The following is a 70,555-nucleotide window of genomic DNA, read 5'->3' as shown; positions in this document are numbered from 1 at the left end:
AAAATAGCTAGCTCTTTAGTCACTGGAAACAAAACACTTTTAGCATTTAACTTTAGAATACTTGAAATCCTACCTTGAAAGCATTCATACTCATTAAAAGCTCAACACATGATCCATGTTTACATAAGGATTTGGGTGTTACTCAAAATGGTCATGTAATGAGCTGCTTCTCTGCAAATTAATATTCACTCCCTTCCCCCATCCTTAATGTGGGATCTTTGAAGGAAAAGGAAGTGACCAAACTAAAGACATAGGGAAATGCAAAATCAAGGTGAAAAGTTAACCAGAGGGTTGTTTTAATTTTGGCCATCAAACCCCTAGTGAATAATGGTAACAGTATTGTTTTGACCCCCTTTTTGTGGCATTTACCTATTGTTAAACTAAATTGACTAGATGTAAATATATTTTCATCTTCAAATGTTTAGAATTTTTATCCTTCCCCATTGTTTCTGGATTTTGATACTAATCTTTTTTCTTTGCGTATTGTGTATATTTACTCAAAAACTAATCTAATTTCAGATTTTTAGCTTATCCACATTTCATTTTTGTTTGTTTCATTGGTATTTCATCAATACAATGACTCTACCCTCCAAGGAAAAAAAAATCAGCCTGTCACACAAAAATGCATATATTCAAGAAAGATAAATTACATTGTGATGATTCTAATCATAGTAAGTATTCACCACTGAATTTCTTTAAGCATAACTACTGTGTTCAAAATAATTTTTGTACTAATATTTCATTTGAGATATTTTATTTCTGTGGAATAAAAAGATTTATCATAGTAACATCAAGCTTGTATCTTGGACAAACAGCTCCAAATATAATAATACCAGCTCTACTTCTTCATGCATTCAACATAAATTTAGAAACCTGGCTGGGCACAGTGGCTCACACCTGTAATCCCAGCACTTTGGGAGGCCGAGGTGGGCAGATCACTTGAGGTCAGGAGTTTGAGACCCGCCTGGCCAACAGGGTGAAACCCTGTCTCTACTAAAAATACAAAAATTAGCTGGGCATGGTAGCAGGCACAGGTACTTGGGGGACTGAGGCACGAAAATCACTTGAACCTGGGAGTCAGAGATTGCAGTGAGCCGAGATCACACCACTGCACTCCAGCCTGGGTGACAGAACAAGACTCCATAAGAAACCTACTATGTTGGCCTCTTTGCTGGACTTGGGAAAATAGTTGTGAACCAGACATGAAAAGCAAAGTCCTTGTTCAAATAGGTCTTATATTTTAGTGGGGGAAACAACCACCAAAGAAATAAGCAAAAAAATATAATTTCAAATATTCGTAAGTGTTAAGAACAAAATGAAACAACAATGCAAGGTGAGAAGAGAGACAGTGTACCTTACTCAGGTTACCTGCAGGTAGGCCTGAGGAAGTGTTCTTTGAGCTAAGGACAAGCTCATCAGGGGAGCATTTTAGGAAGGGAGACAGATGAGGACAATGCCTTTGTGCTGGAAACCAGTATGTGGTTGGAAGGGAGTAGGGGGCATCTGAGTAGTAGGCAAGGGCCAGATCATATGGACATTGTTGGCCAAGTGGAGGAACAGATATTTTATTTTAAATGCAATGAGAAGCCACAGGCAGATTATAAGCAGAGGATTAACATGATCTGATTTACACTTACAAGGAAACCTTTTTAAAAAATCTTCTTAACCTCTAATAGTTTATAATATATTGTGTATTATGTTTAGAGAGATTTAAAAATAACTTATATGGTCAAAGGTAAGTTTCTTTTTGTAGGACTATACTATTTGTGTAATACCAAAATGGAAGAAATATTCAACAATCTATATGGCATTTCTTATAGAGATTTAATAACTTTGTTGCAAAATGACTAAGTTTTTGTAAGAGAGAAATCGTTTTCTCAATGAAACCTTAACTTTAATTTAAAGACAGTGATTTCGATATTTAAGAGAAGCTTGAAATGCCCCACTTGAAAAAAAAAACAACTCTGGACAACAGGGAAAAAGAAGTCATTTTGTTTAAATGTAATTATTAGATAAGTGTGACAAAAATAGAGCTAATTTTAGGGATGCTCAGGGCTGAGACTCCTTTTTTTCAGTGGATAAAAATATCCATAGGCAAATCTAGGGACACTTTAAAGAGTTCAAGTAGTCATAAAAGGGCCTCAGAGCGGGGGCCTCTTCTGAAAGAGGTCGGTGGAAAGGCCATGCGTTTTGATACTGGTGGGTTGCTTTTCTTGTAGAAACTACTTTCTTTTCCTTGTCCAATACAATTGAACAGTAGATGATTATTACTCTGTTTCATGGGCTATTTCTTTATTAGCAAGGTTACACTCTCAAGCACCTGTGGGGACAACTGGCCTGGGCACTTTCTTCATATCTCCCTTTATCTTCTCTCAACTCAGGCCTATATATACAAAGGTTAAATTTGTTCCTACTCAGCTAAAATCTAAAGCAAGGCCACCATAGGCCATTATTACTTTCTCTAGAGCACACAAAGGTAATCTGTTTTCCTAGTTGAACATGAGAGAAGAAATAGCTAGATGTTTTATACCATAGGCTCCAATGTAAATGTGAATAGGTGATATAAATTTCAAGCAAAAAGAAGAAAGTTTGCTTATCTTATCCAATGCTTTTGAAATATGTTACTATTTGATGGCATTTGGTGTTTTATAAGATATGATAAAACCTTAAGACTAAAAAAGGAAGGCCAGATGCGGTGGCTTATGCCTGCAATACCAGCACTTTGGGAGGCTGAGGTGCACGGATCACCTGAGGTCAGGAGTTCGAGACCAGCCTGGCCAACATGGTGAAACCCCATCTCTACTAAAAATACCAAAAATTAGCCGGGCATGGTGGCAGGCACCCGTAATCCCAGCTACATGGGAGGCTGAGGCAGGAGAATCGCTTGAACCTGGGAGGCAGAGGTTGCAGTGAGCCAAGATTATGCCATTGCACTCCAGCCTGGGCAACAAGAGAGAAACCCTGTCTCAATAAAAAAAAGGATAGCATGCCAAAGTTATTGTGTAAATTCCTTAAAAAGGGTACACATGCTCGTGTTGCATTTTTGTTAAATATCATCCTAAAACTTAGATTATTTTACAACTTAATTATAAAGCTTACAAATCCTGATCATATTGCTTTAAAATAGCACCTTGTTATGGGTAGAAAAATATTACTCAAACTTTATAGCCCACCTTATTAATGAACTTTGCTTCTAGGTGACTTTTTTGTGTGTGTGTGTGACAGAGTTTCACTCTGTCTCCCAGGTTGGAGTACAGTGGTGCAATCTCAGCCCACTGCAACCTCTGCCTCCTGGGTTCAAGGGATTCTCCTGCCTCAGCCTCCCGAGTATCCGGGATTACAGGCGCCCACCACCATACCTGACTAATTTTTTGTATTTTTAGTAGAGATGGAGTTTCACCATTTTGGCTAGTCTAGTCTCAAACTCCTGACCTTCTAGTTGACTTCTGTTTTCAAAAGTCAAAATCATTTTGAAGATGAACATTTGTCATTTGTTGAAAATTTTTAAAAATGTTAAGTATGTTAGAATACCAAGTAAAAAAATTTAAAATTATATCATGCCTTTTAAAAATTACATGTATGCATAGGGAAAGAGTTTGGGAGAAATACATCAGAACTTTAATAATGGCTATATCTAAAGGATGAGATAATAGGCTTTTTTTTTTTTTTTTGCTTTATATATTTTTTTCAAAATTTCTGCAATGATCACATATCATTTTTATTTAAATATATTACTTTCATATATTTTAAAATGTACCTACAGACTCCAGGCTAAGCCAAAAATAATTTTGTAAGGGTGTATTAACAACAGCCAAGATTATAGTTTTAGCTGTTGTGATCGACGATAGTTCATAAATGCTATCCAAAGATAAATTGTCCCTTGGGAATAGTATATATTTGAATGCCCTCAAAGATAATATTAGAAATAATTGGTGCCTTTTCAGTTGAATCAAACTAATGCAGAGAAACTTATAAGAGTTAATTTATGAAATACAAAAGGATTTTAGAATGGAATTACAAGGACAGACAGGACAGAAAAATAATTAAAATATTATAAGCAAAGTTGAAAGAGACGGACGTCAGGAAACCTTTGTTCTGTTACAGTCTCTGCAGCATTGTGTCTAGTTGTGTGTCCCTGAACAAGTCATAGTCTTGATGGGCCTCAGTTTCTTTAACTGTAAAATTACAGAGTTGGCTGAACAAATGACTATTTTCGGTGCCAATACTTCATGAATCTAAATTCCCCAAACAAATTTGGATTCTTGTTTTTACGTGCAGCAATAAATATATAAATGGGTCCAGAAGATGTCTTTGCTTCAGCATTGGTAACACTCAAGTGTGCTGGTTATTGCCTGATTCCACTTCTCTATCATTTCCCTGCTTTTCTGTGCACTCTTGCATTCCAGGAATGGGGTGCTCTGGCCCTCATCACCAGGGATCCCTTGTCTTCCCTGGGTTTGGCCAATGAGAACTGCAGGCAGGAGGTCAGAGGGTAGTAGAAAAAAGAACTTGGGGTATTTCTTTCCCCCTCCCTTTGAGCTAGGCTGAGATTCTGGTAGTGATGCCATCCCTCTACAACTGCATCCGGTATCAGATCCCCGCCCATGGCTCTAACTCTTATTGGGCTGCTTCAGATCCAGGTGTGGTGATAGAACCCCAGTGTACTAGCCCCGGAATGCCTCAGCATTCCTTGTTTGGACTCTTAACTGCCCACATTTCTGTAATTGTTCTTTACATTAGTTTGTACTCAAAATCCCCTTGGAACTGTGCCTTCAGTTTCTTGCTAGAACTAGGTGAATACATCCAAGTCATTTCTATTTTTCTGATTTGTACAACTTTGCTCAAATTCATTGTTTCCTGTCATACTCAGAATGAGTCAAGTCTTAACAATAACCTGTATGATTTGTTCTGTGCTCACCCTACTCCAGCCACAGTGATCTCCTTGCTATTCTTGTAGCCTACCAATGTACCCTCCTGCTTCAGGACCTTTGTACGTACTATACTTTCTCCTTATTCCCTAAGCTGTTTGCATGACTAATTCCCTCATCTTCAGATCTTGGCCCAAATGTCACCTTTTCACTTCCCTGACTACACTATTTAAAACCACAAGCCTCTCCACCTCCCATCCCTCTTTTCAGCTTGATTTTTCTCTAGCACACTTATAACCTTCTAATATACTATATTATTTACTTATTTTGTTTGTTGTCTCTCTTCCTATACAGAAATGGATTATTCCAAGAGGAAGAGGGTTTTAATCTGTCTTGTTCATTCTTATATTCTCAGAGTGAATAATATAACCTGGACATACTGGATTCTAAGTAAATGTTACATAAATAAATGAATGTTCCATTTTTACAACATGCTTCAACAATTTTATTCAATATTTATGAAAGTAAATAAACATGCTGAAAAGCGTGGAACATTGGTAAAGTGGGAAATTCCCTGCAATGACAGATACTTTTGAAACATGTCTTTTTTTTTTTTTTTTTTTTTTTGAGATGAAGTTTCACTCTTGTTGCCCAGGCTGGAGTGCAATGGCATGATCTTGGCTCACTGCAACCTCCGCCTCCCGGGTTTAAGCAATTCTCTTGCCTCAGCCTCCCGAGTAGCTGGGATTACAGGCATGTGCCACCATGCCTGGCTAATTTTTGTACTTTTAGTAGAGACGGGGTTTCTCCATGTTGGTCAGGCTGGTCTCGAACTCCCGACTTCAGGTGATCCTCCCGCCTCCGCCTCCCAAAGTGCTGGGATTACAGGTGTGAATCACCATGCCTGGCCGAAACATGTCTTTTTTAAAGGGAAAAAAAGAAAGATACTATTTTAATTACAAGATAAAGGTTTCTTTACCTTTTTATTGATGCATTTCATTTGTTGCAAAATTTTCAGAAAATATGCAAGGTATGTATTGGATCATATGTTGAAGTCCTTGAGAAAATAGCTTATTTAGTTTTTAGAAAGTATAAGATTAAAATCTTGATCAAGAATACACGTTACTTTGACACTAGCCATTCTTAATCATATTTAATTCAAGACACATTGAAATATTTTAAATATTTGGTATAATGGCTAAAATAACCTTTGCATAGAAAAATCTAAAAAATATAGACACTCTAAGGGTACAAACTCCTTAGTTTTTTAAATGTAGGTCTATAGATATGTCACGGTAGTAACGAAGTATTAGGAAAAGCTCTATTTTGAATTCGTAGAGTCTAAATGCTATTGATTAATAATGAATACTTAGATTTAAAAAAAATGTCTTTTATAGACTCCTTGGGCTTTGTCTTCTTCATCTGTTTGGTTTGGCTGCTCTCATTTACATACTTGCTCTCATTAGGGTTTGAATTTCAGAGCTGGCCTCACTCTGCAATGAGAACAAATGTCTTGCCATGTGATACTAACTTTCCATTACATGCTGAAGCATTTGCAGTCCCAGAGGCAAAGAATTTATGGTTGGTACATGAGAGATAGAACCATCACATAAAAGAAGCCAAATTTGCAAACATATTTTTCTTTAGTGCTAATATAGTTTCAGGATAATGAGAACTCAGAATAATCAGCTAATGACCAGAAATGAATCATTATTAAAACACTGGGGTTTTTTTTTTTTTGGCATAAAATAGCTAATGTTTCTAGTTGGTTGATAATTTTCATAGCAACCATGGTATTTGGCACGTCCTAAACCACTTTTCACTAGAAGCCTTCAGACCCCTCTGAAGCAGTTCATTATACTCTGAAATAGTTCTGAGAATCAGGGAGAATAATATACAAGTTTTGCTGATATTCTGTAACTGTATAGCCAGCATTGTGTAGCAAGTACTTAAAATATCCTACAAGATTTCTCAGTAATTTTCTAGCCAAGTAGGAAATTAAGTAGATGCAGCAGAAGAGATTCAAAAGTATTGGAAGTCAATCCCCAAGTTAGAGTTAGATCAGAATTTCAAGCTTGTTTTATTGTTTCTTAAAAAGTAAATAAACAAGTTGTTTTATACTTTAATAATAGGGTCACCAGTAATATTCATGACATTTACGTGGCATCATATTTCCAAGGGATTCTGTATATGTCCCAACTTCTTGTTATTACTCATTATGCTCTGTGAGATTTTTTGGTGGCATATATTATTTTGGTTTTGGCCAGAAAGTCAAAGGAAAAGAGTATTGAGAATAGCAGCCAATAACTATGAAAACTCATCACAGTTCTGTTCATATATCTGGTCATACCCTGCACACATATAGCACTCTATGGTTGTCAAAATCTTGTCATGCATGATACCATTAGATCTTTATAACCCTATATCTGTGTGACCTTGAGCAAATCACTCAGCCCATGGCTGTGACTCATGTTTGGAAGCTGGGTTTAATAGATACCCTCTACTAAGTCTATAGGAATGCTTCAGAATTAATAATAGAGTAGTTCAATGCATTGTGAATTCTGTAAAAGAAAGGTATTATTATAAATGCAAAATTATTTTATTCACCTAGCTTGGGACCCTAAAATTTAGGGAGACTAAGTGAGTCGGCTGCAAGTGTTTAAACACATTGATCCCAGGAAACACACAGAACCATGGATTAAAAGGTTGATGTTTTCTGGTTTAGATAAGGAGCATGAGATTTTATCATAAAGGGCAAAATACTACCTCATAAGTAGAGAATATTGCTTTCTAAAGAATATAACCACATATTCATTCTGAACCATGAACTCACTACTTTTATTTAAATGTGTCAAACAGTATGATTTTATTAGTTATTGATCAATATTCAGGCTACATGTAACAGTGGATGGCAACCAGTTTTCTTGAAAAGATATCCAATTTGGAGGCAATTAATCCCAGAATTATTATGAATTACATAAACTGAGAAGATAAATTGATAATATTTCTGATCAAAATAATATTTTCCAAATACATATATTTTCTGAATAATATTGTATAAACAATAAAGTGGTCAGCCTTGTCACTAATGTTTGACGTAGCTCATGTATTAGTATAAAACCTGCTGAAGAACATCAGATATTTGATAAGATATGTCAATTTCAGTTAAGCTAGGTTTTGCACCAACCTAATAAATAAAGGACAATAATTCAGAAGCTAGGAAATATAATTTCATTGAAAGATGGAAAGGAATGAGTATCTAGCATGAGCCAGGCAGTGTGGTAAATACATTTTAAATGTGTCTTTATTTAATCTTTATAACAGCTCTGTAGGATAAGCATTATTATCTCTAATTTAGAGATAAAGAAATTGAACCTTCAAGAGATTGAGGGCTTCTTCAAGAGTTTATAATCAGAGCCACATTTGAGCTGGATCTGAGTGATACCCAGGTGTAGTTCTCTCCATTACTCCATTTTATAATTTAGGAACCACCAGATCAGATGTTTCCGAATTTGTGAAGAGGAACTACATTCTGGTTTTTTGTTTTGTTTTGAAACTTCATATTGGTGGAGGGAGGGGTCAGGAGAAAGAGGTTGAACCTGATGTGGATAAATGTGAGGATAAGAGCCCCTGATAGTGAGGGGCTACAGGCACGCACCACCAGGCCTGGCTAATTATTTTTTTTAAAGCTTTTGTAGAGATGCAGTCCCTTGCTCTGTTGCCCAGGCTGGTCTCAAACTCCTGGGTTCAAGCAATCCTCCTGCCTTGGCCACCCAAAATGCTGGAATTACAGGTGTGAGGTTCTTCACAGGGGGATGAAGTGAGCAGAAAGTAGCTGCTTGACAAGTGAAAGAAGCAATGGACCAGTGTAGGCTTTAAGGTGCACCTGTTAGGCTGGTGTGTTGGGAACTGCCGATGTGGTTGGATGATGCTCTCTGATGGTCTTTCTGTTATATTAAGGAGTAGAGATTTTAAAATATTAGATAATTTTATGTTTCTATTCCTAAAATGGGGTGTGTGTGTGTGGGGGGGTGTTGGTCTGTCATTTTATTTCACTTCAAATGAAGATGCATTTTTATCTGGAATGTATGTGGAACTGTCTTGGAATTTGGCTCTCCAGGGTCAGACTATGTCCACACAGCATACAAGCAAATTCCCAGGATACCAGGCTGCTGTTTGAGGTAGGCTGCTGCTACTTCCTCTCCTAGAGAAGAAGACACTCTAGTTCTAGCCCCAGCTCTGCAACTGGCAGATCACCTCACCTCTCTGAGCCTCTGTTCTTCCTTCTCTGAAAAATAAGGAGGCTGAACCAGACAATTCCTAGGCCTCACTTCCAGTCCTTCTGTTCTGCAGTTCCACGAGAAACAGAAAGCATAGCTTATCCTCTAAGCCCTCTAAAAGGAAAAAAACCTAAAACAATTACCTTCCATGGTAAAACTGTCTGCTATATACATTTTAATGTTCCAAAGGATTAAAGTCCATCAATCTTGTAGACTCGTGGGGAAACAAGTCAGTTGGCATTTTCACACACTTTTTATTTCACTGTGTTTTAGCATTGTTAGAACATTTTTCTGTAGGGGAAAATTTTGCTAGAAGTTAATTCGAGTTTTTTATATCTCATTTTGAAATTTAAAGTAAATCACTTGTTTTGAGTACCTTATATAGGTGCTTTTTAAGCCACAAATAATTTTGTCAAACTTTGCAAAATTACGCTCTGCCCTCAGAAGTTATTTTAGGTACAAATTACTTGTTATATTAAATTGAATCGATGAAAATTTAAATGCTGTAATATTTAACTTATTCCAACATATACACTTTGATGATGAATACATGCTAACTGGAAACAGTTTACTGTAGTTTTACTTTATGCTTTTCTACTAGTGATGTTCATAAATTCATGAATGGGTGGATAATCTTGGTAAGAAAATGAAAAGACTTTTAATTGTGTAAAAGTATGGATTTGTCTTCTTTTGGAGTTGTTGCTTACTCAGCAGACACGTGTTGAGTCCTGCTAACTTGACAAGCACTGCACTACTTGCTGAGATTACAAAGATAAGTAAGATATGCTCTGTGGCTCTGGAAAATCAAAAGCTAGTAGAAGATGCCTGTAGTTCATCTGGAAAAAGAGAGCTTATAAAGTTTTTTCTACAATATGACCTCATTTGAACATATGGGGTACTGTTATTATTTTCCTTATTTTACACAGGAAACTGAGTCTCATGGAGGTTAAGTTATAATGCTCAACTTGTTATTACTTGCCCAGTATCTGTTATCTCTTAAACAAGGACTGGGACCATGTCTCTCTTTTTCACTCTGTAGTTCCAGTGCCTAGCACAGTACCTGGCACATAATAGATGCTCCATTTGAGCACCTATTTGATGGATTAATAAATCCACCAAACATATTGATGGATAGTAGCTCCAACAAATACTGGATCATAGGAAAACATTACTAGCATTAGTCTTCTTACTCTTGAAGTAAGTACTTTTTCACCATGCCTTGCTGCCTCTGTAATTATAAACCTGTTTAGTATTAACAGGATGAATGCTTGAGGTATGGAAAACGAGCTATATGTACTGCCTAATTTTTTACATAAGGAAAGAGATTGCCTTTGAAAGGTAGAAGCTGAACACCCGTGGAAAAACAATAGGATAAATTCCCCAGAACTCAGACATCTTGGTACTCAACCACAAAAGCATTCTTTTTTTTATAAAGAAATAATTTGGTCATATGTGTCAAGCTTTCTCATTATTTAGTGGTTTGGAATAATTTTAAATTGGCCATTAGAAGTAATGGCAGCAGGTTTGAGGGCCTAGAAGTATTATATATTGTGTACTTTATCAGTAATTTTTATGATATTTATGAAGCTCAGTATGGCTGATGTTAAGAGACAGGGTTATTAGCACTTCAGAACATAAGAATGGAATTCAGAATGACCTTGGAAAAACTGAGAGGTGTTGATCCTAAATAGGAACACATGTGGGGAGAAAAGACAAATGCACTATAACTGCAGTATGCAACTGTGGCAGGGAGGAATTTAGAAGACCAAATTCAGAATAACAAAGTATTAATCATTCCTATATTACATTCTTCAGACTATTACTGGAATACTATGGTCAGTCTCAGTCCTACCAGTTTAAAAGATTTGTAACAAATTGCATGAGATTTAGAAGATATGGAAAATAATTGAAGGTTAGAAATTTAGGAATGTGAAAACAGAAAATAAGTTGAATTTTAGTCATGTAAGGTCTCAAAATATTTTATCTCTCATATTTTCATTCTCAGAAGCTACTCAAGGATGTGCTCCACCAAAATGAAGATATGAAGACAATGAATACAAGAGACAGGCAAAGGGAGTTCCCAGGACATAAGCAAGGGACATCCCAGGTAGCAAGAGTGCACCTGATGTCCAGGGCCATCTGTCCAGGTAATGCATGTTATAAGGTGTAAGGGGAGATATTTTTCAGGAAGGTGAAAATAAAAGAATTCCTGATGCATTTGAATATTTTAAGAAAAAGGGCATGGTAACACATGCCTGTAATCCCAGTTAATTGAGAGGCTGAGGCAGGAAGGTGGCTTGAGTCCAGAAGTACTAGGCTGCAGTACGCTATGATCATGCTTGTGAATAGCCACTGCACTCTAGCCTGGGCATCATAGCAAGACCCCCATTTTAAAAGAAAGAAGGAGAGAAAGAAAAAAAAAGAAAAATGGAAAGAAAAAGAAGGAAGGAGAGAGGAAGAAAGAAAGAAAAGAAAGAAACAATGTTAAGCATTTGATGGAAAGTTTGGGGTTAAATTAGTGATATACACAGAGAATGTTTGCTAAAACCAACAAAAACCAACTCCAGGGAAGCAAAAGTTTTAGCCAAAATGAAAAGAAGAATTATATATACTACAGAGCTTCACTATAACTAACATAAATACTAAGTATTAATCTAATCAAAATTTTGATATAAAGATAGTAAGTAGATGAAAAGATGGGAAGGGTGGATGTGTGGGATGGGGCGGGAGAGGGTGGTGAAAGAAAGCTGTGCCCTTGTATTCCACAGTGAGAAGTCATGGAAAATGCCTACACTTGAATAATCAAATTAATAACATAAGCAAATATAGCGTTAAAAAGTTGTGGAAGTAAACATCAAAACCACCAACCAACAAATTAATCAAATGAGCAAAACAAAATTTCTGAAAACATTGAATGTGGCCGCCTTTGGAGTGGAGAGAAATATACTGAGGGGAGGAACAAGGGACCATTATTTTTCACGTCAAACCTTATTTAAAGCTTATTTAAACCATGACCTTGTATAACTTTGGTTAAGGCAAACAAAAATTAAATTATTTAACTACATAAAATATATTTAAGGACCTAATAATCACCAAAAGTAAGGAAATTTGTTTTTTCTCAGGGTGATGACAACTGCTTGTTGTATTTACAAAGTCAAGATTTTGGTTTAGTGGTAAGTTCTGATAAGGACTGTTGTATGGGAGTTTCTAAACAGATGAGGCATTCCCTTTCCTGGAGCTATGGGGGACCAGCAATCAACACTCAATAGCCTGGCATGGTTTAGGTGCAGTAATAGAGTAAGGCTGTGTGCATTTCCCTGTCTCATTTAGGTTCCTTATAATTCTGTGGGCCTCCAGCGGTGGTGTGGTGTGAAGACAAAGCACTGGATTTGTAGACACACAGACCCCAAGTCAAATGCCAGCTCAATCATATACTATTTATGTGACCTCAGAAGTGACCCAACCCCTCTGAACCTTAATTTCCTCATCCGTAAAATGGGGCCATGTGATATCCGCCTCATGTGCTAAGCCATTAAATGAGCTTATGTTTGTAAAGTATCTGGCAGATGCTCAAAAAATATCAGTTCCTTCCTCTCTGAAGTAGTGAATCTCCTCACAGATTCAGAGCAGTAATCATTTGAATCATATGATGATAATGTATATTCATCTCTAATGCAATCAGGTAGGGAATTAAAATACATATTTAAATATCTTCTTGTTTTAACTTTTACATGATACAAAACAACCAGTTTTCCTATCCTAGAAAGATATGCTTTAAATATAATTTATTTAGTCCAATTAGATAACTATTTTGATGTCCCGTAGACACAACTTGAGTGCTTATGTCTCACATATGGCCTAGTACTGTGAGAAGACTTCAGAAATGCTCAAGGCCTGTAGGTGATGGAATAGTCAAAATATGCCCCATCCAGCCAGTCTCCCAAATTGCTACATAACCCCTTGAGACCCTGTGAATCATAGTTTATAAGCAACTATTCATAAATATAGGCATTTTCCCCAGGGTGTTTTTTATATGAGGTTGCTAAAGATCAACTTAAATATGTGTATATATTTTCTTTGCTAAGTATTAACTCTAACACCTGACTCACAAAGGTGGAGGGAGGGGGGAAGGAAAAATCCGCTAAGTTACAGAGGCCAGAGAGACCCCTTGCAGAGAGAGGATGGCAAAGAAAGTCAACCTTTAAGAAAGGCCTCCCTAAGGAACAAGGACCGTGTGGTCCTGTGATCCTCTGTAATCTAAGTGCCAAGACTTAGTGCCAAGAATAAATGATCCTGGTTGATGAAGAGCAATCTGCCACTTCTAAGCTTTGATCAAAGATCAGAAAACCATCTCGGTGTTGCTGCGTCTGACATCTGCTCACATTTTCACAGTTTAGTGCCTATAACAGGAAGTGCCTATTTTCACCTTGAAATTCTTTCATTCAGTAGAAATGTTTTTTGTTTTAAATAATTTAAAAATATAACCAGTGAGCATCTTAAATTTCCATAATTGGCTCACAGTAAAATAGATTTCTCACCTCTGATTTAGGTGAAATAACTTTGTTTCTGCTTTATATTATTCTACTTTCTCTACCTCAAACAGGAACAAAAATTCTTTTAATAATCAATTGAGCTCCTCAGTTTCTTTAATTGAACACTTGCCAGATTCTGGGGATACTAAGATGACTGTGAAAGAGTATCTTCCCTGGAGGAACTCAGTTTCTATTCGGGAGTGATAGTGGGGAGAGGGGAACCCAGATTTGGAAAGAGACAAAGGTGATAAGAATGACAATAAAAGTATGTACAAAGGTTAAGATAACACAAAAGATAGAAAGGCCAACCCCGGAGCTTTCCAAAAAGGCTTACACAGAAGAGATAAAGTTGTGGTTTGATTTCCCAGGCCTTGTGAGAGCTTGCCAGTCAGGCAGAGACACTGAAGATACTCATGAAGGACAGTGAAGAAACAGAGCTTAGAACCAAACAGTATGTTTGCAGAGTGGCACAAAGCTCCATGTGGTTGTGTTAAGCAGTGAATGTGGGAAGGTAGTAGGAGGTGAGAACCAAGAAACAAGAGATAGAACATTCCATAGATAAATAACAGGAGTGACAGGCTCCCAGATGCATTGTCAAGAGAACATATGATGGCAAGGATGGGCTGGAGTGAGATGAGAGCCTATTTAGAAGTAGTCCAGGTGGGAGGCTGAGGCAGGCGGATCACGAGGTCAGGAGATCGAGACCATCCTGGCTAACATGGTGAAACCCCATCTCTACTAAAAAACATACAAAACATTAGCCGGGCATGGTGGCGGGCGCCTGTAGTCCCAGCTACTCAGGAGGCTGAGGCAGGAGAATGGTGTGAACCCGGGAGGTGGAGTTTGCAGTGAGCGGGAGATTGTGCCACTGCACTCCAGCCTGGGCGACAGAGCGAGACTCGTCTCAAAAAAAAAAAAAAGAGTTAGTCCAGGTAAGAGATGTGGAGGTCCCAAATTATGGCAATAACATATCAAAGATGGATGATAATTAATTATAAATCATCTAAAAATGTGAACTACCATGTAAAACCATACAAAGATATTAATTATTGATATTACTTTTCTGCATGACCTTGGAGTCTGTTGTGGCAACCCACCCCTAGTTTAGTAAATACTTGCTGTGGCCAAGCCAAATGCACAATGCCATCTACAGTAGGCACGTGCTACCATTACACGCCTTCTCATGACTTCCCAGGATTTACTAGGAAGGCTATTTGTGGAACAAGCTCATTTTAGCTTCTTAAATATCATAAAATAAACTGAGATTGCCCATTTTATTTTAAGTATGCTGCAGAAGACAATTAACTTTGTTTCCAGCACAAAATATAATGCCAATATAACTTTTGTGAAACGTAAAATGGTGAAATTTAAGGATATGGCTGAAGATACCCATGGTTTTATAGGCTTTTCACTTAGATGAATGAATGGATGACTTTGCCACAGCATTTTCAGCATTCCAGGCTTGTGATAAAATGGAATCCAGTTCAAGTTTCTTTTAACCTTCATTTTTAGGAACCCGTGATTACATATATAAACATTTATCAATATACATGTTTGGAGTTGACAGTGATTTAACATTTTGACCAAATACCTGTGCTAAATTCATTCATGAGACAGCTGAGGAAATCATTTCTGGAATAATTTTTACTGTTCTTCAGTGTTCCTCAGGCAGGAAGCCACAGGAAACAATGTATTGTGGTGCATATTTCCCTGCAGGATTTGGTATGTCATTCACTGTGGAGAATTTTGCTTTCCAGCTGCCTATAGTTCACATTTTTGTACTTGCTTTTCCCTCCAGGATAATTTGATGAAGTCAGTTCCTCAGAGATAGAAAATGTCTTTCTATTTTTTTAAGACCAGATTTGTTTCTTTTCCCAACTGAGAGATAAACTTGATTAAAAAGAAAACATGTAAGTAGCCAGGATTAATTATTTTGACATATGAAATAACCATGATCGCAATATGAAATAGTCATTAGATAATTTTAATAATCTAGTAGGGTAAGTGCCTTTGGTTGAATGAAAATAAGGTCTGTCAAAATTTTGGATCAGTTTAAAATGTAGTAAATTAGAACCTGGAATATGGAAATGAAAACCACCCTTTTTCGAGAGAACTTCACTATTCTTTTATTAGGTCTGATTTCTACTTTAAAGTTTTTCTACCCTCCTTTTCCTTTCACTTCCCTGCGAAACATTGTCCCACTAGACGAGACATTAGACGAGAAAATAGCAGAATAAAATGTTTTAAAATCAGAACTAATATCCTCACGTTAAGCACGTTAAGCAACTATTTTTTTTAAACACCTACACCAGTGGATTTTCAACCTGCCTGTAAGAATCACTGGAGGAACTTTTTAAAAATGCACAGACCTTCACGCCTGTAATTCCAGCACTTTGGGAGGCCAAGGCAGGCAGATCACTTGAGGTCAGGAATTCGAGACCAGCCTGGCTAACGTCGTGAAACCCTGTTTCTACTAAAAATACAAAAAGAATTAGCCGGGCGTGGTGGCACGCGCCTGTATTCCAGCTACTGGGGAGGCTGAGTGAGGCAGGAGAATCACTTGAACCGGGGAGGCGGAGGTTGCAGTGAGCCAAGATTGCGCTATTACACTCCAGCTTGGGCAACAAGGATGAAACTCCGTCTCAAAAAAAAAAAAAAGCACAGATTTCACCTTCTGAATTACTAATCCAATTCATATGAGGTGGGACCTAAGTGTTCACATTTCTCAGAACCTCCCAGGCTGACTTTAATGTACAGTAGAGTTGAGACCACTGGCCTCTACTGTCCTTTGCATAGGTGTCCGTAGGCTCTTTTTCAACCTGCCAAACCGGATTTCTCTATCACCCACTTAAAGACTACACTTGGGGTAACAGTGATAATCAAGCTCTGTGGTCTCCAAAGTGAGGGGTCCAAGATGATCTATTAGAGTGTGAGAAAAATATGAGAAGTTTATTTTTTAATCACATCCTTTAATGATATGTTTTTAAAATATTTTATGATGCACATAATGTATTAGTACAATAGATTGGGGGAGGGGAGACAGAACAGAAAACACCATTTTTCCTGTTACATAGATCCCCTCATTCTCTGCTTTCAATGAGAGCAGTTTCAACGTTGGCTTTTTGATGTCTGCTGATTGCTACAGACTTCTCTAGAGCTAAGTATGGAGTTTTATAAGACGCATGTCCTCCACTGCACAGCTGTATTCTATGACCAACCACAGAACACAATCTTTTCTTTTTTTTTTTTTTTTTGAGATGGAGTTTTGCTCTTGTTGCCCAGGCTGGAGTACAATGGCACGATCTCAACTCATCACAACCCTGCCTCCTGGGTTCCAGTGATTCTCCTGCCTCAGCCTCCCGAGTAGCTCGGATTACAGGCATGCGCCACTACACCCAGCTAATTTTGTATTTTTAGTAGAGGTTTCTCTATGTTGGTCAGGCTGGTCTCGAACTCCTGACCCCAGCTGATCTGCCTGCCTCGTCCTCCAAAGTGTTGGGATTACAGGCGTGAGCCACCGTGCCGGGCCTAGAACAGTCTTTCTTCCTAGGTCTTTGTCCTTCCCAGGGTTCCTGATACAGCTTTACCTCCTGATCCCTTCTCTTAGTAAAATTTCTTCTCACCCTTCCAAATTCTTCTAAAACACACAAGCATTTTTGGGTACAGTAACAAGAGAGACTTTAATATAGAAATGCCACCAAAATGTCCCCCGATGGTAAGAATTTTTGAGTTATAATGACGTTGTGGTCACTTTTTTTTTTTTCTAAGATAGAGTTTCACTTTTGTCACCCAGCCTGAAGTGCAGTGGCACGATCTTGGCTCACTGTAACCTCTGCCTCCTGGGTTCAAGCAATTCTGCTGCCTTAGCCTCCCAAGTAACTGGGATTATAGGCGTGCGCCACCACACCCAGATAATTTTGTATTTTTGGTAGAAATGGGGTTTCACCATGTTGGCCAGGCTCGTCTTGAGCTCCTGACCTCGTGATCAGCCCGCCTCAGCCTCCCAAAGTACTGGGATTACGGGCGTGAGCCACCGTACCCGGCCATTAACTACAACAATTTAAGAAAAAAACTAATATGAGAACGGGGAAAATGGATGTGGTTGAATGACACGATTGGCCAGGATTAGACAATTGTTGGATCAGAGTACTGGGTACATGAAGGTCATTATTATATTCTGCTTACTTTTTTGTATGCTCAATTTTTCATAATAAGTTAAAAAAACCCTTTTGAATCATTTATGGTTCATTTATTTAAAAATAACCCCTTCTGCCACCTCCCCCCAGCCTAATATAAGGGCACCCCAAACCACAACTCTTGGCCTTGAATAATGTGCGAATCTATTTCAGATATGGGCTTCAGATTGGTGTGAATTCTGCTCCTTCTGAGGCTGATTTCTTCCTTCCTCGCCATCACTGACGACTTTATTTTGTCCCAGTGGCTATCTCTCAACCTGCCCACAATCACTTTCTTATAGTTAGCCTCCTCTCTTCTATCTTGTGTCTTTCATCTGCCTTCGTGGTTTTCTTAAGTCATTTGTTCTCTGCCTCGCCCCAAATCCCCCTCAGACATCAAATACTCAAATGTAGTCAGCATGCTCAGGCCATTTGCTCCCCTCTCCACCTAGTTCTGCCAGGCAGCCTGCCTCCCACTTCTGCCTCTGTTCTGGGGGATGGTGTGCCAGCAGCACCAGAGTAGGGACTTCCTGCCCTTCTTTTGCGAGCTGACCTAGCTCTGGCCTGAGGTCCCATCCTGGGTGCTCTGAGTCTTCCAGTCTCATGTCACAATCCTCCATGAGGGGATTTCAAATACTTGCAGATTGGGAGAAGGTGACCTTTCTAATTTTTTCTGCTGGGCCTGGTGGAAACCACCCCATCCCCTACCCCCACCTTCCTCGTCCTGTAAAATGGGAAGTCTTGATGCAGGTTTCAGAGTTTCTGTTGGGGGACTTTCTAGGATGCCTATAAATTTTCGAGGTTTTGCACCCCTTTTAAATGTACAAGTTCTTCTGAAAGTCCCTAAGGCATTTAGCATCATAGCTGTAATCTCTAATATTTGAAGGATTTCAGGGTCTTCAGATAACTTGGATACACACCATCTCACTTGTACAATTTTTCCCTGTTCTTTTGTAATGTGTACAGCACCTGATTTGCTCTTTCTGTGACTATAGCGGTTCAAAGAGCCACTGTCCTCCACTTTGATACACGCTCCATTTCACTGTTTGAGTATTTTTTTTCCCCTAACAACTTTCTGGTCCCCCACCCCTAGCGTGGCTAGGAGATACTGCATCACCACTTCCCTTTCCCCTACTGCTCTGTGACCTACCACGTGAACATGAGAAAAGTGTCCGTCAATGTGAACGAGCTCGCATCACAGTGTTGGGCAGCTGCATTCATTTTGACCTATAGTGAGGCCTAGGTTGGAGAACTAAGCGGGAGGGACTGGAGCGGGAGAGGGAAGAAGAAACAGATACTTGTTCACTTTCCCTTCTCTCTTTGCACTTCCAATTTTAGAGAGGCTGGAGGCTAATTTCCCAGTTATAACAAGGGCCTTCATTTCAGCTTGTATTTCAGACACTAGGAGAACTAAGCTTAAAACTTTCTAGCCTCACTGGTGATCGCATGACTGAGATTAAATAGGGAAAATGAAGAAAAAGAGAAGGAGAAGAAAAGAAAAGGGAGAGAGGTAGAAGACACAAGCACAGAAGGAGAAGAAAAGGATAGAATGAGAAAACATTTACTCCCATTTCTTTTTTTCTTTTATTTTTATTTATTTATTTATTTATTTTGAGATAGGGTCTGGATTTGTTGTCCAGGCTGGAGTGCAGTGGCGCAATCATGGCCCACTGCAGCCTTGACCTCCCAGTCTCAAGCAGTCCTCCCACCTCAGCCTCTCAAGTAGCTGAGATTATAGGCACACACCACTACGCCCGCCTAATTTTTGTATTTTTTGTAAATACCGGTCTTTTGCCGTGTTGTCCAGGCGTTTTGTTTTTGTTTTTGTTTTTTTTAATTTATTTCTTACATTAGAAGAAAGCTGGGATATCCTGTGACTTATTAAAATGCACTTCACTGGACTTCTGATGAGGTATTTAAAATGTCCAATTGGCAGCTAAACTGTTGCTATGCTAGGATTTATAGGCAAACTGAGGTAGTTTTTCAGATACTTTCTAAAGCAAGAAGTTCCTGATACCGAACAGGCAGTTTGTTATTGACCATATTGACTTCACAGCACCTCAATAATCTATTTCATATAAGATGTATTTCATATCAGGTTGGCACTTTTTGACACAATTTTCCAAACCATTGAAGGAAATTGCTTAAAACTTTTTCTTTTGCCTAGGCAGGCAAGACCACCTATATGTTGATAAATCTGGTTTATTCTTTTTGTATAAATCCTGGCAGGAGCATAAAAACAGTGTTTATCTTTTATTATTACAATGGTGATATGTTCACTTAAGGAAATCTAAGAAATACAGAAAAAGTACAAAAAAGAAAATACACAAATACGTATAAAAAAGATTTTTTAATATAAATTTTATTGTAGTATAATATACAGAAAATGCCCAAATTGTAAGTGTGCAGCTTGATGAATGCCACAAAGTGAATATACCCATGTAACCAACAGACTAGAACAGCGTTCCAGAAAGAGAACATAACAGCACCCCAAAAGCCTCCCTCATATCCTCTTCCAGGCACTATGCTGAAAGTGATACTGACTTGTAAAGCATAGATCTTCTCCCCTCAGCCTCTGGTTTTAGACTTTTTAATAAATGGAATCATACAATAGTATGTAGTTTTTTTTTTGGCGGGGTGCCACCTCACATCATGCATGTGAGAGTCATTCGGTTTTTGTATATGGCTCCGCTCCACTTCTTTTCTTTTCTTTTTTCTTTTCTTTTCTTTTCTTTTCTTTTCTTTTCCTTTTGAGACAGTCTCGCTCTGTTGCCCAGGCTGGAGTGCAATGGCGTGATCTCGGCTCACTGCAACCTCTACATCCCGGGTTCAAGTGATTCTCCTGCCTCAGCCTCCCAAGTAGCTGGGATTACAGGCACCCGTCACCACACCCGTCCAATTTTTGTATTTTTAATAGAAATGAGGTTTCACCAGATTGGCCAGGCTGGTCTCGAACTCCTGACCTCAAGTGATCCACCTGCCTTGGCCTCCCAAAGTGCTGGAATTATAGGCGTGAGCCACCGCAGCCAGCCTATGGCTCATTTTAGTTGTTGTATAGTATTCTATTGTATGAATATACCACAGTTTATTTAAACATTCCATTTTTAGTGGACATTTATGGTGTTTTCTCATCTTAAGGCATTATAAATGGTGCTACTATTAACATCTTTATACATATCTTCTAGTGGATATGTGCACTTCTTTCTCTCCTAGGAAAGAGAGTGTTGGGTTATGTGGCGAGCATATGTTCAGCTTTAATAGATAATGCCAAATAGTTCTCCAAAGTGGCTATACCAATTTTACACTCTTGGCAGTCATTTTTAAAAGTTCTACTTGTTTCACATTCTTGTCGACACTTCATATGCACAGTCTAAAAAGACAAGTCGATTGAAGGTAATAGTTTACTTGATATTCTTCTTTTACCTAGACAGAGAAGACACGTATATTTATTCTTTTCATGTAAATTCTGCAGGAGCATATAGATAATATGTGTGTTTTTTTGTTTTTTGTTTTTTGTTTTTTAAACAAAGTTTCACTCTTGTCGTCCAGGCTGGAGAGCAATAGCGCGATCTCAGCTCACTGCAACCTCTGCCTCCTAAATTCAAACGATTCTCCTGCCTCAGGCTCCTGGGTAGCTGGGATTACAGGTGCGTACCACCATGCCAGGCTAATTTTTTGTATTTTTAGTAGAGATGAGGTTTCAAAGTGTTGGCCAGGCTGGTCTTGAACTCCTGACCTCAGGTAATCCACCCATCTTGGTTTCCCAAAGTGATGAATTACAGGCATGAGCCACCACGCCCAGCCAAAATGTGTATTTTTAATTGTAATGATGATATATTCACTTAAAGAAATGCTGGAAAATTTTGGTCACTTTGGTGGTTAGGTAGTGGCATCTTATTGTGGTTTTCATTTCGTATGTTTATCAGTCACTTGGATATCCTGGTTTGTAAAATGTTTGCTCAAATCGTTTGCCTATTTTTCAATTGGGTTGTCTGTTTTGCATATTGACTTAGAAGAGCCTTTTTAAATATTCTGGATGAGTCCTTTGCCAGATTTGTAGTGGAAATATCTTCTCCTATTCTGTGGCTTGCCTTTTCACTCTTAATGGTGACTTCTCATGAAATAGAAGTTCTTAATTTTAATGTAGTCCAATTTATCAATTTATTTTGTGATTAACGCTTTCTGTGTCCTGTTTGAGAAATCTTTGCCTATTTTAAGGTCATGGGTATTTTCTTATGTTTTATTCTAAAAGTCATATTACCTTTTACATTTAGATCTACAATACATCTAAAACTGATTTTTATGTGTAGTTTGAGGTAGAAAGTTAAAACTTTTTTCATGTGTGTATCTAATTGATCCATTATCATTTATTGAAAAGACCATTCTCTCCCCATGCAATGTGAGTTTTAATGGGCTCATGGTATTTTATCATATAGATGTGACATTTAAGAGTCAAGAGAGCATTTTAGTTGACCGTTTTCTTATTTATTTTCCTTGATATTTGACCCAAGTGATCTAAAAGAAAAATCTATTGAAATGAGTGCTAAAAGTACTTTATTCTATAAAGAATAAGTATCAAAATGCTAAAAACAGCCAAGCATTTGTTAAAATATGGCAAAGTTCTTAGTTATAATTCTCAGTTGACTGTTAGAAGCCAAATAAAAGGTAGATTTTAAAAAGTGAGCCATGACTGGAGACTTACATAAATCAATATTTGTGGGGGCTTAGGTTAATTCTAGTTAATGGTGATGTTGGCCTTATTTTATTAGATGCACATTAAGCAGATGAATAATTGAACTACTCTTTAATGTATCTGAAGACCAGTTTGGGGAAGGTAGCAAATTATTGATAAAACTTGACTTGAGAATAAATTACACCATTGAAACTTATTGTTACTAAACTACTAGCAGTCATTCACTCAGTGACTTCTTTTGAGGTAGCTTTATTTAAGATGCCCCATAATTTTAAAGGTATTAGAAAAATGGAAACTTAGGAAGAGTTAATCTGACAAAGATGGCTATAATCCAAACTTAGCTAGGAAGTGAGTTCTGTATACAGTAATGATGTATATGTGAATTTTATGAATCTAACATTTTTGAATGGCTAGAACAATAATTTTGTATGGTTGGATTTATTATTTATTTATTTATTTTTGACACGGAGTTTTGCTCTTGTCGCCCAGGCTGGAGTGCAGTGGTGGGATCTTGACTCACTGGGACCTCTGCCTCCCTGGTTCAAGAGATTCTCCTGCCTCAGCCTCCCAAGTAGCTGGGACTACAGGCGCGAGCCACCATGCCTGGCTAGTTTTTGTATTTCTAGTAGAGACAAGGTTTTGCCATATTGGCCAGGCTAGTCTCAAACTCCTGACCTCAAGTGATCGCCAGCTTCGTCCTCCAAAAGTGCTGGGATTATAAGCATGAGCCACCACGCCCAGCCTTGGTTGGATTTACTCTAATGAAGGAAGTATGAAGTCAATTTACCAATGGACTTTGCATATATTATAATATAGCATGATATTGGATGAACTTGCTATTAGTCTTATTTTTAGCAACTGGGAAAGTGTCAGTGATATTAATTAGCCTTTGACATGGAGTTTTTCTCTCCATTAAGTATCTACATTGTTATGAAGTCTAATGTATTTAATTTAAAAAAAATAATGTTATGGAGCCTAACAGTTCTGCTATTTAAAATAGTTGTAATTAAAATAAGCAAGATGGGTTTGTGATGAATAAACTTAATTTGTTTTGCACTTGGTTGAACAGAAATGATTAATTTTACTTAAAGAAATCTGACTAATCTTCAGTGCATAAAAATGCATTCAAATTCAAATTTAACCTTTAGTAATTAGTTTTTCCATAAAACTTATATTAGTTTATATTTATACATGTTTATCTTTACACATATTAGCCATTTTTAGTTCTGTAGAAATTATTTTACGATGAATAAATGTGGTGAAATTAGACTATTGAGACTCTTGCACCTTCTACTTTCACACGTGCAAACCAAACTATTGTATCTTTTCAAAAATCCTATTACCTTATTTATTTAATGCTTCTACTGAACAAAATGGAGCTGGAAGCTAGACATTACCACAATTAGGCTTGTGGGTTATGGAGAATGATTTAGACCAGAGTTTCCTAAAGTATGTTTTATAAAATACCGGTTCATAGGATTAAAACAATGTTGTATTCAAACAAAACAAAACAAGACAAAACAAAAAGCATACAGTGGTCAAATTAATTTGGAACGTAAAAGTGTACCAGGTTTTCCACATGCTGAGATATTCAGAGCCTTAAATATGCTAATGTACATTGTGAGCGCCCAGATGGTGGCGAGATGGGGGTTGGGAAAGTAGTATTTCCCAAACTGAGGCTTCCCAGCAACTCCAGGGCTTAGTCTAGTGTTTCTGGGCTATTCTTCAAGGAACATTGGCTTATAAAAACCTGAATCAAGCCTGGCAAGGTAGCACTTTCCCATAGTCCCAGTTGCTGGGGAGACCGAGGCAGGAGCATCACTTGAGCCCAGGAGTTAGAGGCTGCAGTGCACTATGATTGGGCCTATGAATAGCCACTACACTCCAGTTTGGACAACATAGCAAGATCTCATCTCTTTTAAAAAAACCTGTTTTGCCCTAACATCACTAGTTCAGCATAGCCTCTGGCCACCCCTCCTGTAGTAGTCTATTTTCACACTGCTATAAAAAATATAGGCCAGGTGTGGTGCGGTGACTCATGCCTGTAATCCCAGCACTTTGGGAGGCTAAGGCAGGCCGATCACTTGCGTCCAGGAGTTCGAGACCAGCCTAGTCAACATGGCAAAACCCCATCTCTACCAAAAATACAAAAATTAGCCAGGCATGGTAGTGTGTGCCTGCAGTCCCAGCTACTTGCTACTTGGGAGGCTGAGGTGTGATAATCGCTTGACCCCAGGAGGCGAAGGTTGCAGTGAATTGAGATAGTGCCACTGCACTCCAGTCTGGATGACAGAGTGAGACCCCATCTCAAAAAAGAAAGAAAGAAGTACCTGAGACTGTTTATGAAGAGAAAAGGTTTAATTGGCTCATGGTTCCACAGGCTATACAGGAAGTATGGCTGGGGAGGCTTCAGGAGACTTATAATCATGGTGGCAGGCAAAGGGAAAGCAGGCAAGTCTTACATGGCTGGAGCAGGAGCAAGAGATGGGGCAGGGGAGGTGCCATACACTTTTAAACAACCAGATCTCGTGAGAACTCACTCACTATATGGTACCAAGGGGGGATGGTGCTAAACCATCCATGAGAACTCCGTCCTCATGATCTGATCGCCTCCCACCAGACCCTGCCTCCAACACTGGGGATTACAATTCAACATTATATTTGGTGGGGACACAGATCCAAACCATTATCACCTTCCAAGTCTCCAACTCTGAACTAGACTTGAAAATGTTGGCGCTTTTCTCTGCCTTTTGTTCCTGGACTGGAAAGTTACTGTACTACTGGTTTCTATATGGAAGGGGTTTGAATCCATTTTATATCTTTGAAATAGATCTCAACCAGCTCCTTCCTTTCCTCCACAAATATTTGAGCTCTTACTCTGCCCTCAGCATCAAGCAGTCTTGCCCTGATTCCAGGCATCACTGGCTTCTCCTCAATTCTCTACCGTGATTACACCACATTATCTTATGTTTTCCTTTTTCTCTCTTACTAACCTTTAGTACACTAGAGTAGCACTTGTCACTATGCTTTTATCTGTTTGTTAATTGTCTGACTTACCACATAAGACCATAAACTCCGAGACATCAGGGACTTTGCCTCTCTCGTTCTTTATTTCTCAGTGCTTACAACAGCACTCAGCACACAGTAGGTTCTTTGAAAGACCCAACCTCTGTGGTCAGGGAACTTGCATTCTAGAGGAAGAGAGATACAAACACGGAATCCCATGTCTTGCCAGTTTTGCTTAAGGTAAACATGCGATGCTATGGGACCTACGCGGAGGAACTCTGCTCTTGTTTGTGTTGGGGGAGTGTCAGGGATAGGCAAAGGGTGTCAAAGAAGACTTCCTACAAACAACCTCTGAACTAAGTTTTAAAGGCCAAATAGGGCAATGTTTTTGGCCAAGGAAACAACTCATGCAAAGGGCTGAAGGTGAGTCAGATGATTCAGATAAATGCACATGGCTCAGGGAGGGCAGTTGGCAGAGTAGAGGAATTGAGGCTGGCAAGCTAGGCAGAGAGAGATTGTGATAGGCCTGGGAGGTTGTGCTAAGGGGTTGGGACTTTATTTTGAATTTGATGTGGCACAGTAAAATTGGGAAAATTGTAATCATGTTCAAATTGATATTTTGTTTCCGGTAGCAGCAAAGAGGGGATGAGTCTACAGGTGGGGAGAGCAATTCGAACTTTGAAACCAACCAGATTTACTTACTGTTTAAGAGACCTGTCATGTACCTTCCCCTTTCTCTTCTTTGCTCACAGTGGTTGCTTTGGTGGAAAACATTTTTTTTCCATCTCTACATGGTCTAATGCTACCTATTGTTTAAGCCCCAGGTTGAATAAATGAATATAAGCACTGTGAGCCAAAAAGAACCGAATGTATAACCTTGGATCTGTTTCTGAGAGTATATGGGAGGAGAGTATCCTGTCATTCATTTGTTCTGGGCATTTGAGACTATATAGAACTATTCAATGCTCTGTTGCTTTTTACATTCTAAACTCCATGTGAAATGCTGTATTTACAAGGATTATCTATTTAATTCTTACATCTACCTATTTACTAGGTATCATTATTAGTTTTATATTATGGATTAATCAACTGAAGCACAGTTTTGTAAATAAGTTGTTCAAAGTCAGACCGCTATTAGTAAAGATTAAAAATCTTGGAAGATTGGCACTAGAACCATAATAGTAGCATTACCTTGTAAAAAGCATTTGAACTAAAAATCAATAGAGGTGGATTCTGGCTAAAAATTAATAGCAATCATATATTCAGCTCAACCCAGTAAGACAGTTGTTATCATTTCCATTTTAATAGACAAGAATACTATGGATTAGTGGGTTTACATTAATTGTACAAGGCCACACAGCTTGGGATTTGAACCCAGGTCTGCATGATTTCAAAGTCAAAGATTTTAACCATTTGGAAATGTTCCTCCTGGCAGCTCTTGTATTAATTTATTTGAATGGCTTATGACTTTAAACTCGGAGGTATCAACTCTGCCTGGAAAATGATAGAATTGGACTAGGTGGCATCTAGGACCCCTTCTGCTCTGCAATTCATGCTCTAAAAGCATCCCGGAGCCCTTGTTAATTTCTTCCCTTGTCATTCACCTTCACTGCTTTGTGTTGGATTTACTCCCTCAAATAGTGAGAGACATATAAATAAAAATTGTGGCCTGAATAAGTAGCTTACAATGTAAGCATGGAGCAGAGTGCAAAGTGCTGGAAACTGGAAACTAAACAAGTAAATGAGACGACGACAAACCTGAAGCCAAGCTCCATACCACCAAAGTATTGGAGGAGAGCACTGGGGAAATGACCACAGCATTTCAAGGTCACTCAGAGGCCCAGGCAGAATCCTGAGGGAATAATAAAACGTATGTTAACCAACTAGTGCATGTGTCAAGTGTGGTGTAGGGATAGGGCTGAGAATGGAATTCAGTGAGGAAAAACCGGGACTTAGTTGATAGTCTGTAGAGACAACATTGTGTTGGAAATAAAGGCAGAAAAAAGCAGGTCAGTTAGGTGACACCTGATCAAGGCAGTTTGTCTAAAATGGAAAGATCACATGCCATTCAAGGACATTTCCTGGGAAATGAGTTTGCAGAAAACCACGCTTTAGTGGACAAATAGCTGGGAAAGCTTTCAGGGGAAAAGATGCAGGTCATGTTTGTGTGGCTAATTACATCATATTTATTTGAGACTTTGAGGGATGCAATTAGTAATTTGCCTTCTTAGGGTTTTCATGTCAGGAAGACAAAAGCATAAAAGATGAGAAAGGGTCAGGTTTTAAGGGAGTGTAGAAAAAAAGGCTTAGTTGGCACATGATAAAGAAAAAAAAAAGTAGGAAAATAGAAACCTTTGTTGTGCAATCCATGTGCAATACAACTGCAACAGACCATTAGGAAGGGAGGCCCCATTCCCAAATGCTGCAGGCCTCTCTACAATTGCTTAACTGTCTCTGTCTGAAATATTGAGGCAAAGTTATAAAGAAAATGAGTTGTCACAGACCCAGAAACATTCTCATACTGGAATGCTTTCCAGTGTTGTAAATTTGATGAGATTCAGTTCTTTTTAGTAGGGTTAATTTAGTCAAATTTTCAAAACTAAGGACTGGTGATTAGAGATACCCATTTCATTAGCTTTCTGTCTAACTTTTTCCACATAGAATGAGTTTCATTTAAACAAGGCACATTTACCATATACTAAAGAGACAGAATAGTGCCCAATTAATGTAAAAAATAAAGACGGGAGACATACTGACATGCAAATAAAGGGATAGAAAAATAAAATGTATACTTCTAGGGTCCCAGATGCTATGAGATGAAGTTCTAAAAGTGTGACCTAACTGTGATGGTGACCTAACTCACCAAACCTCTATGTCACAGCTAAGAGTCTTTGAGGATAAAAACAGGAATAACGAAACTGCTTTAGTATGAGTGGTGATATAATGTAAATAGTTCTCAAGAGATAAATATATTAATAAGGTAGAAAGTTGAGACACTTCACAGATGTTTAAGTGTTTGGGAAAAATATGGAACCTTCCTTAAGCAAAGTAACACACGTAACATAGTGCCTGATATTTAGTAGATTCGCAGTAAATCTTCCTTTTCCTCCCTTTCTCATCTCTAAAGTAGTGAACAAGGGAAAAACGAGACTGAGTCTCCTTATTCCTCCAATACTTGTATTGGACTGAAGCCAGGTTTGCATAAAGCCACTGTAGGGAAGAGCACTAACACTTAAAGAACCAGGTCTAACACTTTCAGGAATGGGGCAAGCGAATAAGCATATAATATTTATTGAGCACCTATTTCATTCCAGCCACTTTATATCAGAGATTTCATTTATGCTTAAAACAATCCAGTTTCCATTTTGAAGATGAAGAACCAGAGAATCAAAAGTTTAAAAATTTGCCCAAAGTCAAATAGCTGCAAAAGTGGCAAAGTTGCTCACTGTGTCCAGTCCAAATTGTGCTGTTTCTTAAGCCATGCAATTCTTAAAATTGTCATATAAGCCCTGAAAGGGCAGAATGATCACCTGACTGTTTTGCCTTAGGGATGATATAGAGACATTAATTGATTTCGCCCCTACATGCCTTTAAGTAAATAATGATATTATTTTTCTTCTTGCAAAGATAATACTAGTTTAATTGCAGAACACTTAAGCATATGAAAAAGTAAAAAGAAAAAAATAGGTCATCTAAATCTTGTCACCCAGAGATAATCAGGGCTAACATTAGGTATCTCTCTAATGCTTTTTCTGTGGTTATATATTTGTAGATATTATACAATTTATGAAATACATACAAATATATACTTTATGAAAAGTGATCATAATGTACATACTTGATTTGCAAACTGATTCTTGCTGATTCAAACAGATTACATATGAAGAAAGTTTTTCTAACTTAAAATTATGAGAACTGGGTATTATAGCAATATTTTGATAAACAATGCCATTTGCATTAATGAAAGTGCTACAATATTTATTAAATTTATTGAGAGTGCCAGAGGAGGAATAAAACCAATAAGAATGTTGAAGCCTTTGTATACCTACTAAAATAATACTCATTATGCGAAGCGTAATAGCCTAATCTCACACAGAATTGATGTCCAATGCTAATATCAGTGCTGAAAGTAGGCAAAGTCCAACTGTATCTCCTTTGAAACTGGAAGTTTTGTATACCCTCAATCAGCAATAGAGAGCACCAGAGTAACTTACTTTCAGACATTAGGAGACTTCAAATTACCTATTATTATACAAGCCCAACTGAGAGAAATAATCAGAGAATACTAAGTGACATGTCACTTACCTACTTCTCTAGGGTACTCTTAAGTTTTATCCTTGAATCATATAAAGTGTATAGGCTATAATGTGTTTAAACATCTTGATTTCACTGACCTGAGGATCCCTGCAAGAAGCAGGCATGTGAAATTCACTCCTACATTTACTGTAAAACTGCTATTGAGGGTAGTGGTGCCACACCACTTAATGCCCCCAATATTAAACTCTTTGAATTTGTTTTAGATTTCAGTACCAGGAAAACATGTCTTGCTGAGAAACATATATGCTTCTTCCTTCATCATCATAGCAGCAATTTTAATGATTGCAATTTCTAACCTCTTCTTCCCCAACCAGGAAGCTTAGAGCCAAATTTGAAGGCAAATCATAAAAATTATGTTAATTCTTAATGTTGGCATCCTCCCATGTTACTCTTTCCTGGTTTTGTTTTCTGTTTTCTTTTTATTACCCTCATTGTTACATTCGTATATAAAGGACGATTCTTCCTTGTTTCTTTTCTCTCAATTTAGAAAGTGAAAGCAAACATCTTTTTTTGTTAAAGAAATGTAGCATTTTCATTAGAAATTTTATTTCACTAGAAATGAAAATACTATTTCACCACCTGATTACTTTGTTCATCTCAATTTGTGTAATCTTGTAGGATTTTTGTCTTGACCCTTGAAATTTAGAAAGTACAGCTAGCTGCAGCACTCTTTTTAATCTTGGCTGCCCCTTAGTGAACCCTTTTGACCTAATGACTCTGACCTCTTTTCAGTTGAGAGAATTTTTCTTCTATTATTTCTTTTATGATGATTGCTTCCCCTTCATCTCATCTATTCTCTCATGAAGATAATTAATTCTTGGAAATAAACACTTTTAAGGTGGCCAATTCGCCTGATTTGCTTGCAACTTTCCCAGTTTTAGCACAAACCAGATGGTTGGTCACCCTACACTTGGCTAAGCTATCGAATCTCTGAGGATAGTGGTTTTCAAACTATTCATCATAAGAGCAGAGTTTTATATATTTTAAAACCTCCAATCCATTGTGGACTGATATTTTTGAAAATACAATAAAAATAAATACAACAAAAATGAAATAAAAAATATATAAAAGACAAACCCAATTTTAAAAATTATTAGATTCAACAGAATTACAGTTACTCTGTCAAATTGCTCTGAAAATTTTAAATGAGGACTCTCAGTTTCTATTGGTTGCTTGTAAAATCTGCAGTCACCTAGTGGACAAAACTTTGAATAGTCCCACTCTAGGATTTCTTTAATCTGCTCTGATAATCCCTTGCATCTTCTCCACCCCACATTCCCTTCTCTGCAGCCTGTGCTAAATGCCTCTTTTGTGTTTACATACCCCATTACAGTAAGCTGTGTACTTCCTGAGGAGCAGGGATGAAGTCTTATTTATCTTTCTATGCCCAGCACTCAGCACACTGCCAGGCAAGGAGTTTCTTAGACTGTTGTATATATTCAATCTTTATTGAGGCTAGAAGAAATTACAACCAAGTTTCAGTTATGGTTGTTTTGGGAAGAGTGGGACTGTGAGGGCTTTCCTTATTTTTGTACTTTTCAGTATTTTCTAAGTTTTTCTAACACGTGTGCTAAAAATGGGAAGATTTAAGGATTATTTTAACAATTGATATTGTAGAATAAGTGACATCTACCTCATCATGACTTGTGGTCAGTAAAAAGTCCCCTTTCACAGTGTAGTTGACTTGTAGGACAGAGCCCAGTTTGTGTGAGAAAAAGAAAACAACACTAAACAATCCTTGTCATCATTGAGGAACAGGATCCTACTCTCATCCTATTTAGATTAGGAAAGTCATCAAGAGATTAAAATTACTAATTTTGGAAGACAGGGAAATTTTGTACAAAATTCCTCCTAAATATAGAGGATAGAAAGTGTTTCCTTTTCACACTGGATTCCTTTTCAAGTGGCCTGTGATATTGTGAAGTTCGATAACTACCTTGTTTGTATTATTCAGATGCTGGAATAGCTGGATGTGATCATTTAAACTATGAGTGATGGGGTCCTGACTTCCTTACCCAAACAATAGTACTATTTGAACTGGCAGTTAGTCACAGCTTTTTTAAAAGTGACTTATCTGTAATATACAATATGACTAATTTAGCAGCTAAGCAATTTCATTGTGATCTTGGTGTCAGTGGAATTCCTGTCACCTATCCAACAGTTAAGTCATATTGCATAACTGTGGGGTGACATCACCATGCTACAAGATTATTGGCTGTAGACAAGAAAAAAAAGTTTCCTGGACTGTAAGCCTTTCCGGTATCTGAACGAACGACTTGTGCTGTTACTGCGGTACAGCCAGAGAGAAAAGTAAAAAGGGATTTATAGTGGCTGGCTTTTGGTGTGTCATTGGAAATCACAGCCTGTAGCACACGGGGAGATTCTCCAATGTGCCTAATTATGAGATCTCTTCCCTTTGTGTCATATTCCACAGTATCGGTCATTAAGGTATGGAGTGAGACAGCCGACACAATGGCATTCTCTTGTAATTAGAGCATTTTATTTTTCTAAGAACTTTGTAGTCTTCCCTTTAGAAGCAATACTTTAAAAAAAATGCAGTCCACCATCTGCTATACACATCGAAACTGAAGAGATGGTCAGCTGGGACCCAGCTGAAAACCTTTTATGGCTGAAAGCCCGTTTATTTTCCAGGGAACTGGTAGTACAGGTTAATTACCACATAATACATACATTTTAAGTTTATTTAATTGTATAAAATATCAAGCTTTAAAACTACCCACAGAAATGCCTAAAACCTGGAGCTATAGCTGACTGAAATTTGAGAATATAATGGCTAACATTTATTGTTTACTATTTATTGTTGACCATCACAGTTCTGGCTAAAATTTATTGTTTACTATTTATTGTTTACCATCACTGTTCTGGCTATTACTGTTTACTATTTATTGTTTATTATCAGGTTCAAAGTAATTTAATATATTAATTCATTAAATCCTGTGAAGGCAATACTATTATTATTCCCAGGTTAAGGATGAGGGAACGGAGACGGTGAGATCACAAAACTGGAAAAGAGTAGAACCAGGATGTGAATCCAAGTGGTTCAGTACCACGGCACACAGTCTTAACTGTTGCCTTCCACTGTATCTTTTGTAATAATAATAACAACAATTATTACTACTACTGCTGTTGATACTACCACTGCTACTTTCATCTACTGAATGCTTTTTATCTGACAGACTCTGAATTATAACCATCATATCTCTTTATTAACTCTATGAGGTAGAAGCTGTACTATTATTATCCCCACTTGGTAGATTAGGAAAAGGAGACACATAGAAAATCAGTCACACAGACAGTAGGTAACGAAGCAAGGATTCAACCCCTGTCTAGATCCAGACTCCATGCTTTTAACGACCATACTATGCTGCTTTTCAATAGCTGCCATTTATTGAGTACCAACTAATGTGTAATCTTCACAAATATCCTGCATTGTAAGTATTATTAGTCCTAATTTATAGATGAGAAAATGGAGGTTCCAAGAAATCAGGTAACTTGCCAGTTTCTAAGCAGCAGAGCCAGAATTCTTCCGACTTCATTGAACACCACTACACCACACTACCTCTAAAAACTTGAAATAATTCTGATGCAGGATGACAGAATATAAGTCTGTAAAGGGCTGGTATCTCAGGAGTCACTTAGTGCAAAGAGTAGTATCTTGGTCTGGGCATCCCCAAGGGTGGGGCCTGGTAAAAAGATGCTGGAAGTGTCTTACAAGTCAGCAGTCACTGAGGGATGGTGCTCTGATGGAGGGGCAGTCTTCTTGAGTGCACCCTGTTCATCTGTGAATTCTGGATGATCCTCTGAGTGTGGGCAGATTCCTCTCTCTCCCGTCAATTCTCTCTTTCTTTTTTCATTTCCCTTGATATTTCCAAAACGGCACTCCTCTGCCCTCCTTCGTTTAGTAAGGAGTCTTGCACATGCTCAGTTCTCTTGCCTTGTAAGGGTTTCCTCCCCACCCCCAAGCCTCCTCTCCTTTTCTAGCACATATTCAGCCCTCTGGAATGCGGCCACCCATAAGCATGACACACATTTTCAAAGGGCTTTAGAAATGCATGTGATTAGTGAATTACATTTTGTTAAAGGGGAAGTGTATCAATACTGCACATATGTAACCTGTTAATTTCACAGTATGGGCATCCTGCCTTCAAAAATATAATAATTTTAAAAATCTGAAATCACAATAAAAAGCAAAACAAACAGACAAAGACTGAAAAACAGTTTGAATTTTGCAAGAGAATTTACTCCAGAGTTTTTAAGTATAAAGAGCCCCTGTGGTTTATTTAAATTCTTATTCTATTAAAGGAAATCAAATGTATTCATTTATTCTTGGGGACACAGAGAATAAAAATATGTATGACACATCCAGCATGTACCTAAATACTTAAAAAGTGAAGTCAAGGCCAGGTGTAGTGGCTCATGCTTGTAATCCCAGCACTTTGGGAGGCCGAGGTGGGCAGATCACCTGAGGTCAGGAGTTCGAGATCAGCCTGACCAACATGGAGAAACCCTGTCTCTACTGAAAAAAATACAAAATTAGCTGGGCGTGGTGGTGCATGCCTGTAATCCCAGCTACTCGGGAGGCTGAGGCAGGAGAATCGCTTGAACCCGGGAGGCAGAGGTTGCGGTGAGCCAAGATCGCACCATTGCACTCCAGCCTGGGCAACAAGAGCACAACTCTGTCTCAAAAAAAAAAAAAAAAAAAAAAAAAGAAAAGTCAAATGTCCTAAGAGTGAAACAAATGGTAAGACAGGGTTGTTCTAATAAGGAAGCAAATCCCCTGAAGCAAATTATCAGGGAATCTTCTTGAAGGAGGAGAGACTTGGCTGGAGCTAAGAGAACTGGTAGAACAACAAAAGGTTGATATTAGACGTTAAGGAAAGGACAGCCCATACAGGGAATTAGAGTGATACAAAAAGACAAGAATAGGGGATGAAGCCATGAATCCTCCTTGAGGGTAAATAGCTATTAAGTAATATAGAATATTTTATAAAAATATGCAGGGATTTGTTTGCTTTTATACCAGAGGATAGGAAGTAGTGTGAAAATAGGTCCCATCTTAAAATTAGAAGGGGAAAAGTTTAACATTTTAATGTGCTATGAACTGGCCATCCCCTGGACCCATGCATTTCCCTCTAATGAAGATAGAAGTAGACTCAGCATTATAAGCAACTCAACAGTCCCCAGAAGGTGTACTCCTCTAAAGTTCACTCTGATAACTCTCAGTGGGCAGGGAGTCTACTCCTGATTAGGACCTGGGCCCTAATCAGATGACCTCCTGGGTCATCTGATCTTCTCAGTGACCTCAGGTGAATCATCCCATTTTCCCTGCTCTGAGTTTAAATTCCTGAAAAATCACAAGGTCCTTGTATTCAGATAGTCAGTAAATAATGTGTGGGAACTTCTCTCATGTGCTGTTTGTGGTCCTAATCAGTGTCTGGGGATGGATTTTTATACCCAACACTTCTGCAAGATAAATGAGTTCACTTTGGTTCTTCACTGACAAGTGCTTTGGGATGTGGTCCTGAGGAGATCACTTCACTCACTCATTCAGATGTTGAATGAGTGCCGACTGTGGTAGTCAGTCTCCAAGATGGCCCCTGATGATCCCCTCCTTCCTGGTATGCATGCTGGGTATAGAGCCCTTGGACATTTGTCAGTGGTGTTCTGTGGGTCCAATAGAATACGACAGAGTGATGGTATGTCACTTCTGAGATAGATGATTGGAGAAATTGTGGCTTCTGCCCTGTTCTGTCTTGGATCACTTCCCATGGAGGTAGCCAGCTGCCATCTCATGAAGACATTCAGTGACCTATAGACAGGGCCATGTGGAACTGAGGCCCTCCGCCAACAACCGAAGAGAATCCAAGGCTTTTTGTCAACAGTTCTGTGAGTAAACCAGCTTAGAAGCAGATTCAGTGGCCTCAGCCAAGTCTTTGGATGATGCAGCCCTGGCTGGCACCTTGAATTGAGCCTTGTGAAAGACTCTGAGAACCCACTCATTGAAACTGCTCCTAGATTCCTGACTTTCAGAAACTGTGTGACACAATTAATATTGGTTGCTTTAAGCTGCTAATATTTGGGGTATTTTGTTAACATAGCAACAAACAACTAATAGACCTACCATTTGTCTGTTCCTGTGTCAGGTACTGGGAATGAATATAGTTTAAGAATTGCCTTCTAGAAGCTAACAGTACTCAGGGAAAAAATAAAAGTCAAAACTAAACAAACCAAAACAAAACCCAGGTGTATAAGTACCTACTTACAACACAGTACAACAAATGCTGCAAGGGAAATCCCTACACGTGCTATAGGAGACAGGAGATATATAATAATGCACTCTATTTGGAGAGAGAAGGGGTACAGAACAGCTTCACAAATAGACACTGGCAATTAGTCTCCAAGAAAAATCAGGACTTTTCCAGGCAAAAAAGAGAGAATAAAATATACAAAGACCCAGAGGTGGGAGACCCATGGTGTGCCTTAGGGAATGTGTTCAATTCCATATGGCTATGGCTAAGGATTCGTATGAGGGTTCCCTGCTAGGGAAGATCAATTTATCCTAAGATATGAGAAGCCATTGACAGATTTTAATGAGGAGATTGACAGAATCAGATATATGTTTTAGACCAACAGCTGGTGTTGGATCACAAGGAGGGCCTGGTAGAATTAGAGGCAAGGAAAGATGGAGGCCATATAGAAAAATACTGTAGTTCTTCACAGTAGCTACCCATGTTAGAGACTAGTGAGCTTCTGATGTGATTATATCACTCCTATTTTTCACTGATCATATATATGTGTGTGTGTGTATATATATATATTTTTATTTTTACAAAGTCTCACTCTGTCATCTAGGCTGCAGTGCAGTGGTACAATCTCAGCTCACTACAACCTCCACCTCCTGAGTTCAGCGATTCTTGTGCCTCAGCCTCCCAAGTAGCTGGGATTACAGGTGTGCGCCACCACGCCTAGCTAATTTTTGCATTTTTAATAGAGATGGGTTTTGCCATGTTGGCCAGGCTGGTCTCGAACTCTGACCTCAGGTGATCTGCCTGCCTCGGCCTCTGAAAGTGCTGGGATTACAGGCAGGAAGCACTGCGCTTGGCCAAGATATATTTATTATGTAGTATTTCATATTCAGACATAATAGTTTTATTTTCATTTTCACTTTGAAATGATTTCAGATTTATGAAAGAATTTCAGGAATACTGCAAGGAATTCTTATATACTTTTTACCCAGCTTTCTCAAATGTTAACATGTTATATAACCACAACATAATTTTAAAAATTAGGACACTGACTGGGCCCGGTGGCTCACACTTGTAATCTCAGCACTTTGGGAGGGCAAGGTGGGAGGAACACTTGAGGCCAGGAGTTAAGAGATCAGCCCAAGCAACATAGGAAGACACCATCTCTACAAAAAATTAAAAAGTTAGTTAAGCATAGTGGTGTGTGCCTGTAGTCCCAGCTACTGGAGGAGAGGGTTGAGGTGGGAGGATCACTTGACCCTGGGAGATTGAGGCTGCTGTGAGCCATCATCACGCCACTGCACTCCAGCCTGGGTGACAAAGTGAGACTCTGTCTCTAAATAAATAAATAAAATCAGGAAATTAAGATTGATACGCTTTTAATTAATCAACTGACTTTATGCAGATGTTCCTTGTTGTCTGATTAGTGTACATTTTCTGGTCCAGGATCATACCTTGCTTCTAGTTGTCACGTCTTCTTAGTCTCCTTTAATCAATATCTCAACTCTTCTTTGTTTTTCATGACCTTCACGCTAATGAAGACTACTATCCAGTTATTTTGTAGAATGTTCATCAATTTGGGTTTAGTTTATCTAATATTCCTCATGACTAAATTTAGTTATGCATTTTTGGCAAGAATACCATAGAAATGATGTTATGTGTTCTCAGTCCATTGTATTGAAAATCAGATGGTATTGATATGTCTCATTACTTGTAATGTTAATTTTGATAACTTGGTCAAAATTTTTTTGCCCAGGTTTTACACTATGAAGTTTTACACTATAAAGTTATTGTGATTCCTTTGTAACTAATACATTTTTTTCATGTTTTTTGAGAAGATACTTTGAGACTATGCACATTTCCTGTTTCTCATCAAACTTTCACCCACTAATTTAAAAATTATTGAATTAAAATTACTTTATTGATGCTTGAATTAATAATTATTTTAGTGCTTGCCAAATGATGAAAATCATGAGATTTTGAATTTTTTATCTGGTAGTTTCGAAATGTATTCATAAATTCTTTGATATTCTGTGTTTTAAAAAAATGGAGCCTAACTCCCCTTTCCTTGTGTGTGAGTTGTACAGTAGTTGGCACCTCTTTTCTAGTGAACAGTATATAGCTGAAGTGGCTTCCAAGGCCAGATCATAAGAGGCATTGTAGTTTACTTTTTGATCTTTCTCTTGGATGACTCACTTAGGGAGAAGTCAGCTGCCATGTCATGAAGACACTCAAGTAGCCCTATGAGATGCCCATGTGAGCAGAAATTGAGTCCTCCTGCCAACAATCAGCCATAACTTGCAAAACACGTACATGAGCTACCTTAGAAGAGAATGCTTCGGCCCCAGATAAGCCTTCAGGTGACTGCAGTCCTGGCAGACATCTTGACTGCAACCTCATGAGAGACCCTGAGCCAGAACCAACCCGCTAAGACACTGCCCGATTCCTGACCTACACGCATGGGGGTGTGAGATAATGTTTATTGTGTTAAGCCACTAAGGTTTGCTATAATTTGTCATGTAGTAATAGATAATGAATTCATGCTGGCAGGTAGGAAGGAAATCATCAGAGACATGTTCAGGAGGAATTAATACTAGGAAAGAAAGTATACCCCCATCCCCCAAAAAAACCATGGATATGTTTTTATGCATTTAAAAATGCATATTAAAATTATAATAAGATTCTACTTTTCATGAGATCAGCTAAAATTGAAGTCTGATAGTACCAAGTGTCTCATACACTGCTGTCAGAACATAAATTGGTACAATCATTTTCAGAAAACAGTTTTGCATTACCTAGTAAAGGTGAAGTTACACATACTACCAGATAGATTATCAACATCCTACCCTTATATGTGCACACACCAGAAATAAGTGCACATGTACATCGAAAGATATGTATGTCAATGTTCATAGCAGTATTACTCATAAAAACCAGAAACAAGTATCCCTGAATGGTAAGATGTATAAGAAAATTGTGGAAGATTCATTCACTAGAATACCGTACATAAGTGAAAATCAACAAACTACAGCTACAGACAATAATGTGGATGAAGTTTAAAAACAATGCTGAGTGGAAAAGGTCCCACGCAAGGGAATATATATTGTATGAATCTATTTATGTGAAGTTCAAAGGGAGGCAGAGTTAAGCTATTTTTTTTTTTTTTTTTTGAGACGGAGTCTCGCTCTGTCGCCCAGGCTGGAGTGCAGTGGCGCGATCTCGGCTCACGGCAAGCTCCACCTCCCGGGTTCACGCCATTCTCCTGCCTCAGCCTCCTGAGTAGCTGGGACTACAGGCGCCCGCCACTGCGCCCAGCTAATTTTTTGTATTTTTAGTAGAGACGGGGTTTCATCGTGGTCTCGATCTCCTGTGATAAGCTATTTTTTTTAAGGGATGATTACTTAGGTGGTAAATCCATAAAGAAAAGTAAGAAAAGTGAATACCATAAATGTCAGAATAATGGTTTCTTTAGGGAGGAATATAGAGGTTGTGATTGGAAAGGGAATATGGGGTGGGGGCTTTCGGAGGTGTTTACGATATATCATTTCTTTTTTTTTTTTTTCTTTAAAAATAATTCCTATTGGCCAGGCATGGTGGCTCACTCCTGTAATGCCAGCACTTTGGGAAGCCGAGGTGGGTTGATCACTTGAGCCCAGGAGTTCAAGACTAGCCTGGCCAACATGGCGAAAGCCCATCTCTACTAAAAATACAAAAATTAACTGGGCATGGTGGTACACGCCTGTAATCCCAGCTACCCAGGAAGATGAGTTACAAAAATTGCTTGAACCTGGGAGGAGGAGGTTGCAGTGAGCTGAGATTGAGCCACTGCACTCCAGCCTGGGTGACAGAGACTCTGTTTCAGAAAAAAAAAAAAAACAAAAGCAACAACAAAAAAATCATTCCTATTGAAATTTAACTTACATTTAATAAAATTAATGTAACATTATATATATAATGTAAAATATATACTTATATATTATATATCCCTATTATATATAATACATTGTATGTGCTTATATATTATATATAATACATCTTCTAATATATGTATGTAATATATAATGTAACCTGTGTATCAGTTACACAGATGTTAACTTTACAAAGTTCATTGAACCATACATTTGTATTCTATGCACTGTTTGTTATATATTACAGTTTAAAAGGTCAAAAGTAGAGTATAGCCAGGCACAGTGGTTCATGCCTGTAATTCCAGCACTTAGGGAGGCAGAGGCGGGAGGATAGCTTGAGCTCAGGAGTTCAAGACCTGACTGGGCAACAGAGCAAGATGCTGTTCTCCACAGAAAGGAAAAAAGAAAAGTAGAGTATAAATATAGCATAGGATCTTGAAAATCAGACTGGATCAAAAGGTGAACATGAACTAGCAATTAGGGTTCTGTTTAAAAACAACTAACACATGTTGGGACATAAGAATTAGGGTAACCCACAATAAACTATCTCCTGGCTTATTTTTTTTAAACATCACTGGGTGGGTCAGTAGTCTGAACCTGATTGCCAAGACAGTTCCTAAACCTGAGGAGTATGACTTATAAGTTTTTCACCTTGACAGCAGAAAGCAGTTGGGCCCAAGAGAGGGTAGGCTTGATGCCAGCAAAATTATGAAGATGAAGCCTTAAGTAACTTATCCTGTTTGTGCTTGCCCCCTGCTCTGCTTCTCTACACCTTTGGATTCTCAGCAGTCTATTGCTTTTCTATACCTTTGGATTCTCAGCAGCCTGTGTACTTCTGTACGTATCCCTCTTCCCTTCCTGTCATCTACCCATTTCCAAAGCCAAGGCAGGTCTAAAGTCCTGCTTTGTTGACTCCTGGTTTAGTCAGGGGTGTTTCTATCATATCACACTGGTTGAAGGTATTTGTACCTTAACCTTGATCTCTGATTATGAATGAAAGGTTTTGGGTTCTATTAAAGAAATTTTCATCACCAGTAACTGGTTGTTTGAGGTGTATTTTGGGTGAGGTGGGCCTTGCTGCCCCTGTGGTAGCACCTTGTAAGCTCTGGTATGGTATGCCCTGGGGAGAAGGAGTCAGCTAACTTTTAAAAATCACTCCAGGTGATTCAGATATGACAACCTGTATCCTGTAAGATAACTTGCCTTCTCTCCACACCCTGTCTCTCAATGAGAACCACCTTTTACAGGAAGGCCACTCATAAGCAGATATATCTATTTATTCATTCATTAAACAACTATTTCTTGAGCTCTAACTATGTATGGCTATGGGCTAGCACTGGTGACTCACGGTTGAACAAAAACAGGCATAGGCCATGCATGGTTTAGTGCAAGACACACATTAATCAAGTCAAGCATATAAATGTAAAGTTACCAGTCAGGTAAGTGTCGTAAGTCTGGGTTTACTCAACATAAAGACAGGTGAATTGAGAGGTAGCTTAATAATTATGATTTTCAAGTATGAGATGAATAAATTATGTAGAGGAGAATATTGTACACTGTAAAAAAGACATAAAAAAGGAAGTTTGCTGTAGCATAAAGAATTGAAGGTAGTGGCTACCATAGTCAGAGGACCTGCTCTGTGCCAAGCATGGTGTTATTTTATTTTATTTTTTTATTTTTGAGACTGAGTCTCACTTTGTTGCCCAAGCTGAAGTGCAATGGTACAATCTCGGCTCACCATAACTTCCGCCTCCTGGGTGCAAGCAGTTCTCCTGCCTCAGCCTCCCAAGTAGCTGGTACTACAGGCATGCACCACCACACACGGCTAATTTTTGTATCTTTAGTAGAGACGGAGTTCCAAGTGAGCCAGGCTGGTCTCGAACTCTTGACCTCAAGTGAGCCACCCGCCTGTGCCTCCCAAAGTGCTGGGATTACAGGCATGAGTCACTGCACCCAGCCTGGTGTTATTTTATACATTACAAATTTTACATAAATATATTTTACATATTTTTATATTTTTATAAAATGGTGATTATATATTATCATTTATTAAACTCATATATATTGATAAAGCCTCACAGAACTCTACAAAGATAAAAAAAATCAATACTTAGAGATATTAGATAATCTGTTCTAGGTCACACAACATATATATATTTAATAACAGCTTTATTGATATAAAATTCACATACCATAAAATTTACCCTTTTAAAATATAAAATTCAGGGGGTTTTAGCATATTCACATACTTGTAAATTACCACTATCTAATTTTAGAACATCTTTATCACTCCCAAAGAAGTCCTGTATACATTAGCTTCTACCTTTCATTCCCCTCATCCCTGCCAGTCCCTGGTAACCACAAATCTACATTCTTTGTTTATGGATTTGCCTATTCTGTAATTTCAGTAATGTTTTCAAGATTCATTCATGTTATAGTGTATATCAGTACTTTGTTTCTCTTTGTTGCTGAGTAATATTCCATTGTATGAATAACCTCATTTTGTTTATTCACTCTTCAGTTGATGAACATTTGAGTTGTCTCCACTTTTTGGCTATTATAAATAATGCTGCTATGAATATTTATGTACAAGTTTTTGTGTAGACATATGTTTTCAGATCTCTTGGGTTTATTTCTAGGAGAAGAAATGCTAGATCATGTGGTAACTCTACGTTTAACATTTTGAGGACCGCCAAACTGTTTTCCAAAGTGGTTGCATCATTTTACAATCGATCAGCAGTGTATGAGGGTTCCCATTTCTATACATTCTTGTTAACATTATTTAAGCTATCCTAGGAGTGTGATGTGGTATCTCATTGTGGTTTTGATTTGCATTTCCTCAGGGCTGAAATTCATGACATTCATAATCAAGTTCAGGTCCAAAGCCAGAGTTTTAGCCACCGTGCAATACCATCTCTCTCATGCTCTTAGAAGTAAGGAAGAATATGTTGATAAGATTGTAACGCACTGGATTGAATTTTAATTATCATCTGGGTATTCACCTCTAGAAGCTTTTAAAAACAAGGGCTTTTTTGTTGTGGCTGGTTTTTTGTTTTTTTGAGACAGAGTCCTGCTCTGTCACCCAGACTGTAGTGCAGTTGTGTGATCTAGGCTCACTGCAACCTGTGCAATTCTCATGCCTCAGCCTCCCAAGTAGCTGGGATTACAGGTGCGTGCCACCACACCCAGCTAAGTTTTGTGTTTTTAGTAGAGACGGGGTTTCACCATGTTGACCAGGCTGGTCTCAAACTCCTGACCTCAAATGATCCGCCAGCCTCAGCCTCCCAAAGTGCTGGGATTACAGGTGCAAGCCACTGCACCCAGCCCGGTTTTGTTTTTAATCTAGGATATAATAGTTATGGAGTAAATTCAGTGATGTGCTGGTAAATGGTTGACAACCAATTAGGGGTGCCACAGTGGGGTGGGGGTAGCAGGAGGAGCTCTGATTTGTAGCCGTTGCTTATTACCATGATGTGAATACTCCCATCCATTACCGATTTCAAGCTACCGACTTGATGTCTGTCAGCCAGTTTGCAAAAATCCTGAAAATGTAACAATCAGCTCTTGTGAACAGTATGAGCCTGAGCCAGCTCCAACACACAAATTCTATAAATTCATTAAGGCACTTTTTGAATTACAAATGTCTTTGTACATAAGAGAAAATGAAATGGTCACTGGTTACAGAAGATATAATTACGTATGTAGAAAAATCTAAAGTAATTCATGTAAAATTAAGCAATATGCAGTTTCAGCAGTGGGACTAGATAAAATAGTTATACAAAAATTATCTTCTCCCACAAAAATAATTAGTTAGCAAATGTGATGGTGAAGATTTCCCCATCATAGTAGCAATGACACAATAACAGCAACAAAGCCTTAGAATACCTGTTAATACATTTAATAAAGAATGTACAGTTTCTATAAGAACAAACATCAGAAATTCTTCTGAGGGGCATTAAAAAACTTTGAAAAAAAAGGGAAAGATGTATGCTGAGATCTTACAGGAAGACTCAGTATTATGTAATTATTATTTCTTCCTGAAATATTTTAGAAATCAAATGCAATCTCAATTACAATCCCAACAAGATATATTTAGAAAATCAATAAGATGAATAGAAAGTTAGTTCATCTAAAAGAAAAAACAAAACAAAAAGAGGTGAGGCTAGGAAAATTTCGAAAAATAATACAAGAGAAGGCTAATTTTTAAAACAACAACTACATTTCTTTTACAATCAGAAAAACAAAATACAGTTAATTGAAAAAAAAAAAAGAAAAAGCAAACAAAGAGAGGCCAGCTCAACTCTGGAGTGCAAGAGCATTCCTCAGCCATGTGTTCCCTTCCTTTGTGTCCCAAATGGAATGAAAGTGTGGAGGGAGGGTGTTAAGTGACTTTCTGAGCTGTGTTTTGAAATGTATTTCTCCTTAGTAACAATGTTACAAACAGTGCCGAGATTCCAAGGCTAGCCCAGTTCTGTCATAGGTTAGGTACAGGCTTCTAAGTCATATTTTATAAACTCAACTACCAAATTTAATATGGATCCCACTGTATGTGTTCTAATCTCCAACTTTTGGAATGCATCATTACAGTCAGTAGGGAAATACTTAGACAAGTAAGTATAGTGAATAAATGAAGTATTTTGAGTGTCAATGTGGCATGTTATGGCAATATGTTCAATGTTTTTAATTCTCTTTCACCATGGAATGTTTTTTTGATTTCTCATTTGCTTATTTGTGTAGCTTATAAGACAATTACATATTTAACTTAGCATTGTGAGAAACAAAATTGATAACATTGCTTTAACCTCCTGAATGTATAATATGTTCTTATTTCTGAACAGATAAATTTTTCAGAATATGGAGGAAATAAGCAGTCCAATCTCCACTGAGCTGTATATTTTTTTCAGATGTTTATTCTGGAGTGAATATTTATGGGGTAGAATTTCTTGAAAATAAGACATGTCACATTCTTGTTCATATGTAACATTTATTACAAATGGCAAGAAATGGTAATTTAAAACTAACTTTAAAAAATGAGTTCAGAACAGGTGCAGTGACTCTTGCCTGTAATCCCAGCACTTTGGGAGGCTGAGGCATGAGAATTACTGGAACCTGGGAGTGAGAGGTTGCAATGAGCTGAGATCGCACCACTTATCTCCAGCCTGGGCAACAGAGCAAGACTGTCTCACGCGCGCGCGCGCGCACACACACACACATACACACACACACACACACACACACACGAGTTCAGGGAAGTTTAGTTTAGAACTAATTTATAGCTTGAATACTTTGAGGTAATAGATTAATTTATTATTCACTAATTTTGCTGAAAATTTATATCATGACTATTCTGATTCCATCTCAAGGCACAAGGTTACTCTCAGTGGATAAAAACTCAGCTATAGCTGAGGTTATTGAAATGCATATAAGCATCCTGGTTCATTTTCAATTTGTATATGTATGTGGGTAGGGTGTGTGTGTCTGCACGCGTGCACAATCCTTAAAATTACGTGGAATATTAACAAATAATATCCTTCACATCTGATGTTTGTGCAATAATATTAGAGAGAGAGAAGGTTATTCTCTGAGACCCTCCAAGCATCTTGCTGATAACTAGTTTTATCCTTTGACACCACCGTTTGAGGCCACAGCAGCTTGCTGACACTCAAACAGTGAGTTAGTGACAGGCTCTGCAGAGAACAGAGCACTTCTCTGTCCACAGAATTCCGGGCACCAGGACGAACACATATGCACTGTAGACTTTGAGTATTTTTATATGACTCAGTATAAATGTATACATTCATAGCCTCATGAGCGCATGTCTGAAAATATGGGGTCTCAATAGCTTCATGCATTTTCCTCACTAGCCAGTGAGTTCTCTGGCATACTTAATCAATCCTCTACTATTCTTGGATAGGAAGTACTAAATTTCTGAGGTTTTAACAAATACCATATTTCACTTAGGCGTGTAGAAATTATCCCAGTATAAGTGCATTACTATTTTTATGTTTTTGATTTTAAACTTCTATTATTTTTAAAATAACATACATAATGTATATTCATAATGGAAACATACAAAATGCAGATAAGTAAAAAGAAAAATATACCTGATCCCACCATGTGGAGATAATGGCAACCATAATAAATTTGATGTATACCTGATTTAGACTTTTTTCCATGCACTTATATACATGCATAGAATTTTTCACAAAAATAAATCATATAGATGTCTTAAAATCTTCAAACCCTGCTTTTAAATTTAATATACCATAAATACCTTTCAATTTCCAACATAATATTTAATGGCTGCAAGCCAGGAATATTTTAGCTGAATAGGACCAGGAATTCTTTGCCCCAAAGATCTTATATTAAATTGAAACTTAATTATCCCAGGGCCTGGCCTCCTGAGGATAAGTTGTACCACTGTGACATCAAAAGGTAGTCAAAGGTCACTGTTCAAGTCTGCTGGGTGTCTAGGTGAGTGTGTGCATGTGTGTATGGTACTTCACAGTGTGGAACTGAGCTGGGGATAGAAAGAGGTGTGAACTACAGCCCTGGGCCAGGAACCAAAGGCCAGTGTCTGGATAGACCCACATTGCCACTGAGAATTCTAAATTTAATCCCATCTTCCAGATAATTTTGAAGCTTACATTTTTTAAGGAAAAAAGAGAGAATATTTTTTATTTAGTAGTTTACTTTCATAACTTTAAAACATTTTGGCACGTGATAGGTGTACTGTCCTTCATTTGTACTTGAGGCGGCCCCTAAAAATGTCAGGACCAGGCCTGAATACACAGATTATATACTTTCTAAATTTCTAGAATGTATAATAATTGTTTTATATAATAATTTACCTTTCTATATGAATGAAAAGGAGTATTACATGAGTGCTCATTTATTGACTGGCTAAGGTTCAATTTAATATGATATTATTGAAACTTCACCATATACCATATTCTACTGGGTACAGCATGAGAGGCAAAATACATAGGCCAGACCCTTACAGGACTCCCAATCTTCTGGGGACCTCAGACATGTAAAATAATTATCCCACAGAGTGATAAATGCATCAGACAAGTGTGAACATGGTACAGAGCCACAGAGAGAAAAGAGTAGATAACTTTAGGGTCAGGACCCTGGATCAATTAATTTATCTGGATAACTATAGCCTCACAGAAATCTTAAAATAGCTGTATAAACCATTCCATCCAAGATGAATTATTGTAAACCTTTGAAATAGTTGAACATTTTAAATTTTTGATAAATTTGGTAAGTTGGTCACTTGACAAATTGATCATTCAGGAATTCACTTTCAGTAGATGATTTTCACCTAATCAGCCTGTTTTTTTGAGGGGCTGATCTCAAGGTACATTCATAGAAACTCTGTCCATGCTGGGATTTAAAAAACACATAGGAAGGCCAGGTGCGTTGGCTCAGGCAAAGTAATCCCAGCACTTTGGGAAGCCTAGGTGGGTGAATCACCTGAGGTCAGGAGTTCGAGACCAGCCTGACCAACATGGTGAAACCTGGCTGTACTAAAAATACAAAATTAGCTGGGTGTGGTGGTGCACACCTGTAATCCCAGCTACTTGGGAGGCTGAGGCAGGAGAATCACTTGAACGTGGGAGGCAGAGTTTGCAGTGAGCTGAGATTGTGCCATTGCACTTCAGCCTGGGCAAGAAGAGCAAAACTCCTCAAAAACAAAACGAAACAGAACAAAGCAAAAAAACACATAGGAGTTTGAGTGGGAAGGAATGTGGTGAGTTTATGAGGAAAGATACTCTGTGAAGAGGGAACAGCACATGTGTCAGCTTGGAGCACATCATGGAGTGGCACATTCTGAGAAGAGTAGGTGGTTAAAAGTGCTCAGGGAAGAGCCTGTCATATAGAAGCTCTTAATACATGCTAGCTATTATTATTAAAAGATAATATAATTATTATGTTTAGGAGTTCAAAAGAAAGATAGTGATGGTCAGGCAGTGGAGGAGGGTGTGAGAATAAGAAATATAAGGAGTAGATCTGACAGGCCTTTTTGGTGATTAGATTCAAGATGAGGAAGACAGGAGCAAGAACAAGTGGGATGGTGGAAGAGAATTTTGCTTTGGACATGGTGAGTTTTAGATACTTTTGGGTCATAAAGGATATCCAATGAACAGATTGATATGTAGGCCTGCAGCTCAGTAAAGAGATGTGAAGGCCACATAAGCAAAATGCCAGGGTAAGAGAAATAGCTGCACTGATGTACAAACGCTATTTCATCTATTTGGCCCTTGATGCATGACGTCTGTTAGTACTCAGAAGAGAGGGCACCTTAATAGCTTTCTCAGGTGCAATCTCCACTTAAAAGCTTTGCTTACCAATCCAACTGGGTAGGGCTTCTTTACTCTTACACTCTTTGTTATGGACTGAATATTTGTGTCTCTCCCACCCCACCAAATTCATATGTTGAAGACGTAATCCCCAGTGCTGTGTTATTTAGAGATGGGGCCTTTGGGAGGTAATGAGGGTTAAATGAGGTCTTGAGAGTGGGCCCCTGGTCCTATGGGATTACTGCCCTTATAAGAAGAGACACTACTCTCTTTACTTGCGCATACACCAAGGAAAGGCCATGCGAGCACACAGTGAGAAGGCAGCTGTCTACAAGCCAGAAGAGAGCCCTCAGAGAAATGATCTGGGGCTTCTAGCTTCCAGAACTGTGAAAAAACTTTCTGTTGTTTAAGCCACCCAGTCTATGATATTTTATTTTATTATGGCAGCCTGAGCTGACTAGTATAGCCTTGTATGAGGGATTCTTTGTATTCCTCCTATGGGTTGGGTCTTTTGTTTCACTCTCTTTATTAGTGTATGTTTCTTTTCACTCCTTCCAGATTATAGGCAGCTTGAAGATAGGTCTTTCCTCATACGTATGTTAGCATTCCCTGTGGTGCCCTGTACAAGGTTTTGCCCAAAGGAGATGTTCAATAAACATTTGATGACCTCAAGATAATGCGGCAATTTCAGTGAAGAAGGTCACAGATAATAAGCTTAGAGCAGGAGACTAGGCAGCATTCAAGACTTGGGCTCAGGTAGAAACAGAGAAGATACAGGATTTCAGTGTGAAATTTGGAGATTAGCAAGGACAGAGGTTCTCAACAATGATCAGTGAGAAGAGTGAGATGGCCAACATGTCTCCATGTAAGGCATATTCTTTTTTAAGTATTTTGTACTATGCAAGCCATTATGTAAAATTATGTTTTGGCTTGGCTGCTTCAAATTGGCTTTGAAAAAAACATTGTTTTTGAGTTAGAGTTTGTCTAAAGCAAATTAGTTTAAAGGCTAAAATCGAGAATGGGTCATGTCCATGATAATTTTATGTAGTAAAAAATATTTTTAAAAGAACTACCAATCAACTAAAAAATCCAAAAATCGAACAATGGCAGCCACTACCCCCCAAAGAAACGAAATGAAACAAAACAAGCAAACAAAAAATATTTTGTTTATTGCACTTCAAACTCTAGTTTATTGGGAACCACTTAAAATTGACATAATATTCTTAAGTGGAGACTCAGGGATGATGATGTGATTCTGTGTATTTTCTGCGGGATGCCAAGTGTGTTTTGGGGGTCATGGTAGAAAACTGAGAGGGACTTTGCCACAAATGTCTCAAGATATCCCTCTGTGAGGATTGAAGAAGGGGGGGAGATTTATTTATTTATTTTCTCTGGAGCATCTTTCATTGCCATCTTGCTAATCTCCTAAGTGCTACTGGAAACAATGACTCATATTTTCTTTTCTGAGCTCTGACACCCACTCTAGGTAGCCCTAAGAAAATTGTTTAAATCTCCCCAATGCCTCAGTTTTCTCATCTGTAAAATAGAGCTAAGAATACCAGCCTTCCTCAGCTATTCAGTGAGAATTAATGTTTGAGATCTTCAGATAAAAGACTCTCTGGATGTGCAGAGGGCTATTACACAAACAATAAAACTACATTTGTACACCACTTGGCATGATTCATACGAGAAGAGACAAATTCCTGTAAGCTCTGCATTCTGTCAAGACCAGGATGTACATCTGTCCATTGGTGGTGTTAAGCCTTAGACTCTGTCCAACAGAAATACAACATAACTCATATATGTAATCTTAAATTTTCAAGTTACCAAATTAAAAAAGGAACAAGCATATATATTTTAATAACATATTTTTAGCTTAATATATACCAAATGTTATTTCAATGTGTAATTATTAAGCAAATATTAATGAATTATTTTACAGTCTTTTAACTGTTTTTGAAATCTAGTGTATATTTTACCCTCACATCTCAATCTCAGTTTGGATTGACCAACTTTCAAGTGCTCATAGCCAATTGTGGCTCTAGTGGCTCACCTATTGGAGAACACAAGTCTTAAGAGTTTGCTCCAGGCTGTGACATCCATTCATCCACGTGCTGGTTTCTCTTAGGTGGATAGGTTGGTAGAGTCAGCTTTACTCCATTTTCATCCTCTGTAGTGTTGGGCTTCAGCGCTGATGATACTAGAAAGTCCTTGTTTCTGACCAATCTCTTACCCTGGCATTTTGCTTATGTGGCCTTCACATCTCTTTACTGAGCTGCAGGCCTACATATTTACCAGCAAATAATACCTTTTTTCTCCAATCAGGTGAACTCCATCAAGGTAGGAACCATGCTTTTAAAATACTATTAATATTTCCAACTCGTAAAATGCTGAATGTGCAGTGAATATTACAAAATAGTACAGTAATAGTCATTGTTATCAGATCTAATACCTTTTGGCATTAACTATTAGATAAAGTACAAAAGTGGAAAATACATGGTCTTTTTAATTGTGTGCAATTTTTCAAATTTTTGAGGGAGGGAATCATTGTTATCTCTTAGTTTGAAAGCAGACAAGTAAATCCCACCTTTGATTAGTTCACTTGTTTTTAAAATTTCATTTCCTACTTTGAAGAGAAGACATTGCAAGCAAAAGCATGTTGCTCTAGATTTGGATTCCAGACTGGCAGAGGAAGGACGAAGCTTTGAAACTCTGGTACTCTTACTAACATTCTTCTGTCATCTTCCACTTGTGATATAGATCTCCTTTTATAAACTCAGGCATTAGAGCTTTGGTGAGTGAATTTTCTCAAAAGAGGCCGTCTTTATCCAACTTAAGTAGGGAAGGGAAGGCCATAAGAAACACACATCAGGCTTTCTGGACAAAAGCTACATGAAGCAGTTTTTTTCCCCAGTCTTCACATTTTTTTTTTTTTTTTTTTTTGCACTGTGTAAGAAAGAAAGAGAGAATAAAATCTACTACAGCCTATGATTACATTTCATTTGATTGAGACTGACTGTCAATGTTACTCTAAAATACTGGGCCACTAAAGTGTATGAGTTTAGGAGTAGAACTGGGGAGTTACAGAAACCATTCATTCATTTACTCAACAAAGTGTATGTATCCTGTATTATGTATTCAAAAAAATTTATCACAAATGCATGAGTGAAAGATTTCTATATCTCCCTAATTCTGCTCCTTCTAAAAATCATTTGAATAAAGTATATTTTCCACGAATGGTTGAAGGACGTTAATTTTTGCCAATACACAATTGTATATACAGGGGAATATGTTCATATAATGCCCTGTTTACTTTCATTGCTGGTACAGTTAAGCCTGATCAGTTCTCAGTATATCATCTTGTCCTTGTGACAGGAAATATGACTAGAGTGCTGAAAGGTTTTTAATTATACTCAACATTACCTCAAATAATGATAGTCTACTTGTGGGCACATGTCTTAGAGGAGAATCATAGTCTGTGCTTTGTGCATGAGACAGATTCCTTCATTTCCTTTGCTTTTTGCTTGAACCGGAAAAATGGTTCAGAGAAATTCATGCATACTTCCCTGACGTCCCCACCCAGCAATGGTGAGGCTGACGCATGACGTATAAGACAGTGTGAGGAGAGTTTCAATATCTTTGGTATCTTTGATACTCCAGGCTCAGGATGGAATAGGGGTTGGGGAGGCAGGAGTGAGTAAATGACCCCCCAAGGAAAATGCTGCAGACTCCATCTTAGAAAATCCTCTGCAATGCTGGGTGTGGTGGTTCACACCTGTAATCCCAGAACTTTGGGAGGATCACCTGAGGTCAGGAGTTCGAGACCAACCTGGTCAACATAATGAAACTCTGTCTCTACTAAAAATACAAAAATTAACTGCGTGTGGTGGCACACGCCTGTAATCCCAGCTACTCAGGAGGCTGAGACAGGAGAATCACTTGAACCCAGGAGACAAAGGTTGCAGTGAGCCGAGTTCATGCAATTGCACTCTAGCCTAGGCGACAGAGCAAGACTCCATCTCAAAAAAAAAAAAAAAAAAAAGAAAAAGAAAAAAACGGAAATCCTTTGCACTTGATATTTTTATTCCTTCAATGCTACTGAATTCCACTTTTGTGGTGTGAGGGTGTGAGGGTACAGGGAGTAGGAAGGGTGAGGTAGGGGAGATGATATATGCATGTTGAGTCCTTTAAAAACTTCACCCAAATGGTCTCTGCAAATCTCATTGGTCACCATTTCCTGCCATTCAGTTTGCCCAGATGTGTTTATTTTCTGTTGTTGCAAAGCCATTCAGCGCCCCACCACCAGAACAGTGTAATATTGATTCTAGCACATCTCTGTTGGCAGAGAAATCAGGAAGACTTTGAAAAACAGGGATGGTTTAACTTTGCAGTATAATGGATGGTTTTGTAGGCCTTTTTAGCTGACTTTGAAGTTGAGATCTTTTACACAATTAAATCTAGTTGTTATGGATTCATGCCAGTGAGAAAGCATGAAGAGTTATGTTTTTCAATACCTGGAGGAAAGAGGCAGTCATTGCACGGATTGATGCCTCAGAGCCCTATAGTCTAGAAAAAGGTCTATAAAATCAGACTATCTTCATTCTTTCAGTAACTATGCTAAATCTGTAGTAGCTAACCTGCAAGGAAGTATTGTCTGAATGACGGCTGAAGAGACAGTGGGGAATCATTCCAACTTGAATATGTATTAGTAAAGCCTATGCAAAATATAAAAAATTTAAAATGATGATACATTGAAGTCATGAGAATACAATCGTCTTTGAGCAGAATTAATGAATCGATGCCATTTCACAGCAGGAGAAGTGGGGAAGGTAGGGGGAAAATAATAGACTAATGGAATTTCAGGATGTTAGGAATTCAAAAAGCAAATGCTTCCCCTTCTGATGAGTCCTCTAAGGACAATTCCTGGAACATGGCCCGCAGAAATTCTGCACAACCACAGTCCTCTCACTTCTCCAGCAGCAGCAAGACACCGCCGGGGCAAGACCATGGCGCTTTCTGCCCAGGCTCTAATTCATGCCTGCAGAATAACAATCTGCTCTTGGTGCACCAAGCACAATGCAAGCCCTCTAAGCTGCCACTCATGCAGGGCCTGCTAACACTCCCGGCCCTTGTTTCTAATTCTTGGCATTGTTGGGGCAGGGAGTGTGGGGAGAGTCACACACTTCCATGCTGGGAAAGGCAGGGCCCCTGGTGGCCCAGCAAGTCATCAGACAGCCTGGGCAATAGCAGCAGCCAGATGAGCTAGAGGGCAGCTTGCACCTCTTGGCAAAGTTGCCAAACATTGAGGAATCTGGGGACTGTGGTTCCAAAAAGTCTGGTCTCTTTTGGAACCAGACTGAAGCATGAATTTGAGTTGGGGACAAGGGATCCCCCAACTCAAAAAAAAAAAAAATCCACCTCATTAAAAATTCTTTTGGCATGGCAGATTGCTACAGAGTCTGATTGTAGTGCCAATGTCTTTCTAACACCCTTCAAATGACAGTGCTGACAAATTCCCAAGCAGCCATCAAATTGCATGATCTTGACCTGGTTGGATAAAAAGTGGTGCTAGCAAAAAGGTGATTGATTGAAGATTATGACAGTCAGACAGATGACACGGTGAATATTGGAAGTATTAATAGCAAGCTTATTTCTAATCTTTACACTGTAGGCAAAAGAAGTAACATGTCAAAAATATCACAGAACATTTTTATTATGGGAGGAGGCAAAATGTTCTTAAGCTTATAATGTAGTTGCACCTCATAGGTAAGCCTTAAAGCCTCAAAGCTTTGCTTTAAAGCAAAGACTGGTGTTGATTCTCAGTCAATTTGAAGGGTGAAAAGGGCTGTGAGACTATTTTATGGTAAGAATAATAGCTACTACTTTTTGAGCACTATGTTACAGGGATTTTAAATATATTAGCTAATTTAAGCCTGATGGCAGCCTTGTCAGGTAGGTAGCTTTGTCTCCAATTTATATATGACTGCTAACTCTGAGACAAAGGATAGTTAGAAAGTTCTGCCTGATCCCAAAGCTAGCACACTTCAATTCACTGCAGTAAGCCACCTCTCTGCAGCTGAAAGGAGACACAAACCTAGGGACATGAGATAAATGGATTTTTTTCCCCTAAAGAATTGCCAGTTTTCATGATCTTGGATAGAGTTCTATCTTGAGAAGTAACCACAGTTGCTCTTCACAGAAAACATACAGCAACATCTAATATTGAGAAAAACTGTGAGCATTTCCACTTCTGATTAATGAATCGAAACTAAACCAATAAAGTCTAGCCTTTGTGACAGTTCTTTGTCTCCTCCTTGGCCAAGAATTTCTGCACACACTGAGAGTGTCAGCACTCTCTTGACTTGGCACACAACTTGACATGAGTCACTAGAAGGATTTGAAACTTAGGGTTGGAAAAAGCCACTGCTGTTAAGTTGGTACAGACAAAAATATTTGGGTGTCAACTCTTGTGTTCCTGGATATAGCTTGCTCATTCATCTACGTGTTGATTCATTCAATAAATATTGTAATGTACCCAATAAAATACAAAATACTAGGTAAAAAGTTTAATTAGTAAAAAAAAACAGTGAAAAGCAAGTGTCTCAATGTGCTAGTTTCTCTGCTGAGGGACAATCACTGCTAGCAGTTTCTTGGAGGATCCTTCTAGAGATATTCTAGGCATATATGTGCCTTTCGCTTGGTTTATATAAGTGTTATCGCATCCCTTCAATAGCCTGGGCACTGGTTTATATAAAGTGATGATCAAGACTTGGGCCCTGTCCCTGAGGAGGAAATAGAACATAAACCAACTTCCACCTTATGATTGACAAGTTCCCTGATTGGAGGTACTTATAGGCGGGGTGGTGGTTTGACTGAATCAGGATTGAAATATCAATGTGTCTTATCAGCTGTCACAAGTAAATTGTTGTTATTAATAGTGAAGTGCCAGTATTTGAAAATTATTTTTTAACATCGGATAATATGTATTCCTGTGATAATCGACCTCACTTGCATCCTAATTTGCTTATAACTGAGACAGAAAGGTGTGGAGATTAAGCTGTTTCACCTAGAATTGTGCATGACACTGGACACATCTATGGTAGATTCTCCTGTAAATGTGATCTGGTGCATATCCCAGGCAGTTGAACATTTTGTACAATCAGGGTACAAGAAGAGCATAATTTCTTCATTTTCTGGGGGACCACTAGAAAGTTTTCCCTAAATAGTATATGCTTCCCATTTAGTGGGGTATGGTTTTCCTAGTTGCCTGGTTTCAAAATATTCATTCTTACAATGGAAGGGAAGTCAGGAAGTGACAAAGCCTCCCATCTGGATTGAATACAGTTTGGGACAGTAGTTTGTGCATGGTGAGGCAGATAACACTTTACAGATTTAGTAGACAGCTGAGTCTGATGCATGTGGATGCAAGCTACTGGTAGAAGACTTGGAGCAAATCCTTTCAATGCAGCTTGGATTTATGGGAGATTTTCAGGCGCCTGTAGGCTTGGAAGAGGGGTGTACAGTAGTATGTGGTTCACAAAGAGTTCACGTTTACTTCGGTTCACCTGGATTCTCACTCCCAATTGAGTTTTACTTCCAGTATGCTTGTAAACCAACTTCAGACTCGGATGCAAACTCGGCTCAATGTCTGATAGGGAGTTAAAGAGAGAAAATAAAAAATGGCATAAATAAGTTTCACATGATTTCCAGTCCAAGCTATGAGCTGGCTCTGGCTCGCTCAATCAGCCAGGAGCAGAAAAAGTTTTGCAAACTTCAGTGACCCTTGCAAAAAGCCTGGTCTACATCCTGCCATCAGGAGAAAACCCAGAACCGGTTAGATGTGCCCTGTTTTGGTTTCTTTTACAGCTTGCCTTGCAGTCGTCCTAGGAGAGAATATGGCCCAAGTACATTCTCCTCTTGATCTTCCAAACGTGCCCCTCTAAGGGGCAAGAAGGTTTGCTTTCATTATGGCACATAAGGCAAAAATGTATCTTGGAATGAAGTACAGCTGAATTGCTGAGGGCAGGACTATAAAATACAATCTTTCCCAAGGATTTTCTTCCTTAGGAGCTCAAATAGCAGCCTAGCTTGACAGCAGGGGCTCTAGGCTGACTTAAGTTTTTATATCATGTCAGAAAAATATAAATATAATTATCTTCCTTCATTAAAGAACCCATAACCCAAATTTGTACAGTCAGCCAAATTTCAGTTGGAAAAATACTGAAATATGTTATTATCCTTTTAAAAGTCATCTGTACAACACTAGGATATAGGGCATAAGGTTTGAGAGGGATTTTTTCTTCCTTCCTTCCTTCCTTTTTTTCCTTTCTTTTTAAAAGTCATATGAAGCAGAACTAGATCTGAGTGAAATCTTGCCTTTTCACCTAGTTTTTTCCCCTAGCTAAGTTAAATAAAGCACAAAAAGAGTGCATTTCCCAAGTACGTTATGAGATCCTGTCAATTTGTTTCTTCCCCTTGCTTTGAAAACCACCCCTAAAGAGATAAAATTACTTGCATCGATTCTTACAGAAAAGCAGCCAAGGTTTTATTAAAAACATTGTCCTTCGTACTCTTGCATATTTTCCTTTTCTCCCTAACATGGAAGGACATCAAATATAAAAGAAACACAAATGTACAATACTGCCTCTTTCATCTTTGCTCAATTTCCAAAATCTTCCAACCCATTGCTTTACTTTTCTTTATTAAATTTTAAAGCCGAGTGAGTGGAATGCTGCATTTGAATTGTGAGGCCATGGGGGACGTTGGTGAGAGACTATCTGCATTGTTTCACTCATTCAATTCTCATAAGCTCTTCTCACCCTATATTGGGATTGGCAAAATATTTTTATATCTTGGGGAAGATGATCAAGCTAATTGGTTTCCTTTAGAACTCAGAATTCTGGAAGTTCATGATCCTTGATGTGACTGGATTCTTTAGTAATTAAAAAAAAAAAAAAAAGATGAAAAAGTGTCCTGGATACCTGGTCGAATATACAAACTTTAAGAACAAGTTCAGAGTTTCCTCTCTAATACATACAGTGTATTACAGAGTATTCCTTGGAAGAGCAATCCTCTGAAATACACATGAAAAATAATTTGATAATTAAAAAATCATTTAATGAAAAAATGTGTGATGATCTGGATTTCTTGCTTTTTAAAATTACCAGCTTGATAAAGTTCACTAAAACATGTCCCTGTGAGAAGTGATCTCTAAAAGCCATAGTTGTAAAGCAGACTCTATAGCAAAATAAAGGCAAAATATCTGTGATAATAAGTTAAATGAAAAAAATCCAAAATTTTATATTTCTTTTTAAAGACTAAAAGGAAACACATCAAAAGAATAGCCTAGAATTACTTGTTATATTTTTCTTTTTTCTATTTTCATTCTTTCTGCAATTTGGAATAATTACCTTTCTAACAACAATAATCGCCAGATCAGCTATAGTCCTTATATTTTTAGTGGGTCTGATTTATCCTGGACTGCCCTGTGCTTAGAGATGCAGACCTCTGATTTTTAAAAAATATGTGCTTTAAACACAGAATAGCTTATCAGAAACTGTAATTGTGTTAGATAAAATCTCAGCCCTAAAAGAAAACACAACTGTACGTGCTGGGATAAGCATTTTGAAACTAAATGAATAACTGAGGTTATTAGTTCAACGATGAGCACACCTGAGTTTTGAGACGTATGACCCAATAGCATATGATGAAATCCTGGATCCACAGAGAGTGTCTCATATTCACTAAACTCATCAGAATGAGCATTTAGTTCCTCTAAAGCAAGGTGCAGTAAATCAGGGGAAAGCTGCAGATCCAGTCAGACCTGTTTGCATTCCTTTCCCCTCAGTGATTCCTTAGTTCAATGGGGTTCATCCTTTGGGAATGTTTTAACACCCTTTGGAAACAGTGCCAAAGTCCAGGGCTTTGACAGCTTGATAAAACCTTATTTTAGGCTGGGTGCGGTGGCTCACGGCTGTAATCCCCCAACACTTTAGGAGGCCAAGGCGGGCAGATCACCTGAGGTCAGGAGTTCAAGACCAGCCTGACCACCATGGTGAAACCCTGTCTCTACTAAAAATACAAAATTAGCCAGGCATGGTGGCACATGCCAATGATCCCAGCTACTCAGGTGGCTGAGGCAGGAGAATCTCTTGGACCCCGGAGTCGGAGGTTGCAGTGAGCTGAGATTGCACCATTGTACTCCAGCCTGGGCAGCAAGAGAGAAACTGTGTCTCAAAAACAAAAAAACACAAAACCAAAAAATCACACCGTATTTTATCCTGAGATGGAGAAAAATGTGCCTCTGGGAGGGGCTAAATTATCAAAGGCAATGCTATGTAGCAGCAGTAAGTTAACTAGCAGATCTTGGAGAGATGAGAGCCCCTTTGAACTTGCTGGGAAGTTTAACAGCGAGAGTACAGATTCCTGGGAGAAGATCTGTTACCAAAAGACGATAAAGAACTAGTAAGTAGCTTTCCAGCTGGACAAAAGGCAGGAGACAGAATCCATCCAGCTGCAGATCCGTGTTTAATTCTTGCACTGGGGGAGGGAGTGAATGCATAGAATTTATGGGATGGTGTTGAAAATATAATAGATGCCCAAACAAGAAATCGGGCAGATTCATTTTTCTTTTGTATTATGGACCGGAATTTAAAGTGTCAGTTTGAACAGGGAATTAACTGGACTTGCTGGGATGACAAGTCATGAGCCATTAGGGAAACTGGTCATTTACCGATGCCAAGGCCAGCTCTCTTCCTGGGGACTCTCTTTGAAGTCAGGAGATGTTGAGAACACAGGGGGTGAAGGAAGGAATGGAAATTAGGGTGAGAACGGGCTTTGTAGTGGTATCATTTCTCCAAAACAATCTAGTGCTTTTCCCTTCTTCATTCATTCAGCAAATATTTCATGACCTCTCTGTGCCTGGCACTCTGCTGGCATTTGGGATTCAAAAATGAATACAGGAGAATTCATCTCTTAAAGAGTCTGGAGGTAATTTCAAACACTGACAAATTTCCTCTTCCTATTCTTATTAGGAGGAGCAGCCTGGAAGATGCATTGCCCCATATTTCTATAATCTTATGTCTCTAATTTAAAGACATTTCAAATTTCATATAATTTTACTCTTTTTAGTAAAGGCAATTCATTAAATACATAAGATGTTATTTGAAATGCTTTTTTTTTTTAAACCTAAATAAACTCATTTGTTAAAAAAGAAAATTGCCCCAAGTCAGCCAGAATTTTCATTCTGATTTTGTTGTTGTTGTTTTGGTAGAGACCAGGTCTCACTATGTTGCCCTGGTTGGTCTTGAACTCCTCAGCTCACGCAATCCTCCCACCTCAACCTCCTAAAGTGCTGGGATTACAGGCATGAGCCACTGCGCCCAGATTCATTGTTGTTTTTTAACAATTTAGTTTCTGTATTGATTTCATGAGCCTCCTTTTCCATCTGTTGAAATCCATGGATTGTATTAGAAAGACATTTGACCTATTGGGGGAGATGGATTATTATTGTTTTTAAATCAATTAGACATCTAACTAGGCTGAAAACAACCATGAAAAGGTTTTTGTTTGTTTACTTGTTTTTGCCTGGCAGCCACACAACCAAAGTATAAAGGCTTGTTTAAAAAAAAAATCTGTTTTGCCTATCTAAACCTTTCTAAAAGGAAGGAAATAAAATTTTGTAACTTTCCAAGAAGTGAAAACCAATTAACATTTTAAAGTCACATTACACTCATAACCTCTAATACATTGTTTTCAGAAGAGCTATTTCTGCTGAGTCAGAATATAAAATAGGATTCAAATACCTATTTCTTTGATAAGTTTAAATGACTGTGACTAACAATCTCAATATTTCTTGTTTTATGGAAAAATTTTAGTTTCTCAAGGATCCCGTGGGGATTGGACATGATGGTGTTTAAAGGCCTCTAATGATCCCTGCCTTGGATATGTGTAGTCCCCTCCTGCACTGCATCAGGATTGGTCTGTGAAAACGGCAGAAATGATGGTATGACTTTTCCTAGGCTAGATCACAAAAGACCTTGTGGCTCCTCTCTCTCTTTCTCATACATACGCACATCATTCCTTCCAGGGGAAGCCAGATGCTGTGTTGTAAGGACAGTCAGGCAACCCCATGGAGAGGCCCATGTGGCAAGGCATTGAGGACTTCTGCCAATAGCCATATGAATGACCATCTTGGAAGTATGTGCTCCAGCCCTGTATAAACCTTCAGATGACTGCAGCCCCTGCTCAGAGCTTGACTGTAACCCCATCAGAGACCCTAAACCAGAGACACTCAGCTAAGTCACTCGTAGGTTCCTAACCTACAGAAACTATGTGAAATAATAAATGTTTATTGTTTTAAGCAGCCAAGGTTTGGGGTAATTTGTGATGGAGCAATAGATAACAAAGACCCTTTCAAAGTGAGATTAATTGATTCTCTCATTCTCATGCCACACTGGTAATAGCTGCCTTGTGAAATATTCTTACTGGAAGCCATGGGAAGTTTTAAACCTCTCTGGATTCCTGCACATTGCTTGCATTAATTAATACATATACATGTGTGTATCCATATATATAAAGTTAATGCATTTTTTCTTAACATTTTTTGAAATTCATTTTCCATTTTAAAGACAATATATGCTTATTAAAGAAGATGTGAGGAAACGTTAAAAAAAGTTACTGATAGTTCTAACACCGAAAGACATCTATAGTTAGCACATTTGAGTGTACTTCCCCATGTTTTCTTTCAGGGTGTTTAAAAAAGTAGTTGTGATCATGTGCTGTATAACCATATTTTCACCAAGTCAAATCCACTTCCTTAAATAACAGAGCCCAATAATGTGCTTTGCTCATCTTTGTCATTCAGCTCCCTGCTCCGAGTGACAGGTTCTCAGAGAAATCAGATGCAACTATGTCCTGAGCGTGCAGATGGCTCTTGAGGGTGTCGTGTGTTTGGAGCCAGGCCCTGGCAGGGAGTGACCAGTGCCGGGGATGCCAGACACATGGAAGATGATTTACATCAACAGGCAGTTTCCTCTGTGCATATTCTTTTTATTTTCAGTACTGACATGTGTGTGAAGAGCCAACCCCTGTCCCCCATTAACTTATATTTATATCCACAAATTTCTTAAGGAAATCAACACTTCCTTATTCTCTGCTCTTCGTATAAGGCTGCAATGCTGGCAAAGTGTAGGCATCAGGACCCTCTCCAAGGCCCTGAGAAGGGTTCTATAAAATGTTCAGAGGGTCATACGTTTTTGTAAAATTTGCAAAAATAAAAAAACTTGAATCACAATAGGTTAAGACTGCTACATCTTTCCACTCTGCCCCACCCGCCAACCCAACACACATACACTTTCCTTTATGCAGGGTGGTGCTGAGTGGTCATGTGAGGGCATTTTATTGTTATAATTTTTTTTTTTTTTTTAAACAGAGCCTGAAAAATTGTGTCAGTTCCAGGACCTAAAAACCTGGATATACCTCTTCGTCTCTGAATTGCAAATATATAGGTAATATATTTTTAATATAAATAGATATCTGTGTGTATTTATATATATATTTTAACAGTTTTTTAATTCTTTGTACAGTGAACATAATTTATTTATTATTTGTTAGCCTTATTTGTTAAGTCAGAGGAAATTTCAGAGCCGTGAGGGTTACAGAATGAGGGATTTCTAATGAGTTCAATGTTCTAAGTGGTTTTATGTGATTCCCAGGGTTGTTTAATCAGAATTCATAGGTTCTCAAGAGGTGCTCCTCCCTGTGTTCACAAAACCCCACTTACTGACTCTGTAGATACTTTTTGCAGAAAATGGCTGCCTCTTCAGTTGTCCACTGTGACCCTTCAACTAGGAAAGAACCAAATAGATTTAACTTACTCAACTCGACACTTTTGAACAAAAAAGAATGCAGAATATATAGCACCAACCAGGTGAGAGTTCAACTCTATAAAAAAACTGTGCTGCTCCCTGAATGTTTATTCACTTTACTTGATAGAGGAATTTATCCTTCTTTTAAAAAAACTTTTGAAATTTTAAAATCAAATCAATGCCTGCTGTAGCAACCAGGAAAATATGCTCTTCAGATGTCCCTTTAAGAGGACCTGCGGCCGGATGCGGTGGCTCACGCCTGTAATCCCAGCACTTTGGGAGGCTGAGGCAGGCGGATCACGAGGTCAAGAGAGCGAGACCATCCTGGCTAACACTGTGAAACCCTGTTTCTATTAAAAATACAAAAAAAAAAAAAAAAAAAAAGAAAAAAAAAAAGAAAAAAGCCGGGCATGGTGGTGGTGCCTGTAGTCCCAGCTACTCGAGAGGCTGAGGCAGGAGAATGGTGTGAACCTGGGAGGCGGAACTTGCAGGAACTGAGATCGTGCCACTGCACTCCAGCCTGGGCGACAGAGCGAGACTCTGTCTCAAACAAAAACAAAAACAAAAACAAAAACCTGCTGTGGGGCACATAGCAGAATGATGCCCCTAGCTGCCACATCTTTGGATCTACTGCGACATTCATGCTGAGCCATAGCCCTCTGGGCTGCTCCCAGCCAGTGACTGAACACTGCAGTGGTGCTAGGGTGCAAGCACAGGCCCATCCCGCCTGACACAGAACTCTGCTAATGGGCAACTTTTGCTTAGACAGTCCCTATCAGCCTGGCAAGTCTTTCTCAGAACTGCTCTGGGTTCCCAGGCTATTCCTATCCAGCCTTTCCTTGCCTCTCTCTCTCCACAGGTGGCAGACCTGATCTCAATCCCAGCTCTCTCCCTGTCTACTCCTGCTTCCTGCTTCCTTTATCCTTCACAGGCTAAGCATTAAACATCAAGTAAGTAAACATCAAGTCCCATCTAAGCATGTACTTCTCTGAGCATCTGAACTGACCTACGTACTCCCTGTTAAAAATGAGCAAATCTGGAAGGGCTTACACGAAGAAGCAACAGTTCCTCCCCTCATTCTGTCCTTCCCCGCATTTCCTCACATGAGGAAACACTTTCAACAGTTTCTCTTATAGCTCTTTGGCAGTTACTTCCATACTCCTAAAATAATAAGTTTATGCCATGTTTATTATTTATTTGATATATATTTTAGATATTTGTTATATACATATAAATATATATAATATGTTTGTTTCCATAATATGTTTATGCCATATCTTTCTTTTCTTTTTTAACCATTGAAGTATAATGGACACACAATAAACTGTTTATATTTAATGTGAGCAGTCTGATGAATTTTGACATTTATATATGCCACAATCAAGCTATTAAAAAGGGCAAGGGAAAACTTTCAGGGGTGAGCACATTCATCACCCCTGAAAGTTACCTCATGCTCCTTTTAATACCCCCTACCACCTCTCCATACTCTCTGATCTGTTTTCTGTCACTATAGGTTAGTTTTCATTTTTCTAGAATTTTAAATAAATGGAACCTTATAGTATGTGCTATTTTTTCCTGACTTCTTTCACTCAGCATAATTAATTTGAGATTCAACCATGTAGTTGCATGTACCTAATTCATTCTTTCTTGTTACCAAGTAATATATCTCATTGTATAAACACAGCATGATTTGTTTATTCATTCATCTTTTGGTGGACATTTGGGTTGTTTCCAGTATGGGGCTATCACAAATAAAGTTGCTATGAACATTTTTACACAAGTGTTTGTATAGATTTACATTTTCTTTTCTCTTTCCTTTCTCAATGATCATTGTACTTTATCATGGGGTATCCAAAGTCTTATTTTATCTGGTATTTTAGTTGTTTCAGGCAGTATGGTAAATCTAATCCTTCTTACTCCACTCAACTGGAAGTGGAATTATCACATATCTCTTTAGCTAATTGTAATCTCCCTTTGAGTGATCCAATACCACTTCATGTGTAGTGTATGAACCCCCGGTATACCTGTTTTTTCCCTCCCAGCCTTTGTGCTATGGTTGCCATATATTTTGCTTTTACTTGTTATAAACTCTTCAATACATTATTATTACTTTCCTGTTTCTTTAGTCAACAAGTTTAGATATTATCTGCTGATTTCCATAATGTTGGCTATGGATTTAACTCACTTGTCTTTCGTCTTCCAAATCTGGCCTTTCTTGTCTCCACTTCCCCATAAATTGCCACTAGTTTTAGATGTTTTCTGCTATTAACAGTTACCTTTGTAACTACCAAAAAATACACTCACATCCTTACTTCTAATTCCATCGACCATTTGACAATACCTCTTAATTCTTTGATTTGTGAGGTGAAAGTATGAAAGCTCTTACCCTTTCCTTCATTTCTTGATTCCTCCTAATCTCAACCAAATGCTTAATTTTAACTTATGTTGTCAAGAAAAAAGAAAACAAAAAACGTGAACCTCATTCTGCAACTACCCGTAAGTCTTCCTTTTTAGGCTGACCCTGTGGGTTGATTCTAAGAGTTGAAAATTGATCAGCAGTGATTATAATGTTATGACTATGGAAAGATTGTTCACTGCTTAAGACACTCTGATTTTATGTCTTTTTTTTTTCATAGCTTTGTGATTGTCTTGGAATTTCTAATTATTTCCTTCTCTCCATCCCCATCTTTTGCATTGCTGTGATTTTTTTTTACAACTTGATATTCCAATTTCTTAAAGATAGTATCAAATATGTGGATTACTTCAGGTCATATGCATTTTTTCCCCAGGTACCTGCCTTTCAAAGCCCTTGTCCCACCAGCTCCAAACTGGACTGTTCTTCTCTAGATTTATTGAAAAACTAAAACTGAAGAGACAATTAAACCATGTCTTCCTTCCATTTTTCTCCTGTTTGGCTTGTTTCTTCAACTCCATATTTTTCTCTTTTTTGGTTTACTCTCTTGTTTTATTGGAACACATTCTTGAATCACTTCTTTAAGAAGGGTATATGAGAGGTAAATTTACTGAGTCCTTCGACGACTTAGAATAACTTTATTCTACTCTCCAATTATATTGATAATTTGATTGAATGTTGATTTTTTCATTTAAAATCATTTTTCCTCAGAACTTTGAAGGCAATGTTTCATTGTCTTCTAGAATTCAGTATTGCTGAGAAATTAGATGACAATCTGGTTTTTTGGAAAATAAGGCAATTTGCTTTTTTCACTTCGAATTTTTTTGGATAAAAAATCTTGATATTCTTAAATTTCACCATTCTAGGTCATTTTTCTTTCATTTTGTGTAGTATTCTACTATTTTTTTCTCCTTTTCTTCTTCAGTCTAGAGACTCATGTCTTTCAGCTCTGATAAATTCCCTTTTAAAAATTTGTTTGTATTCTCTCATTTTGTTTGTTCTTTTTGGACCATCTATTCACTGAACATTAGCCTCCTGGATTTGTACATTACAATTTAGCCTTTCTTTCTCATTTTTAATCTATTTGTATTTTCTACTTTCTTGGAGATTTCCTTGATTTTATCTTTCAATCAATTTATTAAAACTTTGCTTAAATCACTATACTTTTAATTTCTAAGAGGTCTTTCTTATTTTGGGTCATTCCTTTTTTATAGTATCCAGTTCTTGAATTACAATCTTAATATTTTAAAAATTCTGTCACAGATAATTCTGATAGTTAAAATATCATTTTCTAGTATGTATTCTTAAAATGTGCAAATTTGTGCATATCTTGCATGGGTAATGAGTGTGGATATGTCCATGGACATACATTTCTCAAGGGTTGGTATTTTAAAAATCTACTAGGAGATGTTATTTTTCCCTTTAGTAGAATGCAACTTTCTTCAGTGTAAGTTGAATTTTCAAAATATGGAGTTCACATGTTCAGAGTATGTACTTTCTCACTGACCTAGACCAGCTGCTGCATTGAATTTGCTTTAGAGAAATTTGTTTTTCTTCTTTCAAAAATTTGGGAGTTCTTTTCTTTTTTATTGTATGTTTATATCTCACATGTCAGTTGATGATCTGAAGCCAAGGGACCAATACTGGGTAATGTATGACCAGAACCAGATGAGAATACTTAGTAGCTGGGACAGAAACTCTTGCAAGTGTTTAGAAACTGATGTCCTCTCAGAGTCATCCTGGAATGTAGATGCAGTGGGAGGGCTGGGGAGAAAGATCATTAATCTGGAAATTGACCATTTCAGCATCTGCCTTCCTCCAGATATACTAGTTGGGTGATCTAATTGCATGGTTGTTCAGAGTCTTAAAAGTATATGCAAATTGATAAACTATGCACCAAAATAGTAGCCATGCTTATTTGTGGGTTTCAGGATATGGGGTGTTACCTTTCCTTTAAAAATATATATATATGCAGCCGGGCACAGTGGCTCATGCCTGTAATCCCAGCACTTTGGGAGGCCAAGGTGGGTGGATCACGAGGTCAGGAGTTCGAGACCAGCCTGGCCAACAAAGTGAAACCCCGTCTCTACTAAAAATACAAAAAATTAGCCGAGCATGGTGGTGGGAGTCTGTAATCTCAGCTACTCAGGAGGCTGAGGCAAGAGAATCTCTTGAACCTGGGAGGCAGAGGTCGCAGTGAGCCAAGATCGCGCCATTGCACTCGAGCCTGGATGACAGTGCAAGACCCCATTGCAAAAACAAAAACAAAAAAAATTCCTTATTTCTAAATTTACTACAATGAACATAACTTATGTAATAAGAAAATAATTTATTTTTAAAGTGTATATATGAAGTTTTCTTCTGAATCTCCATTTACTATGTTGAAAGCAGCAAAAAAAAAAAAAAAAAAAAAAAAGCAAAAAAAAATATTTTAACTCTAGAGCTAATGACCATAGCTGAGATGAAAAGATTAAAATCCTTCAATGGAAAGGGCCAAGAATGTGATAGATAAAGGGGAAGGAGAGTGGGTAAAAATATTGGTGGGGAAGATATAGAGAAGGAGGTGGGAGCAGAGAGAAGAGGCCTCAGGTATATACTCTTCTGCCCTCAACGCTCACAAATGATGGAATCATGGCTTTGGATATAGTCTGGATTTGCAGATGGCATATAATTGAAATTGGACATCTGAATTTTCAGTATTACTGTGGTGGAAACTCATGAGGTAGGTTTCTGCCCTAGTATAATAATTCAGAAATAAGTTGTACATGTGGTTGGATGGTATGTGCATCACTGACTGCCCATTTAAACAGGCAATATTCAGATCACCCATACCACCCAGGCAGCCTCTGCTTTGAAGAGGGCTTTTGAGAGAAGGCTGGCTTCTCCCTACTGAGGATCTATTCATTTGTAAAATCAACAAATGCAATGGGACCTGTACTGAGATTTTTACTCAGAGCCCAGAGTTTAAAATGCTGTCAGGATTGAACGGAATGTGAAAACCACATCACCACAGAATTGCATTAATGAATGATCTGGAAGATGGACTGAAAGTAAAATTTTGATGTATTCTCAAGAGAATGAGAGCAAAACATCGGAATACAAAACTGACTTTTGTATTCTCTCTTTGTTAAAAGGAGGATAAATGTTATCCATTAGAAAGAGTCCATTCTTTTTGGGAATCCCTATAATTCAGGAATTTGCATCCATGGGCATTATTGAGAAATGCCAGTGTTTAGAAATCTTGTGCCTTGAATGGCTTGTTGGGCTATATTTTAGTATGTTTGAGTCACACAACCACCAACTGGCCTAAGAGACTTACTTTAAAATTCTAAGCCTGGAGTATCTAAGAAGACTTTGAAACCAACCCCTAACTTTAAGAGAGGTCAAATTTAAGAATTGCAAAATCAAACTACAATCTTATATTGTATAACTGACTTAATGATTATTGCTCAGAATGAATTAACAATACCTAACAATAAATCAAAGGACAAACACTAACTGTGATATGTCTCTCAATATACAACATACCTGTCAAGTTGAGTCATTTTCAAGCTTATGATGAGTGCAATGACTTGTTATGTCTTGTCATACGTTTTTAAAAAAATATATTGTCAGTGTCAGGTACTGTGGCTTCTTTTGTTTTTCTGTATTCTGAGAGCAAGGGTTGCAAACCTCCCACTCTCCAGCCACTCCCCCAAAACAAACAAATATACTCAAACAGCATAATTTTTATTGGCTTATTCTTAAGGGCGATATCTTAACATCTTGGTATAACAAGAGTTTCAGAAACAGAATAACACCAGCTAATGTGTTTGTGTGCTTGCAGCATGCCAGACAGTCTTCTAAACACTTTACTTGTATTAATTTATTTAATCCTCACAGCAACCTGATTAGACAATATGGTCATTATGGATTGAATTATGTCCCTCCCCACACACAAAAAAAAGATATGCTGGAGTCCTAACCCCTCAATACCTCAGAATATGACCTATTTGGACATAGAGCTTTTACAAGGGTAATCAAGTTAAAATGAGGTCACTAGGGTAGATCAGGCACATGTAGACGGAAGATGACCAGAAGAGATACTGAGAGAAGATGCCATCTACAAGCGAAGGAAAAAGGTCTAGAACAGATTCTTCCTTCATAGCCCCCAGAAGGAACTGACCCTACCTACACCTTAATTCAGATTTCTAGCCTCCAGAACTGTGAGATAAACTTCTGTGAAGTCATCTAGTTTATGATACTGTGTTACAGCGGCTCTTATAAACTAACATAATTGTACTATTATTATTGTCGCCATTTAAAAGTTGAGGAAACTGAGGGCAGAAAGGTTAAGTAACAAGACTGAAGTTTGGCCTGGCATGGTGGCTCACACTGGTAATCCCAGCACTTTGGGAGGCTGAGGCAGGTGGATAACCTGTCACCTGAGGTTGGGAGTTTGAGACCAGCCTGGCCAACATAGTGAAACCCGATCTCTACAAAAATAGAAAAAAATAGCCAGGTGTGGCGGCCAGCACGTGTAATCCCGGTTACTCAGGAGTCTGAGGAACAAGAATTGCTTGAACCCCGGAGGCGGAGGTTTCAGTGAGCTGAGATCGCGCCACTGAACTCCAGCCTGGACGACAGAGCAAGACTCTCTCAAAAAACAAAACAAACAAAAGACCGAAGTTTATGGCTAGTAAATGGGATGAAAACTCAGTCTGCTTCCAAATTCTGTCTTCCTAAATGGCTAAGGTATTTGACCTCTCTAAATTCAATTATTATAGATACTGCTCTTGGTTCCAACTCTCCCTGCCAACCTCTTTCCACCCAGTGCAGGGCACAGTTATGATGAACCATTGATTAAAGTGTACCCGAAATGAAACAAAACAAAACAACAACAAAATAACATAACAACAACAATGACAAAACATCTAATACATATATTGAGCCCTAGTATCAGGCACTTATTATGATCAGGAACTGATAATATAAAGATAATATTATTCTGGTCTCTGTCCAAGACCTCACACCTTAGAAGGGGAACACGCTCTTTACTTAGGGTGAGGGAGCCCCACAGGGGTGCATAGCAGAGATATGAGTCAGTTTCACCTAGGAAGAGGCAAAGACCTCTATGGAAAATACCCCATGTAGGAGATAACCTTTGAGTTGGGCCTTGATAAGTGGAAAGAATTTGATAGATGGCTAACATAGAGAAACATTTGGAAATAGTTTCATTTTGGTGAATGTAGTTGGATACGTAGGGTTAGTAGCTCTAATTTTAAGAATATATGAATGAAAAAGCAACATTGGAGCTCTAGGCAATTGCTTGGCAAGGCTACTTTTATCAAATGAGAGAAGAGCTGCAGACAGTAGATAGTTTCTACTTTTCACAGTTATACTCCAAAGGCCATTAGCTTAAAGTTTAATAAACCTGCGTGACCTAATGGAAGAAAGACTTGGGAACCTTAATTGGATTTTTCAGGGGCAGTTGAATCTGTACCAGTTGAAACTGGGACCAGTAAGGGAGGCTGATTAAAGTCTCAGGGTCAGGGTAATACTGAAGCTGGAATGTAGTCTGGAATATAGTTTGACCTTCATGGTATTGGCTAACACCGAATGAATAGCTTCCTCATAATATTAAAAATTTCTGTCTTCTCTTAAAAATATAAATCAAAAGATCTGGCAATATTGGGCTTGCATTTCTATAGGGGCTTCCTTTGTGTATTAGTCCAGGCAGGCTATCCTGTGTTGTCCTAACAACACACCCAAACCTGTAATAAATCATCAGAGGAATACATTGTTTTTTATTCATGTCAAAATCCATGTGTTAATGTAATTTCGGTAGCTTTTCTTTGAGTGATGACCCAGGAACCTAGACTTCTAATCTGTAGCTTTGTTCTATTCATCACATGGCTCCCAGGATCTCCTAGGGTATCTTTTT

General features: G+C 38.2%; 2 long non-coding RNA genes across 2 annotated transcripts; one reads left to right on the top strand and one right to left on the bottom strand.

The window, feature by feature from the left end:
• Positions 1–10,655: 10,655 nt before the first annotated feature.
• Positions 10,656–23,604, top strand: LOC135969650 (uncharacterized). The gene is made up of 3 exons (XR_010584989.1): positions 10,656–11,295; positions 21,405–21,502; positions 23,038–23,604. It is a non-coding gene; the product is annotated as an uncharacterized lncRNA (long non-coding RNA).
• LOC123571877 (uncharacterized) lies at positions 20,175–33,841 on the bottom strand. Its single transcript, XR_006696173.3, has 4 exons — positions 33,605–33,841; positions 27,313–27,406; positions 25,606–25,739; positions 20,175–21,278 (listed from the first exon to the last, which is right to left on the bottom strand). It is a non-coding gene; the product is annotated as an uncharacterized lncRNA (long non-coding RNA).
• Positions 33,842–70,555: the final 36,714 nt, after the last annotated feature.

Source organism: Macaca fascicularis, chromosome 2 (assembly GCF_037993035.2).
Source record: "Macaca fascicularis isolate 582-1 chromosome 2, T2T-MFA8v1.1".
Classification (NCBI taxonomy): domain Eukaryota; kingdom Metazoa; phylum Chordata; class Mammalia; order Primates; family Cercopithecidae; genus Macaca; species Macaca fascicularis.
This window is presented reverse-complemented; position numbering and strand designations above follow the sequence as displayed.